This window comes from Coenobita brevimanus, chromosome 24 (genome assembly GCF_032717465.1).
Source record: "Coenobita brevimanus isolate Jiangsu-jjx chromosome 24, ASM3271746v2, whole genome shotgun sequence".
Taxonomy (NCBI): domain Eukaryota; kingdom Metazoa; phylum Arthropoda; class Malacostraca; order Decapoda; family Coenobitidae; genus Coenobita; species Coenobita brevimanus.
Window position 1 is genome coordinate 58811004 of NC_136977.1, and position 52441 is coordinate 58863444.

At 41.7% G+C, this 52441-nt stretch overlaps 1 protein-coding gene and 1 pseudogene across 1 annotated transcript; one reads left to right on the forward strand and one right to left on the reverse strand.

Moving 5' to 3' along the window:
• Positions 1-33691: 33691 nt before the first annotated feature.
• Positions 33692-35130, forward strand: LOC145393452 (microfibril-associated glycoprotein 4-like). The gene has a single exon (XM_080267551.1). The coding sequence runs from the start codon at positions 33800-33802 to the stop codon at positions 34997-34999; it is 1200 nt and encodes a 399-aa protein (XP_080123677.1). The 5' UTR covers positions 33692-33799; the 3' UTR covers positions 35000-35130.
• Positions 35131-38054: 2924 nt separating this feature from the next.
• LOC145393602 (5S ribosomal RNA) lies at positions 38055-38172 on the reverse strand (annotated as a pseudogene).
• Between the last annotated feature and the right edge of the window lie 14269 nt (positions 38173-52441).

Sequence of the window (52441 nt, forward strand, 5' to 3'; positions counted from 1 at the left end):
TCCTCATGGGACAACATAGGATTGGATGATGGATGGATTATTATTACTACTTTTACTGACGGTGGTAGTGGCAGTAGTAGTAGTAGTAGTAGTAGTAGTAGTAGTAGCAGTAATCTTGATACCTCCAGATGATTTTATACAGCTTGGGAGAGACCGGTGGTAATTAAGCTTCTGATCACCTGACACTGCTGTAAAATTTCGCCAACATATCCACCCTTTTCTTCATTGCCATCTAGCTTAGTAGTTTTTGGGGTGAAATTATCCGTATTTAAAATAATGAACAAAACTTGCCAATATAAGACACTGACCTTTTTATATCTGCAAATCCTGAGTAAATGCACCTCAATATGGCTTTCCTGGCTCCTACTCCACGATAAAGAGTCACAATTGTCACTAGTCCATTTACACTAAGTTGGTTCAGGTTTTCGTCCTTTTGCAGCTCTTTTCTTGTAACCCAGTGGCAGAAAAAGACATTGCTACGGCTCTACATTCATTCCACAGCACTTCTTCGTGACTGGTACTATATTCTACCGTTAATCTCTCGTCACAACCCAGCACTGAAGGTGGAAAGATGGTATTTCTAGGCCAGGTTAAAGTAAAAAGAGTATATATATAGAGTCTGTCATTATAACACTCATCATTATCATCATGTATTACCAAAGTTATCCTCGTGTATAATGTATAGTATTCAGCCAGCAGCATTCATCATTCACTTCATTCGTAAGGCCTTCCTCGGTACTTGGTTTACTTCGGATGAACTACACGTTGAAGTATTCGATGTCCAGTCACCGAGTTAAGTCAGGGTGGGCAAAGGCGTCACGCACTAAACCCTCCCCGTCCACCTACTGAGGGCTACTAACCGCTCTGCCCTGGTCTCCCTCCATTTATACCTTCGGCCCCGCGCGGTGCATTACGGAACGTCCATCTCTTCAAGGGGGTACGGCACATAACACCTCAGAAGGACTGATAGCTGCGCTACGCCTGATAACTGTGGCTTTGAACCGCTAAATGACAAAGTAAAGTCCACGATAAAGGCAACATGACGAGAGTAGTTCGTGTCGGCACCTCGTAATGGACTCCAATTTGTGTATCAGCTGTTGTGAAAAATAAACTAAAGCCTCACTGTTGAATCCGAACACTGTGATAAGCCAGGACGTTTGTTTAGGGAGGACTGATGATGTAAGCTTGGAGGAAAATCAAGCCTCAAAGACAAAGCTTGTAATTCTGCTCAGATTTTGAAGTATTAAAGATCCACACTCAATCGTAGTGAAAATCTAGATGTAAAATGACGAGTGTAAAGTAGCTGTTAAGGTAAAATAAATCGCTGAGGAAGACACGCTACGGAGCTTCATGTTCCGGAGTACGTCCCTTATTCACATGCAGCACACACACACCCCAGTGTACGCGGAAGAGAGGAGTGTAGAGTGGGTGGTGGTGGTGGTGGTGACGGAAGGATGGTGATGGTGACAAATGAGTGATGGTGGTGGCCCTGGGGATGGAGGGGAGATGAGGAGGAGGATGTGATGGTGAGGATGCATATGATGTTCAAGAGGGAACAAGCTGAACGAATGAACACCTGTCCCACTCATGGCGTATTTTCTAGTTTGTTCATGCTACCTCCAGACGATTTTATTCAGCTTAGAAAGGACCTAGAATGCTACGTGGGTAAATGAAGGCAATAACTAATTCATCTAGTTCGAAATACCTCTATTAATTAGAAAAAATCATCTGAAGGCGGCATATGTAAATTTAGACAATACATCATGGGAGAAAAAAGGTTAAGAATGAGAGGTAATTCAGGTAAGAATAACTGTTAAGGAAAAGCTTACAGTACAACGCAATGATGGTAAAATGGTCATAAGCATAACCTGTAAGTGGTGTCATATTTTTCATTTTCTCTCCCCCCTCCCCCCCTCTCTCTCTCTCTCCGTGTGTGTGTGTGTGTGTGTGTGTGTGTACGTATGCATGTATATTTGTATGTATATACCTGTATGTATGTTGTATAAGTAACGCCAGGAGAAGAGACAGCGTTAGGGACAAGAGGGCGGGTGAGTGTGGCGGGCAGATAAAGGGAAGCGATGGGGACTTGACTTATCTCGCACCAGAAAATTAATGTGGGCAGGAAGGACCCCCATAGGTGTCTATATATACACACACCCGGGGGGCCTGCCGTGTCCTGCCTCCCTGCCCTGCGGTTCAGCTGACCTGGGTAGATAGTTTCCATCACACATCATAACTCTTTTTTTATACATATATAAAGACGACGCCAAATCCAGAAGCCTACAAGACTGTTCCTTCCAAGAAATGATAAAAACAAAATAACAGAGCCAAATTCAAGATCCGTTCCTTACACCACAGCAGCGTCTGAGGCTAACAATGGCTTTACTTAAAATTTACTAGATGCACTGGATAAAAATTATATATTTTTCATACATATAGAAAAAGAGAGAAGTAACACAGGGGACAAAGTCTGCCAAAATGGTCCCTTCTAAAGAAGCTTAAGCAAAGAGAACCAAAATCAAGATCCATTCACATCAAGACGCCAACACATTTTGCATACATATAATTGGAGGTAGCGGGGAGTGCAGAAAAGATGTACCGGTACTGTAGACGGCTTTTACAGAAACTGAGAATACAGGTTACGTTTGTATTCGTATTAAGCACTAGCAGGATGAGGTGACATGGACGCTATGTTTGTGGCCACTCCTTCCCAGACTGAGGTGTTTGACTAGACAGACAAACAGAGAGATTAAACCTTAATTTACTGACAGACTACAAAACCGAATGTTGTTTTCATATCACCACAGCAATACACCTGTCCACACATATCCTCTCTTGGCTTTACAAAGTGGTACTTGATATTTAAGAGACTGGCCAAATTGATCTTCGTTCGTGGCTTATTTCTGAACACAGTTTCTTTTCCATGACAGTGTGTGTGTGTGTGTGTGTGTGTGTGTGTGTGTGTGTGTGTGTGTGTGTGTGTGTGTGTGTGTGTGTGTGTGTGTGTGTGTGTGTGTGTGTGTGTGTGTGTGTGTGTGTGTGTGTGTGTGTGTGTGTGTGTGTGTGTGTGTGTGTGTGTGTGTGTGTGTGTGTGTGTGTGTGTGTGTGTGTGTGTGTGTGTGTGTGTGTGTGTGTGTGTGTGTGTGTGTGTGTGTGTGTGTGTGTGTGTGTGTGTGTGTGTGTGTGTGTGTGTGTGTGTGTGTGTGTGTGTGTGTGTGTGTGTGTGTGTGTGTGTGTGTGTGTGTGTGTGTGTGTGTGTGTGTGTGTGTGTGTGTGTGTGTGTGTGTGTGTGTGTGTGTGTGTGTGTGTGTGTGTGTGTGTGTGTGTGTGTGTGTGTGTGTGTGTGTGTGTGTGTGTGTGTGTGTGTGTGTGTGTGTGTGTGTGTGTGTGTGTGTGTGTGTGTGTGTGTGTGTGTGTGTGTGTGTGTGTGTGTGTGTGTGTGTGTGTGTGTGTGTGTGTGTGTGTGTGTGTGTGTGTGTGTGTGTGTGTGTGTGTGTGTGTGTGTGTGTGTGTGTGTGTGTGTGTGTGTGTGTGTGTGTGTGTGTGTGTGTGTGTGAGAACTGGACACGTCAAACAAGTCAATTAAACCTACGTTCATTTCAGCTCAAACTGGCAAACATGACGTTTGTGTGTTTACGCATCACGGGGGGCTCGTGTAGGTGTTGTGTCCCACTGGCTGGGCTATGTTGACGAGGCGGTGCGTCCTGCGTCTCACGGTACAAACCAAACCGGAGCCTGGAGGTGCCAAGCCTTATCAGCGAGTGAGTCACGCGGCAAGTCCACGGGGCTCAGATGGCCACCCCGGCGTCCTCTGTGTGCCTGCCCATGCTCACGCACTCCACACCAACACCAACAGTACATTCATATATATAAACACCTGTCCTATTATTGTTACCACTGAGCCAACGAAACACCTCAGAATTACGAAATAAAGCTACAGCATGGGAAAAGAGTCGGTAAGGAAAAGAAAAAAAAAACACGTAAGAAAAGCCGTAACACTGTCGTAGCCTGTCAAGAAAAAATAAGCGTGGCAAAACCGAGCAGCTCCACAGTAGAAAAGGCTCAAAGTCAACACGGATACTACCATAGTACCCCTAATAAGACAAGTGACACCTTTGACAGCTGCACCCACCCCTTCAGTATTCTAAGGGATAAGAAATATTTATGGTGAGAGGGGGAGGAGGGATTTTTTTTTTCTTTTTTTTTTAATGTGTCCGACTCTGGGCATAGGCTTCACAGCCTACTATCAAGGCCCAGCGATCCTCCACATACCATACACCTCTACATGTCATCATTAGAAGCATATAGCTCACCCTCAGGAGCCCGATGGTCGTATTGTTAGTGGGACAGTCGGAGTGAAGTCTAGCCGTTTGCACAGACTCGATCCTCAAGATTTATCGATTGTGTAATACCACCAAGGGACGTAGGTTGGTCATCTACCCTTAAACAGACTGGACTACTGTAGCCTAGTCTCGGGACCTTTCACCTCAAAGGGGATTATATGGACCTGGTAATTATTCTATGGTTCACATAATACAGTGTAGTTAGGGTCTCTTGAACTCTTGGATGTTAATGTTGATCGTAAAATACTGGGAATTATGCAAGCAAATACTAAAGACAAACTTTCGACTGTGTATCTAAGGGCAACTGAGAAATTTTATGAAGTGGGCTCCACCTGTGTACACTTCTCAGCCGTACATAATTTCGCTGACAATTCACAAAACCCGCACTTTTTCAAAGATCACACGAGAGCAAAATGCACAAGGAGACACACACACACACACGGAGCCGGACAGGAGTATGTACAGTAGTTAACATTCCCCAAACAAAATAGTCAGCAACTACGCACACTGCTTGCCAACTGACCCCTCAAGGACCCTCAAGAGAGAAACGCTAAAGAAGCTAGACATTCCTCTTACATCCTCACCAAACATAACCAGCTCTTCCGGCAAGACCAAGAACATAGTACCTGTGCAACAAGTACTCACAAGGTCGGTGAACCAACTTACCGGTCCCTTACTGATCTGATAAGTTAATTTCTTTGTGATATTCTTATTCAGGCTACGTGCGTTCTTAATGTCTCGATCTGGCGATGTCGAAATCCCGTCATTCACAATTCTCAAAGCATCTCAACTCATCCAGCCGCATAGTTTGCCACACTGCACACACGCTGCATGTTGAGGGTGATGGAGGTGGCAGAAACTACCCTCCTCAAATCTCAAACCCATTGTAGTTATTTGTTTTAATGATCCTTTTGCAGTCTATGGGCATAAAGCTATTTTAACTAATTTGTAGCGCTTCCTGCCAGTCTGGGATACCTGCGTCAAACTACTTGCCTCTCTCAAGTCTCTTTACAGTGACCTATCAAACTCAGGAAGGAAGTGAAAAAGAGTGTACATCTTCACATTTTCGAGCTCTGTATACGATAAGAGGATAAGCATAATCCAGCTGTCTATGTTACTTATTCAGTCTAGTGTTTGCGCCTGTCAGTTTGTTCGTCGTCAAACTATTCCTGAACGTGCTTACAGACCTTACTGACTTTGTGTAAAACCAAAGCTGGAAACTCAGAAGTGATATGTACCGGTATATTTTGTCCCATTGTGTGCTCATAATTTTCTCTAGACTGACAAGCTAAACGGTTTCCCGTAAACCAGAAAGCCATATTCTGCATAGACTGGTAACCATATAGCCAAATAGACGGTTGTTGATTCAGTAGATTAAGGTGTTCCAATCAAATTTAGTCCATAAGGGTTTACATTCGAGGGAGGTTGGAGTTTATTACTCATATAATGCCACTCAAGGCTGAGCAACTGGCCATTCTCACCAAAGCAGCCCCCACTAAGCAGGCTAGCTCTCAGTTCCTACGCTCCAGATGGGGCAATAAAATGTCGTATGAGATCCTGGATGATATACAGTATACTCGCAGGGTCTGGTATGTCTTGTGACTCCAGATATAAAAAGACTACACATCTACCGTGCATGAAAGTAGTAAGTTGTTGTTCTTCAGTAGCTTCTTTGTTTCCGATCTGGGAAAAGAAAGAACAGTGAAAAAAATAGCTCATAAACTGTTCTAAGAAGAGAGAAATTTAAGCTGAAGAATTGTAAGAATATTCTGTACATACGTAATATATAAATGCAGAACCACGGCACAATTATCATCCTCTGAACTAGACGTCTGAGAGCTTCAAGGCTGTCTGTAGAATAATATGCTTCAAGTCCTCGAAATCAAGGTTGGTTTCCTGCCGCGCCTTCCTCGTGACCCTCTTCAAATGGTGATCCTGTACCCGATCATGGAACTCCCCGCTGGCGTGAAGGGTGCCGTGGGCGTGAAGAGTTATTTTCTCCTAACCATACAGGAAGCGATGACACCACCAAAGGGCACAGGACGCCAAAGGAGAGGCCAGCTGGGATTTCAGAACGTCCTACACAACACTGGGATTGGAGTTCGTTCACATCCTTGAGGCATTCACTGTCTCTGTCGTATACCCTGTACAAACTGAACTAAAACGCACTATTTATCACGACCGCAGCTAGAGCAATGAATGAGCATGGTCGAATTACACCCACATTTCTGTAAAAGGGGACTATACGATTAATTTTCATCCAGTGTTCTGCCGCGTGAAGTCACTGTAATCAAACTGTCTCACCACAGTCATCACTACTGCTACCACCATCACCACCACTTCTATCACCATCTCCTTCACCACAGCACGGTTCACTGCTACTTACCATCACCATCACTACCACCATTAACACTAACCACTACCTTTAACTACCACCACAACCACCACTACCACCACCATCCTCTGTCCTAAGCAGACTACCTAAAAAGCTTTATACCTCTACAACCACAGTCCGTCACCCACCACCACCATCACCGTCACCTTTCTCTACCTACCACCACTACCGTCCCGTCCACAACCACCATCAGGAACCAAAAGCACCACCACAATCACATTTCCACTCTTTCCACCACAACCATAACCAACCTCCACCCACCACAGCCACATCCACAACCACAACCAACCACTAAAGCCCTCAGTCTGCCACCACCATCAGGAACCAGAAACCACAACCTCTACCACAATCTCCCCACTTACCACCACAACCACAACCACCCCAACTCTTACGATACGCCAAGTACTCCGAGACGTAAGTGGCTTTTTCCGGTATAAATGGCGTCTCCTTTTCAGTGACGCAAAGAAAAGCAAACGAGTCATGATTTATAAAGATTTGGGAGAAGACAGATACAAGAGACGTGGTTAGCCCCTTCCCCACGAGAGATTAGTTCCAAGCTGGGGCGGGGTTCGTCAAAGGATGGCCAGAACGAAATTAAAAACAGAGACTTCAGATTCAAAAGGAAGGTAGGGAGATGGTCTGGACAGGTGGAACACAGGGAACTGAAGGTTACAAATGGGGGCTGTTGGAAAGAAATTAATGGAGGAATGAGAAAAACGAAACGGAGAGGTGAAAGGAATAATATGAAAGATGGCGATTTGGAGTGGCAGAAGTAGAGGGCTGGAGACAGATTTTTTCCGGTTCACCCTCACTGAAATCAGCGAGTAGGGCTCCTACAACAGGTAGACAGAACTATTGTAAACTCCTTAAGGCCATGCAATTACTTTCTTTATGAATAACATCGTCTGGTAACAGCCATGATGAAATCTACATGGTCGTTGGTGCCGTAAAGGTGAATGGGGATGATTTTCTATCCTTTGTGGCCCAGAGGTCATTCCAGAGCTAAACAAAATGTCCTAAAGGCAACTAGAACAAATGATCAAGTCATTTATTTTGAAATACTGAACCCCTTCACCACCCGCGGCCCACTTGAGCATTTCACCATAACTAACACCAGACGATTTTATTTAAGTGATGGAAGCTTCACGTGACCTAAGGGTTAACATCTAAGTAAACGTAAATCAAGGAGAAGAAAGTAAGGTGCAAGTACGGGTTTGCAAAGTAACGTACGGGTCTGCAATGAGATATACCTTAAGAGTTTGGCTAATGCAGTTGGCTGGTTAGTCACTCAGCCATTGTTTACTGACATCTTATGGTGTAGAGAGGCAGTCCACTGTCCTCTCCACTCCCATCTCTCATGCACTCAACCTCATCCCCTACTCAGCCACTTCTTACCCCTCACACCACTCTCACTTTCATAGCCACTCTATATTTTATCCCCGCCCCACATTTCCCTTCTACACCTTAATTGTAATCCATCGCTCTTTCGGCTTCACCACCTTCCTCCATCCCTTGAACCCATTCCTACTCCACTCTCACTGTTCTCTATCCCCACTCCACCATCCAACAACAGTAAGTCCTCACACTGACGCATCCTCACATTAATCCATTCTCAAATTCATCCATCTTCACTTTACCCCCACACTAACCAACCCTCACACTAACCCACCTGCACTCTATCCACCATTTACCCACCCTCACTCTACCCTCACACAAGCACATCCATCACACTAATCCACACTCATATTACCCCGTTCTTACTGTTCCCTCAATCATTGCTTTTCCCTACATCTCCAAGTTATATATACATATACAGTATATACAGTATATTTGCCTCCTCCACCATGCACTCGCAACCCTCGTATTACCCTCTCCATCAACCTCTTCCTCTTCTCTCCACTCCTCTCCAGACCATCATACTACGTCATACCACTTACTGTTCCACATTCAAGGCCTCCCATCCACTGTCTTGTGCAGTTTCATTTTTTTCTCAGCATCCTCCACCAACATAATCAAACTTCTCCTTAGTCACACTCCATGTCACCACGTATTCCTCTCATGTGTATTTCAATCTTCAGACGAATTATTCAGCTTAGAAGAGATTTTTCGGATTGAAGGGGGCTACATTTAGTCTTCACTGATCTCTCCCTTCCCAAATTAAACAAAATCGTTGTTCTTTAAGTAAGTGAGCAATGAACTAAAACTGACGTCATCATGAAGAGAGGATTAAACTTTTATCACATTTTTCCTCCGCTTCACTCCATCCTTATGAGTCATCAACTACAAACTAAAAGGAAATCCGTAACAAGAACCAACTGCTTGTTTTCCCCTTCAAACCAATGACATCTTTATTTAATTTATTCTTGCCTGCCTCTTTATGATATTATTTAACTTTAGGACCACTGATAAAGGAAGGATTATGTTTATCTCTATCCCGAGCAGTTTCAAAAATCTATCATAAGGTTAATAAACTCGTCGGGACAGTAACCACACACACACACACACACACACACACACACACACACACACACACACACACACACACACACATAATACGTCATCAGATTGTTAGGAAGGGAGGAAGGGAGGGACGGAGACGGTGTGGTCGATTTGGGCACTTTTTTCAGGAAGCTTTAAGTTAGACTAGGTTCGTCGATAGTTAGGCGTGGATCAAGTAAGTTAGGTTAGGTATGGGCAAGTTAATTTTGGCTGTAGTAAGGTAGGCTGGGTGAGTTTAGGTAGGTTAGGACTAGGTATGGTTAGGTTAGTGCTGAATGGAGTAGGTTAGGTTAGATATCGATTTGGCTTAGATTAGGCTGGATTAGGGTTGTAAGTAAAACAAACGCGATCATCCTAGCAGAAAACTTAGCATAAGGTACAGAAATAGCTTAATGTACGATAATATACTGCCAGCGTGGCCTTCAGCAACCAACTCAATGGGCGGTCTTCTTGCTGGCTCAGGGTATTTCGCAACGCCTTTTCTTTCGCTATTTATTCTGCACAATACACCTTGGTACCCTCAAGTGTGTTACTGGTCCAAACTATGGGCTTACTCCCTGATTTTGGATATTTCCTAACATATCCTCCTCAGTAATTGATTCTATTTCAGGTGGCGTCTCCGGTGTCCGGTTATACAAACGTCCCTCAACTCCCTCCCTATCCTCCAAAAGGCGGATGGTGGAATGCCTGAGAAGAGGAACTTGGGCCTGCAATCCACTGAGTTAAGTTTCAGATGAAGCTGGGGCTACTACTACTACTACTACTACTACTACTTCCACAACTACTACTACAACTACTATTATTATTATTACTACTACTACTACTGCTACTATTATTACCACCACCACCATTACTACTACTACTACTACTACTACTACTACTACTGCTACTACTACCACCACCACCACCCTAATATCCTCTTACATGTTACAAATGCAAACTGTGGACGGTAAACTTGACATCAAAATTTCGAAACACCTTTCATTAAGCGATTTATTCTACATACTTCACCTTTCTATCTTCTTCAGTATTATGATGGAAACTACGTCACTATTAGAATAATGTAAACGACTCACAAGATGGCGTTAAGGTGTAATATAAAGGATAAATCGCTAAGGGAGAGGTGTTACGGAATTTTCTATACCTGTGGGAATACGACTAGGTGTTGATGGCGGTAATGTAGTGGTGGTTATGGTGGTTGTGATGGTAGTAATGGTAGTGGTAGTGGTGGTGGTGGTAGTGGTGGTGGTGGTAGTGGTGGTGGTGGTGGTGGTAGTGGTGGTGGTGGTGGTGGTAGTGGTGATGGTGGTGGTGGTAGTGGTGGTGGTGGTAGTGGTGGTGGTGGCTGTGGTAGTAATAATAGTAGTAGAATGGTGCTGGTGGTGGCAATGATGACGGTAGAGGTATAAGTGATGACAGAAGTGATGGTGGTGATAGCAGTGGTGATGAAAGTGGTGGTGGTGATAGCAGTGGTGATGAAAGTGGTGGTGGTGATAGTAGTGGTGATGAAAGTGGTGGTGGTGATGGTGGTGGTGAAGAGGCCGGTCCTGAAGTGGTGGTGGTGGTGGTGGTGAGGTAAACAGAGGCGGGTGGTCATTTCCTGAGGCGGGCAGTGTGTGTGGATGCATCATCTCTTAAGTACATAATGACCTGAGCTCCAAGGGTCGCCCAGGTATTATTATTATTATTATTATTATTATTGTAAATGCTGCACAATAAACGTTTCTTTTATTGTAACACACTTAATATATGAGGATTATTTCATGGACTCATTCAGTCAGTATTCTTATATATCTGACGAATTAATAAATAAATTAATGAGTAAATCTATCTATCTATCTATCTATCTATCTATTGCCAGACACCATAATCCCATAAGGGGTGGTCATTTGACTTTGAGTTATTTATTTTACGGGGAGGGGCACTAATCCTCCACCAACCCACTTGCTGACACGTAGGGAGCACATATGGTCTGGTTATATGGTTACCACCCAGCGTTGTAAATAGTTTCTTGGATTACACGAAACCATTTGGCTTGTCACTCGATGTAAAGCCACCTGTAAGGGAAAGAAAAGCAATAACAAGTGACAGGAAAGATGGGAAAAATAGGAAGAGAGGAGGGCAGGCACAGAAAAAGAATGGTAAAGGCTAAGGAAGAAGTAGGCAGCACTATATCAAGTGAGTGGATGATGGTCGCCACCACCTACCACAAAGTAAATATATAAATCAATAAATCTGTGTTCACTAACCACCTTAATCTTTCATCTAAGAAACAGCATCAGTCTTGGGAAACAGAAAGAAAAACAAATGTGGAGAGTGAGCCACAACCGGACACAGACAAGCCACATCCTACCTCGCCTCCTGAGTTGCTGGAACACAAACATTAATCCTTTCTCTCAGTGACGCCAGTTTTATTCTGTTCTGGCTACCGTTTGATTATTTTATGCACCGTCTCGTACGGGTGTGGTCAGAAGAAGCTATATTAACCCTTCAGTACACTTATATCCTTTGTGTTTTATTCCCGTTATCACTAAGAAGACTTTATTAAATTTAGAAAGGACATCTTGTACTGAAAATATCAAAACAAATTACGGGATTACGACACCTACGAAGTCTCGGTTCTATTTTAGGCCACGCGCCGACAAACACTAAATAACGTAATGTCAAGCATCTCATTCTAATTCTCACACACTCATGGAATCTCAGAACTACTCGTATTTTAGATTACGATACGTCCAGCAGAGATTTTGAATATTTTAACCCTTTCATCGTCAGGGTAGCTTTCGTCTTTGATTCTAGTAAACGCCAGATGATTTGATTCAGCTGAGATTTAGTCATAGGAGCTTGAATATATACACCGTCATCATAAACCCTCTCACGGTCGGAATTATTGTTGTTGTATTCAAGCTGACTTCAAGCGATTTTATTCTGCTGAAAGTGCGTCATAAAGGCCTGTGTTAATCGGAAGCAAATCATTCAGGTGTCCACTATTTTTTTAAGTTTATATATTTTTATTTTATCCTTTATTTCTACTTATTTAATTACTTGTTTACTTATTATTATTATTATTTTTTTTGGGGGGGGCAAAGTTCTGCAATGTGCCGCGTTCGGGAGCCCTGGAGGATGAGCTTATCGAACCTGCCGCGCTGAAGAGGGAGTCAAGAGGCTGAAGGACCTTTGTTCTTTCTTCCCTCGTCCTCGACCCTTGTCTCCTTTCAGGTGCCTACTTCCTTGCGCATTTCTCTGCTATTTTGTCTGTTTTCCTTTCCATCTTTGTTTTATCCTCACGTCTGCTTACCAACCTGGAGCTATATTTGTAAAGTTCCGTCTGAGATTGCTACCAAACAAATTATTTCTGATAATCACTTCTAAGGAAACTTGTTTATCGTAAGAAATAACTGAGTCGATCTGTGAATGTTTCCCTTTGATACATATAAAATTCTAAGTTATTCACCTGTCCTGTTCATACCCTATACTTGAGTCATTCTCCTCTTCTCGTCACCACTTCACTATTTCCCAACTGTCGCTTAAAACCACTTGCCCTCACGCTTCGCTAAAACCCCCTCCCTCCTCATCCATCACGCACACTCCCACCTTTCACCCTGACTGACCAGACACTCCTATCATTATCTCTAAGAAATCCTGGTATAACTCAAAAAAATAAGCCCAAGACCCTCAAAACAGACATCCGCTGTTTCAAGGAGGCCGGTAACCCACACAGAACGGGCCTATTTATTTTTTCAATGATAACAGAAGCAGGGCACCTCAAATATTGGCGCAACAAATTCTCGTTGAAAATTAAGGCAGATGCAAACGTCACAGGTTATTCCTTTAGAACGATCACGCCCATTTATTTATTCTTGTTATCTTCATCTGTTTATCTTAAGGGAGAGCTCTCGTTTTCTGGTGCAAGAACTATCCCAATTCACCCCACTGATGTAGCTTCAAAATCATTCTTACTTCCAAAAAATGATTTCTTTTAACTCAGGGAACAGTTACTGGTTAAATCATGTACGTACGAGAAGGCAGTAACACTTACCTGCAGCTTCTAGCACAGGGGACGATCATCTTGGAGAGTGATGACCCGCTAACCTAGAATGAGAAGACAACATATTCAGTTTATTAACAAAGAAACCAATATAATAAAGCAACGAGTAAAATGAACTAGGTAATAAGAGATCACCAAAGAGAGTTGAAGCCCGCCAGGTCTAAAATATTGTACGAGAGGGGACTAGGAAATATTAACGGATTTCAGTGTAACTTCTTAACGCTTTCAAGGTTCGTATTGACTCACTCTCAAAAGCATCTGGAACAAAAAAATAGAGATCCCGAATATGAGATGGTTAATTCAGAGCTCTTGTTTGGCGAGCCACGGCTCTCAAATGCGAGTGTTTTTTTCCCTTCGGCGAACAAGTTTTACATGCAAGTCGCTTTTTGGCGAGAAGAAAATACATCCACTTCCAAACCCAGTAAACTACAAAAGAAGTAAATCTTACTTAAATGAGCAAAAAGCATGTTGTGATCGATTATTAAGTCTTTCCTTGTCGTCACTGTTAATGTTTAAAAATAGAGAATGTGTAAATAAATAAATAAATATATTTATTGTTCGTAAACTATTTCGGCTCGTAGTCAGTTTGGCTACTAAAAATTTATTTGGCTCGTAAATCTGAAACTTTAGGAGCCAAATGGATCGCAACCATCGGCAGTTAGCAACAGCCCTGTAATTGTACCAGCAGCAATCTCAGCTTCTACGACTCACTCTCAGTTGCTAAATATCGACTGGCGTTAGCTGAAAGAGAATACTAGAACTGCCCCAACCATGAGAGGGTTAAAAAAAAGGAACAACAATCAAAATTCTAAAGCAGACGTGAGCAAAAGAGTGAGATCGCCTCTGTCGTCTGCTGTGTGTTTACTGACAGTTGGCGGGAACAGGAAGGCACCGATCGCTCCGTCAGCCGCGGGGTAATGTCTTTGGGGGCGGGACAGAGTAGGCTATGGTTACCTGACATGTACTTTGAATATGGTTACTTCTAATGCGGTTACCTCATATCCAGTTACTTTGAATACTGTTACCTTTATTACGATTACCTCATCCGATTACTCTGAATACTGCTACCTCTAATACCGTTACTTCAGATCCGATTACTTTGAATACTGTTACCTTCACCACGGTTACCTCAGATTTGATTACCGTGAATATGGTTACCTAAAAATCGCTGCCTAGATACGGTTACTTTGCATTCGGAAAATATAATTACCTCAAATACGGTTACTGAGCATACGGATACCCTATACATGGTTACTATGAATATGGTAACCTAAAAAATAACGTTACCCCATACAGTTACCGTACATACATTTACCTCAGATATTGTTGCTCTGAATACGGATACCTCAGTTAGTTACTTTGAATATGATTACCCCAAAAAGTTACCTGAAATACGGTAACTAGATACGATTGCTTATAATACTGTTACTTCATGCGGTTACCCTTAATACGGTTACCTCTAATAAGGTTACTTCAGTAACCGTTACCCTGAAAACAGTTACCAGTGACAGAGTAGCCTTATATGCCGTTAGGTTTTTAATATATTCTAAATAAAAATCAGTTTCTCTCTCTCTCTCTCTCTCTCTCTCTCTCTCTCTCACTACGATTTTATTCAGACCTCTTGCAGTGACGATCTTAAGCCTAATATTATCTCTTATAGCGCCTGAGGATGAGATGGAAGGTAGCCAGTCAGCCAAAGTGGTTGTGATCTCTTCTTGTCACACACCCTCCCTCTCTCTAAAAGGTGGAGAGAGAGAGAGAGAGAGAGAGAGAGAGAGAGAGAGAGAGAGAGGCCACCAGCTGGGATAATGACGCCCTACAGACATCAGCACGACACACTGTTTTGTCTCCCTGTCCCACACCTTTAATTATGTCTGGACCACTTACCTTACCTCTGGAGCACTCACCTCAAACCCACTCATCTTAGGACCACTCATTTTTCGACCATTCACTTCAGGACCACTCACCTTAGGACCACACCTCAAACCCACTCACTTCAGAACCAAACCTCAAACCCACTCACTTCATGTCCACTCACCTCTATGGGATTAAGTGCCAGGTAACAGAAAACGAATTAACGCTACATTTTTTCCTGCGTAGCCAACGAACGCATCGCTCTGTCCTAAACTCGAGTGACATTTAGTACAGCCGCCACTGCAACACGTCCGGCCCTGTGACGTCACCCTCAAAGGCGCCAACAGATAGCAGGATGGCCACTGTTTTGACGTCACGGTGTTACACTGACGCACATTGTTTTATCTGATTTATTTCGATTATCTTTTACAAGCAAGAATCGATTAGTTCCTCTTAATGACATGAATGGAATAGCTTACATTCAGTTTGGTTAATGTATTCAGTCATATTTACGACCTGGTGTATGGAATTATTTTTATTTAATTTGTTTTTCCTTCCTATGTGGGGAAAAAAAAAAAAAAGACTATACCTTGAAACATGTACGAACAGTCTATTTCAATCCCTCCGTCACTCTAACCCAGTTTCTTAAATTTACTCGTGCTGGGGAGATCTAGAGCGCGGATCCTAAAATCGCAGAGATACGAGATAAAGAAGAAAACACAGTAATCTCCCTCATCCCTTTTCTCCTGTGCCATTGGAGGTATGAGGTTGTTTGCATCACTAGCGGTAGACGGTAGGATCATAACATCTCATAACCAACATAAAGAGGAGAAAACTGCCAGTCTCCCACCCCATTCAGTAGCCTTTTAAGACACGCAGGGAATACGGGGATAGTGTCCGTCCTCCCCTAGCCCAGGGAAGAACGCAATATATCATGAATATAAAGTCATCAATGCACTCTTTAGGGAACATTTCATATGCACTCGAGTTTACTTTATTGAGTAAGGTTGAGAAATTGTAACAGTAGAATAATGTTTGCAGAGAAAGCAATAGTGGTGGCGGTACTGTAAGGGTTACGAGGGAAAACAAACTGCAAGACCATCCCCCTTGCTAGTGGGTGGCCTGGGGAACAAGGACGGTATTATCTTGCGGTTAGGAAGGTTACTAACACCTCTTCCTTACCGGTTTATTCTCCTCCGTTACTACAGTCGTGTGTTTTAATCATGCACTCTTCGTCGACATTAAAAAAGATATAAAAAGCCAAAACGAGGATGTTGATGGTCGTTTGAAGAACAAATCGTTAACGAAGAGGTGCTAGGGAACCTCCATACCCGACGAAAATAGAGGCCGAAGTCTCCCTCTGACTGCCAGAATAACAAATAAGGCTTGGTTTCTTTACACGTGGCAGCGGGACTGATATTGCAAATGATGAAGTGTGTGTTGATGTGCTGATACCAAAAAATAAATTACGTTCAGCTAACCTCTTTACAAAACAAATATTTTCTTCGTGTTGACCTGGTTTAACCCCACATTAATATCACTGGCAATTGTTCCTATTTTTATCCTCACAGTTGGGTTGTATAAGAGTCTGTGTTCAGCTGCACCACTCTCTCTCTCTCTCGCTCTCTCTCTCTCTCTCCAGCTGCCCCCAGACACCGAATGACCAGAAGGAGATTAATGCTACAGAAAATCACTCAGAAGTGGATCAGCCATATTGACATCGTATACACAGCTGAGAGAGGGCTGTGGACAGTTCACCTCTTGGGACACTTCGCCTCTCTCTCTCTAAATTTATATCTAATGCAGCTGTGACTTAATTTTTCAAAACTAATCTCCAAACAGTTCATCACGGTCAATTCTACCCTTCAAGAACTAGAAAACGCAGTAAACAAAGTTTGTTGGTGATTCGTCGAGGCTGCCAAAAATTCTAATCTCGCAATTACAGAGGAACCCCGCCTGGCACATGAGGGATCCTGGAGATATTTAACTCTTTAAGTACGACGAAGCCTCTTTTTGCCCACTTCTTCCCTACGACCAGACCATTTAATTCAGCTTACGGAACACCTCTCGTGCTGGAGGAGCTAAAAAACACTGTCCTCTGAAGCTTTTGGCAGCGAAACGACACCTTTTTAAAGATTACCCTTTCAAACTCTAGACTACTTTATTACTCTCGGTTAGTCTCTCATATTGAAGGGATTAAAGGTGACCAGCTGTTGTTAATCCTCTGCATATTATTCCGATCCAGAGGGGCCGAAGGGAAGAATCTGATGGAGGAACAGGAAAGCGGGAAGCTGAGGAAGATTTACGGCCAGATGAAAGGTTTGGAACTAAAGAAGGAAAGTGAAGAAGGGACACGAGTGAGTGGACTAATTTTATGTCAGACGTGATGAGTGAATATTAAGCGGAAATTTCGCTAAATGTTACGAGGGATTATTACAGGAAAATGCGCAACCAAACAAAGCTGCGGCGAAAATAAACGTTTGAGACTGATGAAGGGGACTGAGTGAATGAAGCTGCCTGTGTTTCATTCAGACGTTTTATTGATAATTACATGGCGGTGAGAGGTTTGTTTAAGGACTGTGGAAACATTTAAAAGCCCAAAGGAGAACGTAAGTGAGTGGCCTATATTTGCGCAAGACGTAGAGCACTGATTATGGGGAAGTGCGAAACCTGACCAAGCACTGTAGTCAGGGTAAACATTTTGAGATCGGAGAAGGCCTTGAGTGAGTGGCTTATATATGTGTCTGGCCTTATGAGCGATTATTACAAACTGGGGACTGTGTGTGTGAGTGTTAGGCCAAGGATGGGTAATTCAGAGGCCCCGCTTTCGAGCATGTTTATATTAATCTAATTATCATAAGAACAAGAAACTCCTTAATCCAAAAAACCTTATCGAGGGATATTTGCTCCTTAGATATCAGTTTGTAGGTACATGATATTTTTTCCTGCGATTTGTGCATATTACATCCTTAATATAGCAATGGTCACTAATTTCACATGCATCAAACACTGAGCTCCTGTTGCATGACCGAAATTGTTGTAACTAAGCATCTACGCAACTGTCAGAGTTATTGAATCGAGGTCCCAGCAACAGACAAATATGAATTAAACAGCAAAAGGACGGTGAGGCCATGGTTGAGAGGGTAGAGCAGTTGATACATAACAGGTGAGAAACGTAATCCAGAGTATGAGAGAGTTGGAGGGGAAGGCAAGTGAGTATTTACCATGAATCAAAGAGAGAATAGTCAGTGTTATATATTAAACCATAATGAGTAAAGCTGATATCCAAAGTCATTAGAGACATTCTCAGTATTTCAACTCAAGAAGCGATTTGAATATATAAGGTACAAAAATATATCTACTTATTAAACAGGGAATGATGGAGGAAATCGACACATAACATTTGCAAAACGTGGTATAACTGAAAAGTGGCAAAAGGCATGAGGGAAAGTATGTCATGGAGGGGAAAGTGTAGGTGAGGCCACAAGATCGGTAGCGGTGCGTCACTTCACACCTCCCACCGTAATGCCCCTGCCTCACTCTGCCCATCATGCCATAAAGTAATGAGGCGACCTGAGCTTCACCTGGACAGCTGTGTGATCACCTCCTGCCTCCCTGTCCCACCTTCCACTCTCCATCCTTCATTCTCTGCCCCTCTCCCTCCACATCACCACCTAAAACAACTGATACTGTTCAAGATTTTACCACATATTCAAGGTATTGAAAACACTATTTTACATTTGATATGACAGCTTTTTTACTCCGAGAGGTCTGCCCTAAGCTGAATAATATCGAGTGGCGTCAGCGAGGAAGAATAAAATATTGAAGGGGTTACCTGAGCTTGATGCTAATCCCCTTTAGTCAGAGGAGCCTCTCCTAAGCTGAATAAAATCGTCAAGCGATAACTAGCTTTCTGCCATTCAGTCCTTTATTGTCCACAAAGAGCGTAAGGGTTCGGGACAAAGCTACTCATTCCCTAAATCCCAAGACTAGTCGCTCAACCTGAGTGGCATCACGTGAACAATAAACCATAGGCATCCTTTGGCCACATATGGTTGGACGTACTTAACCCACCAAACCACCAGACATTCATTTAGTTATGAGGTTACAACTCAACGTAGTAAATGGTTTCCTGAGCGACAAGATACCGTTTGGTTTGTCAGTGCAGTCCCCTGGAGGTAGCACTACATCAAACAAATGGCTGGTGGGCGCCTCCACCTGTCACAAAATAATATAAAAATGGTGTCATCGTAATGAAAGTGTTAATCCATCAGCTTGTTTGCGTATACTTGTAGCTTCATTTTTTTTTTTTTTCATTTGCTGTGTACGACCGTTTCTCTGTTTACTCGGTCTCCTGTTTTCAGTATGGTATGTGCGTCTCTGCTGCCATGGCGGGTCTGTGTAAACCTGCAGTGGCTCAACGTAAACCAGGAGTGTTGGCTCGCCTCTCAGTTTTCCCAGAAGCAGCCGCAGGGAAGGTGGGGGGCGTTTGTGGGGGGGGGGGAGAGGGGAGTACTCGGGAGGAAACGGTAGTACCAAATGGCGAGACTAAGGCCACTTCCCAGGCCATCAAGCGCGACGCAGAGCTGGGGATAATCGCCTGTTATTGTGCGCCGGGCAAATGTTGTTTATGGCGGGGCGAGGCGACACCCAGGATCATGCAAAATGTCTGTATTAGTTTCGAGGGAGGGCTTGTGGACAGGGGCGGTAGGAGTGAGAAGGGTACAGTTAATTACCCAGTCAGCCGGTATGTGTTATTATCAGGTAAAAAGAGTAATTCGAAAGGGAACTGGGGAAGGAAGGAAGATGGGTTAGGACAGGTGGTGAGGGAGGAATGGAAGTGGATGAGGATAGGAAGTACAGGAGGAAGGAAGGTGAAGGAGGATAGGAAGTGAAAGTGGAAGGGAGGTGGAGGAGGAAGGGAAGTGAATATCTCAGAACGTCTCCGATTTTGGTCCCATAGTGATTGTCCACTTTAATGGTCCTTATAAACTCAGTAGACATTAATATATGTTAACTAACAAAATAGGGAGGTGGAAATAACTGTAATTCACCTTAGATCTTAGTGGATGTCTGTTCTACTATACCTATTGCAGTCGATAAGCATTCATCTATTTCAACTAACAAAGGGAACAAAAGTAATTCATACTGATGCAGGCTTGGAAACGCTGATATTCGCTGGCTTTAAAAATATGCTTGACTTGTACAGACTAATGCGATACCAGCTTTTTATCATTTTCCAGACAGTGTGGCGAGCTGAAAACACAACATTTAAATCGAATCTCTTTCACTCTATTCACAAGTGAAGACTATATTAATTCATTAGTATTTCAGAACTTTTCATAGATGACATACAATTGCTTTTCTGCTGGAGGTGTGACAAAAGCTGTGCAAAAAAGTAAGTTGAGATTTATACAACATATTTGTCACCAGCCACCCAAAGCATTGTCACCTACGCCAAGTACTCATTACCCACATACCCTAACCAACCCCTACTTACTCATACATTAAGCAAAGAACCAACACTGTACATAACGACCACAGGATAACAAAGAAAATTCTCTTATCCTGAATTCAGAACATTGAGATAAACAGACACACCTACGTACGGGTTAACTGAGCGCCATTCTGTCTAGGCCACCAGCGAGATAGCCTTGCCTACAGATTTAAACGTGATGCCTCCTTGGTTCTCGGGAAGTTTATGGATCTGGTTTTCTTTATGCCCCCCGGAGTGTAGATCTCTCCTGTACGTGAGCACCTCGATACTGAAAGTGAAGTTTACGATCGCCAGTAAAAAAGTTTTCACGGTAGATAAGCATAACTGTGAATTAGGATGAGGAATGGAAGGGCAAACCAGCTTCCTTATCCTCGGTGGTCACGGATATGCATCGTTTTTTATTATCTGGTTTACTATTAGCAGTGTAATGTATTTCACCTTCACATTCTGAGCTCGTTTAAACACCTGGATGTAACTCAAATTCTGTATTATGGCTTTGAATCACTATGGCCGTAAGCGATTAGCCATTATACCACTACTACTGTTACTATTACTACTACTACTACAATAATAATAATAATAATAATAATAATAATAATAATAATAATAGTAATAACAACAATAATCTACGTACTGAAAGACCTATATGAAATGATCAGTAAAAGATATTAAGAAGCCTGTACGGTCGAGTTTGTCTTATAAATACCTGAGGATGACCAAGGTGAGACTGGTTGTTAGGGGAAGGTTGCAAAATCGCGGAAGACCCAAACGGAGCAGCCCGGCCACCTGGAGTAAACACAGGGAACATATGGGGAGGCGTGAGAGAGAGAGAGAGAGAGAGAGAGAGAGAGAGAGAGAGAGAGAGAGAGAGAAACATCAAGTGAAGATCCAGCTTCCTAGGAACGAATCCGTCTCGAAACGGGCGAAAAACTCGTCTAGGTTAAAAAGTTACTACAATATCTCTTTCACTGTCGTCGTTAATCTTACATGCTTTGTTGGCGTTAATGGAAGACTTATTATTATTACTATTATTATTATTATTATTATTATTATATTTTGCTGAATCTCCATGCAACTCTCTTTTTTATTTTCGCTAACGACAGACGATTTTATTCAGCAAAAAAAATCCAATGCAACTCCATCTTTCATCATTACTAATTTCAGACGATTTTGTTCAGTCGAAAGAATCTACGCAATCTACTTTTTAATTATCACTAAGGAAAGACGATTTTCTTAATTTGACAGAATCTAATTATGTGAACTTTACTGTCGCTCATGACTAATAAGCATTTCTTTAGATTATAGATTTCTTACGCAGCAAAACAGTCACAGAAACAATACTGCAAATGAGACAAGACAGAGAGAGAGAGGGGACGGGGGAGAGTACGAGGAAAGGAACGGAGAAAGGGAGGGCAAGAGTCAATCAGGCTTGAATCCCGGGCCCTCTCAAGCAACCACTTCTTCCCCTCCCAAAGAAAATAACCTTAGAAGCTGCGCCCTCACCACGCCCACGAGCGCCGCCCACATAAACAAATGATGCACCACCGCCTCACGCCCACTCACCCCTCACCTCGCACCTAAGACAACAGCCGTAATCACACTTACACTTGCTCCTCTCTCGCCAGGATGGACAGCAGTTGGGGCTTTTGATTAGAGCAGCTACAGAGGGTATGCACGTGGCGACACCAAACAGCAACAAACTGCACTGGACGTGTACCGTAGCTCCTACAAAGGGCAATAGGGTGGAGTTGCTGAGTGCCCTTTGTAGCAGTAAAGGTAATCAAAGCAATGCTTCAGTTCACATATTTTCATCTGAAAATCAGAGAATACATCTCAGAGACTTTTCTGAGTACGAAAAACAAAGAATAAAGAAATAAAAAAATGGATGAAAAATAAATAAAAGATAGACCTATGAGTAACACGGTGTGGCATCTTAGGCTCACGGCCTGGGCGACCTATGCAGGCCAGTTGTTTATCTTGGGGAAGGTCCGTGACTAACTGTTTCGTGCTTATGTTCATATAAACTATTAAAGAAATTAATTTCATTAATATTTTGTTAGCTTATCATCTAATGAAAGTAAACCACCCATAAAACAACTACTGAAAAATCTTGTAGCTACCACTTTTTGTAGATTGAAGATCAAGCGGAGTCGTTTGCTACACGACTGTGCTTGATGATGACTATGGTAAAAAATTATCTCGTTTTGAAGGGAATAGCTTTAGGATATTGTATTCCGTGTTGCCTTAAAAGTAACTAAGTTATGAATAACCATATGTAGTATTCTCAGGAAAGAAGTGTATTTATCATATAATTCAGTGAAACAATATGCAGGTATATAGTGTAGCTCGAGGCCAAGTTACCGCAGTTCAGAGCATTTAAGGATGAGAAAGCCCAGCGTCGCTCATAGCTGTTTGCCATCCACCCACCATATAAGCCTTTTTTGTTCCAATCAGGAGCATAGGGGTCCGGGGCAAGGCCACTCAGTCCCGACATTTGAGGCATGAGTAAGCAGCCTGGATACCCCTGAGTGGCATTATGCGACCAATTAACTCCAACCATCGCTCGGATCCAAAGCGTTAAAGGTCCCATCAATTGGAGCACCTTGACTCACTAGTTAGACCATCAGACGTAATTTTTTTTTATAGTTACCACACAACGCAGTAAATGGTTTCCTGTATTACAGGAAACCACTTAGCTTGTCAATCACTGTTCCGTCACCTGAAGGCACTATTATATCGAATGAGTGGATGATGGACGGCGTCTCTTTGTGAAGAGGTTAATAACATCTTAATAAAAATACAAGAAAAGAGGATACCTGAAGTAAGTCGGTTGGCACACTCCAGACAGCTCCTGTTAAAGGGCATTAGTAAAATACGAGAATATCTAAAAATTTATCTCCAACTCACCAAACTGCTGCTCCAAGTTGCCAGTGATCCAGTGAGCTGCGGAGGGTCCCAGGAAAGGTGGCCACGAGACAATGACCCCAGGTAGCCAGGGTCAGGACGGATCAGGTCACTCTTGTCCATTTGTCAGTGGAGGGGGTGTGGGACGTGGGGAAGCAGTGCGGGGGGAGAGGGGGTGAGACATCTGTGGTGGGGCGCACTGTGAATTAATGATAAATGCAGCCTCTTCCACGCGGATCCCGGCGGTCATCACAAAGGACGCCACGGTTCATCAGATGTCTCACAGGATTATCACCCAGGCGGGCTCCTATAGCGAGCATCTGGTCACCCTCATAGCCAGGGCACGTGCTTAATGTAAGATATGCTTAGTCTGCACAGGGATGCTTCACACAAATCAGCACAAATACGCACAGAAATGAACACACGAACAAGAAGAAAAAGTAAACCAAGAGTGCAACATGCGTGCCGTACAATAGGTCTAAAGGCCCTTCTACATAATCAACATGCAGACACCTGTGGTTTTGTATTATGGTAATGAAAAAGTGTTTGAAAATAATCGTGTGGACGTAATGACTGAAGCATCGTACCCGCTTCCGATCTACTGTTTCATGCGTGATTCGTAACGATGCTTCAAAGATGACAAGCAACGTTCTCGAACACGACAGGAGCCCATTCACCCTGTGGCCGAAACTTTGAGCTTACCTTTTGAACGATTGTTCTCAAAATCGGCTTACTTCATTCACATAGCTTAATATGATGATAAAAAAAAAAAAAAAATAGGTGTGGAGCGGAAAACGATAATTATTTGAGTGCTAAGTAAGAGAACATGTGAGAGATGGAGCCGAAAAAGCAATGATTAGGAGGACGTGAGCACTGTATGTGAGTTAAGCAGCGATAAACACAGCAAAGCTTGGATATAAGGGGGAAAAATATCATTTGTAAGAGAGTGTGATATATGAAGGAAGAAGGGATGATAATTTCCTGGGAGGGCTTAACAGCTCCGAATGCGATTAGGCAGGGATAAACAAAACAGATTTGGAATGTAATGGTGAAAAGGTGTTATTATTTGAACATCAGGCAAAAGAGGGCGTGAGAGGCAGGTGGGAAAGAAAGCGTAATTAACAAAAGAGGGAATCAATATAACTTGAAAACTCCAGGAATGAACACAACACCTGAACTACGATGCCAAAAATGACATTTGAAAATCGAGTAAAGGAAGATGTGGGAGATGGAGGAGGGAAAAAAAAAACACAGATAATTACTTGGAGAACTTAAAAGCTTCGTATACATGACAGCTGAACAGAGATAAATACAAGGGACCCGAACTATAATAACGAAAAAGGATTAGTATTTGAATACCAGGTACGAAAGGTGTGAGAGATGGAGGAGATGGAAGGGGGTAATTATTCTTTCCCTCCACCCACCCCGTTTCCCCCCTGGTCCTCCGCCTCGCCCCACTCCCTCCCCTTTTACCACCCCCCTTTGCCTCTCTGCCACCCCCATCCCCTACCCCTCCGCCACCCCCTCCTCTCTCTCATTCGCCATCCCCTCCCTCACCGCCACCCCCTTCCCCCTCTCTCTTCGCCCTCTCTCTCCCCCGTCCTTTCACCCATCCTCCTTGCCAATCCTCGTCCACCGGAAACCTGCCCAAGCCTGCCATAGGAAACGACAGCTCATTATCGTGTGGGCCTTCCTGCTCTCCGCTCGCTGACTACACTTAATTCATCGCCCGTCACAATAGCCACGTCACACCCTGTCATGAAGCTGTCTCCTGGGAAGTATTCATAGAGAAGCTTAACATTCCTAGGCTCCTATGACTTACTCTTATCCGGATACAAATAATGGATGGCATTGGCTGGGATATGATATTTGAGTAAATGGGGACGGTATTCACAGTCTCAGCCTCCTTTGTCTCACTCAGCTTAATATAATCGTTGTGGGATAGTTGTGTGTGTGTGTGTGTGTGTGTGTGTGTGTGTGTGTGTGTGTGTGTGTGTGTGTGTGTGTGTGTGTGTGTGTTTTAAGTTCTGATCACTAGAAATAAGCAGCAGATTATCAGTACCCGGTACCAGTTGCATCACTGTTGTTTTCTTCAATACAATGGTTTTCAGCTATAATGTAAGTGGTATCAGAAACTTTCCCATCTTTATCACCAGACAACGCACTAATAGATTGAGTAATTGAAGACACTGCACTAGTGTGTCACTATTCATTTTAATACCAGCATCATGATTACTGTGAGGATGTAGGGTGTCAGGGGAAGTGTCATTTGTTACAGATGAGGACTCTTCCTGTCGAGATGTTTCTGACTCATCATTTGTAGCAGAGGGTTCTTTACAATTTCTGAATATATCTGTAATCTTAGACTGATGTCGATTATCACCCGCTTCCTGGAGCTTGAGTTTAACCTTCCTTTCTTTTAAGAGCACCACTTTTTGACATCTATACCAACAGTGTTCTCGTCAGTCTGTAAAGATGTACAGTACAGTGTACGTTAAAAATAATGAGCCAGTTGTGTAACCGAGTTAGGAAATTATGTAAGGCTCAGCACACATGAAAAAAACACACAGCACCAGTTCTTCCTGAGGAAATCAATAGTACTTTTGAATTTTGTGTAATTGCCTCAATGCAACCACTCCACATCCATTCCACAGAGGTGAACATTATACCATCAGCCATCTGGGAACGCAGATGACTTTTATAAACTATGGCCAACTGCTCGTCAGTGAAAATTCTCGGACTCTGTATAGGAGTCCCAGGTTTTTAGAGGTTTCTTTGGCAATGGATCTAACGTAGGGTGTCCAGCTTGGGTTAGTATTTAGTGTCACACCGAGAATGTCAATACTAAAGGAAGTGGGAATATTACATTATTAAAAACCATGTGGGAGTCGGAAGGATTCTGTCGGTTAGAAAACTGAATTATTAGAAAATTCTGACGAATAGGACATAGCATATTTACCCTAACAATGAACAACGAACTATATCGGCTATGATATAATAATTATGACATAAATCGTTGTCTACGTAAAACTGCTTAGGCAGTCTAGATCATAATAAGCCCAAGTGTGGAGCCTGTAGAGTGTAGCATCGAAAATCCGAAATGGCAGTTATCTCTAATATTCAAAGAATATTCACATCTTCTATTACTGTGGTATTTCACCGTGGTTTTGTTTCCCTAACTTCAGTAACAGGCTATCCATCCAGGCTTAGGTTTGCAAGCTATGCATCCCCTGGCCAAGTGAACTGATTACACTGAAGGCTGTTGCAATTCCTCAATACCTAGAAATGTAACTATGGATTCTTATGGAGGCTGCAGGCATAAAAAATGCAAAAACAAATTCCTAAGAGATATATAACACGTTAAAAAAACAAGAAATAAATTACCACCTCAGCTTCTTCTCCGATTGTAAACAATGAGCGTCCTGCAGCATTCGAAAGGCAGAAAATTATGATAATAATAATAATAATTGATTGTCTTCTGAGTCCCTTATATAGGAAATTAACCAGTAATAAAACAATTGTTTTATCAAATAATCATCCGGGTGACCAATTATCCAAAATATCAAAGAGATACCGAAATGCAGCATTCGACTTTGTATAAAACAAGATTATAGTAACTAAAGAAAACCATCCCGAACGTAAGGACAGGAGTAACTTTAATTTTTCTATGACATACTCTATTAAGTTGTGTTTTCTTTAATTACTTACATAATGATAACGTTATCAAATTCTTTTAATGATGATTGAGAGTAAGCTTAGGTAATATATTTGATTATATTATATTATTTATTGTTGTTCAATATGAGGTTTACTTAAGTAAGGTTGATATTTCCCCAATAGGACCGCAGGGGGCCCTTTCTTGCTTGGGGGCCATACAGCGGACGTACGTGCGTCCGGTGCGTCCGCCTGGGGACGCTCCTGTGTACAAAGAAGTTATGAAGCCAGGAGACCATGCCGAGGACATTGGAACACCGAACCCGGTAGAGATGAATGACACCAAGGGGAGCATCAACCAGCTGGGAGGACAGGGATGAAGCAGGGGACTGAAATGTGATCAGACATTTTTGTGGCGAAGACATCGGGCATATGAATGCAATCAGTAACAGGACACAGACTGAGTTCAGTGAGCATGTTGACTCTTCTGGTAGACTTGGGGGAGTGAAGAATGTTACACATGACTCAGTTTTGTAGTACTTCGTTCGGGGTTGCTCAGGGGAGACAAGGGAGAGAGGGATGCCATGATAATCAGGAAGAGAGCGAATATCTATCTATCTATCTATTGCCAGACGCCATAATCCCGTAAGGGGTGGCCACTTGACTTTGAGTTACTTATTTTACAGGGAGATACAAGTTTTATTTTTATTTTTTATTTTTCCCCTTCGTTCAGTACAAGCCCCACCACCTTGGAAATTCCATTCACATGAGTTTTCCTTCATACCAGTATCGTTTTCTGAAAAATTACCAACACAGAAAACAGAGAATTTCATGATAAACAGCAATAAATAGCGACAGGCACTTATGGTGCCATATAAATGCACATAATCCTTACTGTATCACTTTAATTTGCAATAAAATGCATATTATGAAACACATTGTCACGTTTCCTTACATCTATGGCTTTGAGAGCTTTAAGTATGATACCCAACAAGATACAAAAAAATAGATTCAGCATATCGACTAATTTTTGTCCTTTGTGCTGTTCCCCAGAGCGTGGCGCGTCCACTTGATATTAATAATTTTCTCGCACCCCTTCTGTCAGAACCTGCAACTTCAACTCCACCACTTAGTTTACTTTTGGAAGGTTTTTTTACATACCTGTTCTTCATCTTTATTTTTAATCACTCGAATTTTTACAACCTCATACCATCATGCTCATTTGAGTGTTTTTTTTTTTTTTTTTTTTCAGAGGGTGTGAGAAAGTTTGGGCAAATGTAAGTCAGCAAGTGAGTGAAAATGAGTGATAGACTGAGGGTAAGAGAGTGTGCGAAAAGGGGTGTGAGTGTGCGATTATGTGAGAAAGTGAGAGTGTGGTAGACTGACGAGAGAGTGAAAGAGCGATAGAGTGAGTGGGAGTTAATGAAAAAACGAGAAAGGCGGTGAAAGTGCATGTGAGGCGCAGTGTTGGACTTTGACAGTAAATCACTGTTAGAACTGAGTTAAGACAGTGAGTGAATAAAAATGTGGATGTGTGTTAGACAAAATGTGAGAGACAAAGAGTGAAAGGGAAAGTTACGAAGTAGAAAAGTGTGAGTTAATGAGCCGATGAGAATGACTGAAATTGCAAGTAAGTGAAGATGTGAAAGTGAGTGAGCGAGCAATAATATGAGTAATGATGAGTGAATAAATGTGTGAAAATGAAAATGCGTGAGTGTGAGAAAAAGTATGAATGCAAGTCTCTGAGTAATAGAGTGAGTGAGAGTGGGAATGAATGTGAGAAATGTGATGGTAAAGAAATATGTCTGATATGACGTGTTAATGAGTGATAGTGTCTGAAAGTGAGTGAGGAGGTTTGGAGAGAAATTAGGGAGAGTGGAGGAGGAGGGAAGGAAAAGGAAGGAGTCGAGGGGTTGGAGGTCACAGAAGGACACAGGGGAAGGGGCATGGATGGAGGTGGTTGGAAAGGGCATGAAGGAAAGTAGGGAAAGAGGCATGAAGGAAAGTGAGGAAAGGGGCATGAAGGAAAGTGAGGAAAGGGGCATGAAGGAGAGTGAGGAAAAGGACATGAAAGAAAGTGAGGAAAGGGGCATGAAGGAAAGTGAGGAAAGGGGCATGAAAGAGAGTGAGGAAAGGGGCATGAAGGAAAGTGAGGAAAGGGGCATGAAGGAAAGTGGAGGGAAAAGGACATGAAGGAATGCGGGGGAAAAGGGACATGGAGGAAAGTAGGGAGGGAAGCATGGAAGGAGGCAGAAAGAAGGGACGTGGAAGGATGAGTGGTGGGAAGGGGCATCAAAGGCGGCGGGAGAGGAATGGGGTGGGACTTAAGAGGGGACAAAAAAAAAAAAAAAGTGGCGAATGACATTACTCTGATTGGCACGCATAACAAATTTGTTCCAGATCTACCGTACCAGACAGTCTAGGCGGAATTTCATAACGGACAGACCAATAGACACACTGTTTAAAGCATGTACACAACGGACCCTACATGATTTATTCAACCCTTTTCATCTTATTCGTGGGACTGATAACATATGCTTAAAATTAAACACTGTGATTCGGTAGCGTATTCTGGTGAGTGGTTGTCATATAATTATTCCGTTTTTTTTCAAATTTCTTGTGGTGGGGTGAAAGGCGATCCCTACCATTTCAATTCTGCTAGTAAAGAATGAATGTTTTAACCTTCAATTCCAATTTATCTAAACCTACGTCACCTTTATATAACACATGCTATGACTCTGCGAATCCTTAATCTAGGCTAATATAACACTAACAAACATAAACCACTCCCACGACGCATCACTGAATGTCTACTACGAAAAAAAAAAAAAAATCAGCTTTTGTATTTAGTATCTGACGTTAGGTGAGACATAGGACAAAATGACATTGCATAAATACACATATTCAGCTTTAATAATTATTTCAGGACGCAACCACACACACTGACCTCCACTCTATTACTTCATATTTCAAGCGTTCTCGGTAAAAGTGACCATGAATGCATCGTCAGCGTTGTGCCTTTGTGCGTAGGACTGGTGACGGTAGTTAGGGCAGGAGGACGCGCTGAGGCCTGTGTGACGCTCGTAATGTCATGGCTAGTTGGACTTGCTGGTTGGAGACACTGATACTATATACATCATCTACATGCGTTAGTATTCCACGATGCCTAAATCACATAAGTACTTATATCTAACACATGCCAGGGCATATGCTCTTCCAAGGGTGTAGAGACTGACTATAGAAAAACTACATAACGGAGTGTGTTGTTTAAACTGTAATTACATTCACCCGTCCCTTTCCGCTGTGCCATCACGTTTTCTACGAAGTCAAGGGAGTGGACGTTATCCCCTCGTCACCACCAGCTCTCGGAAATGCCTTTGTTATGATGCCGGAGACACGCACACAGGCAGCTGCACCTCTGGTCAGGAGAGGCGACTTTCAGGCTCGTGTTACTTAGCTGTGAGGACCAGGGACCATATCGTGGCATGACTGAAGCCTGTATTCTCGCGGCTAAAGAAAGTATTCTAGCACCTCTTACTTGACGATTTTATACGTGGAATTACACCTCAACATTTGATCTCATCAGTTTCTTTCTAATATCGACAAGTATTGAATAACTACTGCAAAGGAATACTGACATGGACTAGCTATAAATAAACAAACAATAATGAGGTGTTACGAGATGCCCAGTCCTGCGAGACATGACCCTGTAGTCCCAGGCAAGTCACCCTGATGAGCACCAACACTCCAACCCTGACTTACGACCCATGGGAATTAAAGTGACTGGACTTACCCGACAGCGTTAATGCTTAGCCAAAATAACTTCTTGTATAACTACATCCAGATCGTTCGAAAATTATCTGGCGAATATATATACTGTAAATGTGTAGTAGAAACATCGTCTGTTTATGTGCCAAACCAAAACATCGTCAGTTTTTGAGCCAGACCAAAACATCGTTTATTTATGTACCAAACCAAATAAAAGTAAAGCCCTTATGAAATATTGCACGAAAAATTGCTCAGGCATATTGTGGTATCGCTACACATCGACACCCCCACAACCTGGACAACAAATCGAACCAGACCCAGTCGCATTCCTTCCCTCCTCCTACATCTTCAGGCTGACCTCTCTGTTGGTCAGAGGTCAGGTGTCACGCTTACACTCAGGTCACACACACACACACACACACACACACACACACACTTTAACATTTGATAAAATTAATAATCCTAGAAAATCAATGAATAATAATAGAAGCTCGTACAATGAAAGAAGAGACAAAAGACACCTGAAAAGGAGATTTAAGAAGGAAACAATATTCAAGTGAGGGCACAGTAATAGGATGAGGTGGGAGAAGACAAGTGAGCTGTAAGATCTGGAATGGTTGTGGTTGTGATGGTGATGGTGATGATGATGATGATGATGATGATGATGATGATGATGATGATGATGGCTGGATGAATGGTGATGATGATGGCTGGGTGAGTGGTGAAGATGGGCATTGAAGGTTTAGCAGTATGGGTTAGGTCAAGACTTGAATAAAACTTTTCCCCCAAGAACAAGAAACTAATAACAGAATTACTTAAAAAAACAAACAAAAAAACTTGGAAATATTAGACGGGGAGACGAAACATGATGTGAGAGAGACGGAGAAAGAAGACCCAGTGACACCAGAGTGGGGAAGGGGGGGAGGAGGAGGGGAGGACTGAGAGAGAGAGAGAGAGAGAGAGAGAGAGAGAGAGAAGGGGGGAGGAAAGCAACGAAAGGATGCACAGAAGATGGAAGGGAAAGAGAGACAGAAGAAAGGAAGGAGGGAAGGAAGAAAGGAAAAGAAAAGAAGGAATTGTAGGAGGGGAAAAAATGAGGGAAAAAGGGAATGAGGAGCGGAGGGATGACGGAAACAAGAAATGGACAAAGGGAAGGAGGGAAGCATTGAAGAAGGGACTGTGGGGACGACGTAAGGAATGAAGGGAAAGAGGAAGGGATAGATAGAAGATGGGAAAGAGAGAAAGAAGGAAAGATGACGGTAGGAGAGGGGGAGAGAGAGAGGCAGAGCAAAGGAGAGAAGGGATGGGGAGGAGAATGGGAGGGAGGAATAGAGAGAAGGAGAAAAAGACAGATGGAAGGAAGGGGAGGGAGATGGCGGAGGAGGGATCGAGGGAAGGGGGAGGAGAGATAGAAGGAATGGGAGGAGGATGAGAAGGAGGGAGGAAGGGATGGAGGGAAGGACAAAAGAAGGTAGGATGGAGAGAGGACAAGAGGAGGGATGGAGGGAAGGCAAGGAGGATGGATGGAGAGAAGGAGAGGAGTACAAAAGAGTACAAAGGAAAGCAAACAGCAACAGGCTGTTTATTACAGGATAAGCTATATGACTAACAGAACTATTCTGTCTGTCAAAGACAAGAATAGGAAAGCAGGAAGGGGAAGGGATGGATGGATGGAAGGGGAGAAAGAGGGAGGGTGGAGTGAAGACAAGAACAGGGATGGAGGGAAGGAGAGAAAGAGGAAGGGGGTAGAGGGAAGGAGAGAAGGTGGAGGGGGATGGAAGAAAGGAGAGGGGGACGGGATGGAGGGAAGGAGAGGAGGAGGGAGGGGTGGAGAGTAGGAAGGAGTGATGGGGAGAAGGTACTAAGCGCCCTTGTTAATCGGGGTCACCGGAAGCGAGAGGCCTGACACACCCCCAAACTCTGATACTGCCCCCTCCTGACACTCCCCCCACACACACTACCGTCTCTGACTTTGCCTACTGATGTTGCCTTCCCGAAACCGTACCTCTGAATCTGTCCCATGGCACTATTCTCCCTGACACCAGCATGTCCCACTGACACTGTTCCCCTAGTCCCCGAAACACTACCCTACCTGACACAGCCCCCATGACACAGTCCTCCCTGACACTGCCCCCTTGACACCATCCTCTATGACAGTCTCCTCTAGCACTGCCCCTCTGACATCGTTCCTCTCCAGAGACCCCTATGACAATGTCCTTTCCTGCCACCCTATTGCTTGGGACTATCCTTCTTCCACACTTTTCTCCAGGCAACTACATGAACAGCTTAACTAGTGACACACAGTTTATCATTCCAGGTAGTTCTTTCATCTCATGTATTCATCCATGCGTTTAATATCAAGGAATTTCATTCTTATCAGGTTGGATGTTTGTTTTTTAATTCCGTAAGTAGAAAAAACCCTAGAATGATATTCTTGGCTAAAAAAGTTACATATATATTTTTTAATATTATTAATCCAAGTACAGTATTATCCTCTCCTTTGTATTTCCCCAGCAACTGAACAGTGTGTGGCTTCTGCTTATACCCATTAAGCTGCACGTTACCCATCTCCACACTTTTGCAAGAGCCGGGTGACATGTTGCAATCTCAAGAAAGAGATTTAATTTCTCATTCTCAGAATATGAATCTAGGGGAGAGGAGGGGCAAGTGCGGGTGTGTGAGGGTGGCGGTGGGCAGCTGGCCCCAGTCCTTCCCCACTAGTTGTCACGGTCACACTGCCGTTCCTTCACCACTCGTGACCTATCGCATGGAACGATTGGCGTGTTACATCGTTCACCACGTAGCCTGATAGACTTCGTCGCCTTAGCTTATCTAAAATGGAAAGGAAGTGGCGGATGATAATAGCAATGAGTGTGCTGTGGACACTTGTCGAAGGACGGACTCTGGATGTAGGGAGAGAAGACGGAGAACCTTTTCCTCATCCCATTCCCGGCATGATGAGTCTTCCTGTGATAAAAATCGAGTCTGAAAACCAAGTGATTGGGCTAAACGATATTCAGCCTGGGCTGAAAGATAAAGGAGAGGTGGTGACGTCTTTGGCAGTGGACACAACCAGCACAGTCCCTACAGTCCCACAGTTTAATGACATTGGAACCGTAGAGACACCTATGGAGAACGGCGAGGAATTGAGTGAATCCGAGGTGCGAGCAGACGAGCCAGTACCAGTGGAACCTGTGGAAGCTGAAGAAGAACTCGAAGAAGACATCTTCCATGATGAGCAGGATATGACAGTCATTATGAGACGAATGTACGACTCACTAAGCAGGAGGCTCAACATGCTCAAGTCCCGTGTGACAAGCGTGGAACAGACAGCGCGGGATGTTCTTGCCCGGCTGACGGTACTTGACTGTGCTGATCTTCAAGCACAAGGCAAGCAAAGTGGTGTCTACACGTTCCATATGGACCACAACGGCAAGAGGCCAGTCACCGCCGCCTGTGACATGGAGACAGACGGAGGAGGTTGGACGATCTTACAGAGGCGTCGTCCTCACTCGAAGGACGTGGACTTCAATCGGGGTTGGCACGACTACAAGATGGGTTTCGGTAATGCCTCCACAGACTACTGGGTGGGACTAGAAAATATCTACATCTGGACCAACTCCCGGCATTATGAACTCCGCATCGACCTCACGGACTTCGAGGGTGAATCTGCTTACGCCTTGTATGACCGATTCTACCTGGAGAACGAGTTGAGAGGCTACAGGTTACACGTGAACGGCTACAGTGGAACGGCAGGGGACTCACTGACAAACGAAGGCCAGACTGATAACTTCACAGCGGTCGGCATGAAGTTCACCACCAATGACAGAGACCACGACACCTCCCACGAGATCAACTGCGCCAAGTATTGGAAGATTGGTGGGTGGTGGTTTAATAGGTGCTCGTGGGCCAACCTAAACGGACCGTACAAGGAACCAGGTGAAGGTGATGGTATTGGCATCAACTGGCACATGTGGCGCAACAAGGAATATCTCCGCTCCTCCACCATGATGATCAGACCAGCGAGGAATCCTTAACGACGCACTGTCAAGATCTGTCAGAATAAAGGCAGTGATGAGACTTAGAGATTTCTTACTACTGAAAGTGAGCTCAGTTCATGATTGTACTGAAATCGTGATATAAAGAACATCGTGATGTTTGAACTTAAGTACAGTAGTTCATTTTTAATAGTCGTGCGTTGTAAGGTAGATGTGCGTTTTTTTTTTTTTTTTTTTTTTTTTTTTAAGGCAGGACCAATAATGGAAAGGCTGTTACTTCCAGTGTGGCATTACTTGAGTATTTTATTTTATCTCTTTCAGCCTCTGCGCTTACAGATTAAGGGTAATAAATGTTGTAGGAAGTACAGTTGAATTAGGCTACCATTCATTTAGTCTTCCGTTAGACGTATTTCATACATAATGACAAGAATGACGTGCAATTTAGTAACTACAGAGTGTACCAGTATTCAGAGCGTAACTACAGCATAGTTTGTAATCTATTCCCCTTAATTATTGCGACAAGTGGTGGTTAACCCCTTCAACCAGAAGGCGTGATCATTTGTATTATATTCCTGCTGTTACCAAATGAGTTAGTTTAGGAAAGAACCCTAGTAGTAACGAGTTTAATGAAGGGTATATCTGCACCGAGGGCTGGGGTACCTCCAAGGCTGTGCCTGTGTTCTCGCCCTGGTGAACATTCAACCCCTTCAGTGCTGTGACGTTGTTTCATATTCTTGCTACCGCCAAACGATTTTACTCATCTTACGGGATACATGGGAGTCAAGGGATAGGGACTACTTAACTTCTCAAGTTAAAAAATCCCTCCAAAATTAGTGCAACTGCCTGGAGATGGCAAAAATATAATGAAACATCCGTCATTTTACCTGAGGGGATTAGTAATGCTGGTGGTATGTCCTTTCATATACTTGCAAATGTTCACACCATGTTACGTGTACTGATGACAAATAGACTGACACGTGGTCACCATAATAGTTACACGTTCACATGCATCATTCTTCCTACAGACTGTTGCCCGATATTACTTCGCCAGCAAGGGGAGGGGTTGATTTAGCTATCACTCTCCCCCCCGAGATAGGGACACATGACTGACAGAATATATTTATCCCTCAGCTTGAAAAGTCTCTCCTGAGTATTTAAAGTCTGGAGACAGCAAGAGTAACAAATAAATAACAGCTATGGAAACAAAAATGACATCTGCGTATTGCAAGATGATCTATTGATGGGTTCAGTAAAGGTACTTCAGCTCCACAGTTCATCAGTATTTTGGATTAATACACCTTCATATTAATGTACAAAAAGCTTACATGAAAGTTTTGTCCTGCATAATGTTATCGATTATCTTTTGTAAATATGCAAAAACTTTGTTTTCTTTAAAAAAATACACTAGCTGCAATTACGCACTTACACAAATACTGTGTTTGACTCACCTGAAAATGCTCTTTCCATAAAGCTGGGTAAATTCATACCACCAGGACTTTCACAAAACTATACACTCTCATAGTCTGTGTTTATAATTCATCGAACAACCAGCACTTCAAAATCTTGGCTCCATCTTACTGCATTTTGGTTTTGATCCACTTCAAAGATACCTGCTAGAGTTATTCTATCAAAGCATCTACCTGGGCTAAGCAACTGGCAGCCAATATGTTCATACAATGGAAACAACACAACGGTGGCAGGTGGGGGAGCTCTCCATCCTCTCATTTAATGTAGCACTGCTCATGGATGGCTGCCCTTTCCTCCTTTCCTTCCTTCCCCTTATGTCGTTCATTCCTTCATTATTTCCTCTTCCTTCTGTCTGTGGGTGACTCTACACTGATGGACAAGCCAAATGGTTTCCTGTACACCAAGGAGCCATTTACTATGCTGAGTGGTAACCATATAACCAAACTATGGCACCTGGTGGTTTAGTGGGTAATTAAGGCGCTCCAACCGGACTGAGCCTGTGTCGGTTCATATCCAAGGGATGGTTGGGGTTCATTGCTCACATAATGCCCCTCAGGGACGAGTGAGGCTGGTCACTTTCATCTTATGTGTCAGGACCAACTTGCCTAGCTCTGGGCGCCTACACTCCTCATGGGGCAACACAGGTTTAGATGATGTATATATGTATGTATGTAACAACACTACACTACCCTATTACACTCCATAAGGTCTTTGTTACCTTGTTCAAAAAAAAAAAAAAAAAAAAAAAAAAAAAAAAAAGGCAACTATGACCTCAGCAGCTGTCTAACTAGGTTTAACTATTTTTATGAACCAGTTCATATAGAGTTTATTTAGAAACAGCAGCTGACCATGGGACCTCATTAAGTGTAACACAGCAGTTAGTGTGAAAGCTACTTATGATTTAAATAATGAGAAACACTGCATAGGACTAGATGTACATCCTAAAGGCTCATGCAACCCAAGATACTTTGTTGTGAAACATCTGATGACACTGTATATTCACTGTCACTTGACCACTGTTCAATTGTGCAGAATCATGATTAGTTTCATCAGTGTTTAGCAACATTTGTGGGACAGTCGCAAGACCCAAGTTACAGGTGAGTGACTCACTGACTTTGTTTCTGGATGATCTAGTGACTGTCACTAACACTTGGGAAGTATGAGTGCCACTTTGAAACAGGACTCTCTTGTGAATATTCTTGTGAAGAATGAGCAACAGTCACACAACAACCAGAACACACTGTTGTGTGTCAAGACCTATGTACACAAAGTAAAGAATGGGAGAAAATGACGGCTGCCAACCTATCGAACAGCTGAGCTAATCACATAATCAGCAACGTCAAAGGCCTTGCAACTGTAACACAAAAATACAGTGCAATACACTAATGCCCAGATGCTGAACCATCCATCCATCCTCCAATCCTACGTTGCCCCATACGGAGCATAGGAGCCCAGGGCTAGGCAAGTTGGTCCTGACATTTAAGATGAGAGTGACCAACCTCACCCATCCCTGAGTGGCATTACATGGGCAATAAACCCCAACCACCCCTTGGATATAAACCTACACAGGCTCAATCCGATTGGAGCACCTTAATTACCCACTAAACCACCAGGCACCAAAACATTATGCCAACAGCATCTAGTGTTCCCAGGCAGTCACCCATCCAAGTACTAACCAGCCCCAACGCTGCTAACTTCACTGATCGGATGAGAAGCTGTGCACTCAACGTGGTATGGCCGATGGCTGGTACTGAATTAATATGTTGTTACTGTACTCTGTAAGCATATTTACACCATGGTTAACTATCTAGTAATACAACTGCAGCTTGTAACTATAATACATCTCAACATATGAAGGCATACTGACAATGGTACAAAATTTATTTGAGTGCAGTACCATAATGCCAATCATGCTAATTTAAAACTATGGTATCTGTCTATCAATCTGTCCATAGCCAGATGCCTCAAGTCTGACACAATACAGACATGTTTGCGATGCCAGTACACACAGATTCTGTCACCACCACTGCACATTTATTTCCATGTATTCAGTCTCACCATTAACCAAATCCAACACAAGCCAGTTGACAAATGATCCAATGATTCAGGCTGCCTGCAACTTCATATCACGTTTCCTATACTGCATTCAGTGAGAAAAAAGGAAACAGGCAAAACTTGTGCACTGGAACTGCTAAGCAACAGCCGCACAACAAATCTGGATCACTGCTCAACTGTTAAGTGACAGTTTCCATAAGCTTAGACACTGTACTTTGTTATGCAAATCCAACACAACAAAGTATCTTGGTCTGGATGTGGGTTTGAAACTCTCAACTGTTTCACAGCAGCTGTGAGACATTTCTAGGTTTGTTATAGAACAGTTTAGATAGTATGTTGGACAGCAAAGTATCCTGGTCAGGATGAGCCTTTAGAACTCTTCACAACAATGTGTACCGGACACAGTGCAACTGGAAAAAGCAAGCACGTTGTACTCTAAGACTACTTTAGAGGACTGAAGCACTGATGTTTAACCTTTTCAACTCAAGGATGCAATTTTAACTTAATTTTTGCTATTACACAACAATATTATTCAGCTTGTGAAAAATTCCTAACTAATGTGGTCTGTAACAGCCTTCATTAACCCTTTCAACATTTAAGTTCTCCCAAGAGCTGAATAACCTCATCTGAACATGGAAAAAAAGAAAGAAAGAAAAAAAAAAAAAAAACTCATTCAAGTGAAGGCGTTTAATATGGACTATGTCTTTGTGCACTAGTACTTAGTACTGTATCAAATTAAAATATGGTAGCACTGATCTTGCAAAAATATACAGTACAGTAGTTAACTCTTACTAATGTTACCATCAGTAGGAGAAATAGACCAGACTAACAAGGTTAATATTAAACACTAAACAATGTAGTAAAAATGTCAAGTTTAGTCATCAAAGTGCATACACAAACAGGTGATATTTTTGTACTTATAGATTGACTTCTCAGTCAGTATAAAAAAGGAGAACTGGAAAAGGGACTTCAACATCACCAACAATCTGTGGTGACTAAAAAACAAACTATTGTATTAAAATGATGCTAAGAATATCCCAAACTATTGGACTAGTACATGGCCCAACATTACAGTAATACAATGAAACCATACATTAATGATATATACATACAAATATTCAAACCATTCTGTTTTAAGACATGGACAGAAAAGCAATCAGTTATTAAATTACAATTTCCCATACAGTGAGTGGATAATACTGTTTGTTACATCCTCTGTTCCAGCACAAAATCTATCAGTGACAATTCACGAGCATGTTATTAAAAAAAAAAAAAAAAAAAAAAAAAAAAAAAAAAAGTACTTTCATGAAAACTATACAGGACAACTTTTTCCAAATCTATCAAATCCATTTACCATAACTCCTTTCATCTGGTAATATACTTTCTTGCCACTGCCAGATGACCTTACTCAGCTTCAGAGAAACTTTCAGAAAGATGTTAGATACAGCAATCATTAAGTCTTTACTACTAGATGTCACCCTTAAGCTGAGTAAAATTGTCTGGTGGCATCAGGAATGAACTACACACAGACTTTACTACAGTGAAGGGAAGGAAAGATGTCTCTGTAGTAGCAGATAAATTACTGTACTATACTCCACTCAAATGCCCATTTTGTAAATATATATGCTTTCAAGAGCATGCAGTTTCTCACAATAAACCGGCTGTTCTCTAAATGCCCATTAATCTCCAAGAAAATTATCAAAATTAAACTTTCTTGGAGTCCATTCACTTTATTGGTATTATTATTATTGTTTGCATGTACAGTACCTGGTACAGTATATGTAAGAAATTTGGGTTGGCATCATTGTATTGCAGAAAGCTATCATAAAGTTTCTATACAGTAGCTATACCTTACAATCTGTCTGAATTCCTGCATGACAGTGGATGGGTTTCAGAGCAGATGAGCAATAAGTGAAGGAATAATGAGGAACTATTCTGGTAGAAAATGGAAGTTGGAATGTAAATGGAGGTACAGTACTGTAACAATAAAGGGGTACAGGATACAGATGATAATGGAGTGTGTTTGTGAAACAATAAGAGAACCTGGTGAAAGGGAGAAAACTTATCTACAAACTCCTTGACTCTGACCCTTCACTTAGCTGAGGGATACCTCAGAAAACTGGATTTCTCACACAGCACGTGCAACATTAGTCCAACGTGATGAGAAACTACTGTGGTACAGTGGTTACGTGAGGGGCAGGGTAGTTTCAGAAGGAATAAGTGGTAATGTTTCATATATAAAGGTTGTCTAATGGCAGCTCTCCACACTACTCAATCTTTGGCAGCTTTCCTATTCAGTCTCTTGTCCCTGAGGTCACAGTCTATGATCTCGTCAGGGAGTGTGAAGTCAATGAAAGGGTACAGCAAGGTAAGAACACCGTACAGATATTGATAACACCAACAAAATACAAACTTAAGTAAAGAAGCAGAGTTCTGCATGACAATATACTATGCTACTTACAATCCTATCATATAGCACTCAAGCTTGGATGATATTTTGGAGAGAACTCAACAGGGAAGCTACCAGAAGTTGAAACATGTTATCTTGGATTTGCATGTGAAGTGACTTGGTAAATAATGACTGGTTATGAGATGAATGTGGCTGAAAACATACAAGAGTATAGTATTCTAAAGTGATCTGGGCTCCTGGATCAAATGAAAAACGAGTAACTTTCAAGGAGAATATATATGAGAGATAGCTAAGTGAAGAATAACTGACAGGACAAAACCCAGTAAAATGAAAACTGGTACTCTAACCGAGGACTGATAGTGTGTTGTGACTGGAGGGGTTGCTGCTGTAAAGTGAAATATAATGATGCAGTTATTTTGTTGTTGGTGCCACCCTTACAGGACATGGTATCATGCCACTGACTGAAGAACTTATAAAAAATGTGCCTCAAGCACAAACAACTCAGTGAAATTATGTTACTACAGTTGTAATTTTTAACACTGCCTAGAGCCTTAACTGTGAAAGTTAATGAAGCATGGTGATACATCAAGCTGACAAGGAATGGTTTTTCATACAAAAACATGAAACAACCCATACTACTGTATAAAGGTACCATACTAATATGAACTGATAACACCATGAAATGAAACAATGCACAAAAATTGAGAAACCAGTATACTAAAATTTAATATATTTTTCCATCACCTCCCAACTTACCACAGGATGGGGTGAACCTGAACATAACTCTTTAATTTAGAGACAAATCCTTCTTACCCCGCCAGTTAAACAAAACCTCAACATAATATATTAGACAGTTCTTACAAACAGCATTAACCAGAACATTTTTTTTTTTTTTTAAAGAAAACTATACTGAAAAAGAAAGAATGTTAAAATGTGAAGTATCTACAATGTTATCAACTGTCCATTTCACATTTACATCTTATAATAATTGCAGGAGCATCCAGCAACAAATGTTTGCCATTTTGACATTATCTACAAGGTATAAAAAAGTATTTTCCATAAATTATTGAGCTGTAAAAAAAAAAAAAATAAAAATAAAAAAAAAAAACTGTTTCAAAGTCAGCAGCATTTCTGTAGCTATATAAAAAAATTATAAAATCTTTGAAACTTCCAACATTAGTACCACATTGTAAATGATTATATCAGTCAGATGTAGTTTTCATTCTTATTCAGTAAACAAGAGCAAAAGAATACCACAAATTACAGTGTGCACAATCAGAAGCCCCCTCCCCCTCCATATCAATACATACTGTACTGTACCAAAGATTCATTTTTCAATCGAGCACAAATGCAAGGGTGATTTTCAATACAAGAAGAGAGATTGGTATCCAGGATTTTTAAGCCTTCCTAGGCAATGAGAGCCCATTCAATTAATGTGCATCATGGCAAGCAGATTTCAGATTATTAATATCTGTATATTATATATTGCACAAATTCTGACCCCATCAAAACATGTAGTCAAATACAAAAGTCCATTAGCCTTCTTAGTTCTTCCTCTCAATGCTGGACTCATAGATGATTGAGCGAGATGATGAACAAAAGTACATATTCAGATGATTTGCAGCTCCATCCACTTTGTCTCATTCATGAAAACTGAGGAAAGGCAGGTGAACAGACTTTAATATTTGCCTGTACAGCACAACAACAATTATAATGCTATATTAAATGCATAATTTGTGTCACTCAAACTATTATCATAGAGTTAACTCAAAATCAGCTGCATAAGCTTCACCATATGGCAGAACTGGAGTTAAAATGAACATCTTAATAATCATGACAACAGTAACTGTAGCTCAATACACTGTAGCTAAAGAAATCATCATTTTTCATCATCTGGACCTCCTTTCCCACCCCTGGACAGGGTGAGGAGTAGCAATGTCCAGACAGCCCAAATTTGCCCACTTCAATAGGCCAAGTTTCCATTCACTCACCATTCACGCCCCTGGAATTCTGGCTCTAACTGATATGCCAAAAACATTCACTACATACTGTAGCTTCACATAAATGTATCCAACATATGACATAATGAAAAGAACACATATACAGTAGTGTACTTCAATCTAATTATACATAAGGGTTAACTCTAAATGTTTCATTAATAGCATGTCTAGTAAGACATCTATATTATCACAGTACCTGCTCCCGGTGATTTCGATCAATCAGTAAAAGCACTGGGAAGGCCTGATTTGTGGTGGTGGGAAAAAAAAAAAAAAAAAAAAAAAAAAAAAAAGGCTGCATTACTGATTACACTTAAAATCATCCCATGATTAAGCACTATAAACAATCAAGGTGGTACACATTTTACAAGTTCTTGTTTGAGGCATATGTGATGTACACTGTACAACCAATATGTTAATGCTGGTTCTTTGGTTAGTATTAACTGCATATAACATCAATCATCATGACTGGGAAAAAAAAAAAAAAAAAACTACAAGTACTACTATAAATGATCCAAAATATAGCTTTGGTATTAAGAATTATGGTGATGGATAAAATATCCAAATACTGTATTAATCTTTTTCATAAGACACTGTGTATTTTGTCTTTTTAAAAAAGGGCAAAATCACAACTTACCAAAATTCTCAAAACAACAATAATTTCTTTGCTAACTTAGGAAAAACACCACAAAACTCTGTTAACTGGGAATACAGGTCCCACATCTGCAAGATATGTGCAAAAGTAACCACAGACACCAAAACCATATGCACAAGAATAAATAACTAGTGGAAAAATGAGGCAGTATGTGTAGTTTCTCTCACTCTCAGGTTCTTTTCCACCCTTCTGGCACCACTTTTAAGCACCCTACCAATAGGGATTGATATAGAACATATAACAAGTAAGGTACTGCACACATCAAGGTGAATGGAATACAGACAATTGGGTTAAGGACCATAAACAAAGAAAGAACTGACTCTCCAGTGAGTTTCCTAGACTATATCCTGCACACAAGAGTACATATGCATACATGATAGACTAGATCATGTTGAATGGAACCTGACTGACTATGTCCTTGTAGCAAAAAGAATCCTTTGGAGTGTTAATTACTCAAGAGCACTGACAGAACAACGCAGATTAGTCTGACCATATTATTACGAGATGCACAGTGCATGAGAGGGAGCCTGGAGGTTAAGGAGTGAGAGGAGCACTCCAGAGTAAAATAATAAAAGTGGAAGAGCCGAAAAAAGAACTAATGGCAAGTGAATATGAACACAGGGTAATGGAGGGGTTACTGTAATGAACTGTGAACAAATGGATTCTGAAATCTTGTGAAGTACACACAATAGGTGTCTGGTTAGGAATGTTAAAGCTGCATGGTGTTGTAATTATACCACCTAAGAAAAAATAACAGCTTGGTGGGATAAGGGTGCTGCAAGAGCAGTGGAAAAAAATGTGTGATTAATTGCATGGTTCATTTCTCTAGGCATGCTGTTTGATAACTGTGAGCATTCTATTTCTTCGTTTTAGATCCTACCTCATCTCAACTATTAGCTGTGAATTAAGGTTGAAATGATGATGGAAAAACAATAACTGCATTTTCCAAAGCATAACATGCTCATCAGACATAAAGTGCATCTTAGCCAGTGATGGCCCTTTCATGCATATCAGTTCAGTTCTCAAAGTGACTGAAGGTTTTCCATGCATCAGTTGCCTGATGCCTTAATCCCATAAAGGGTGGCCACAAACAAAATGCCTCCACGTCACCCTGTTCCCTGTCATTTCAATGCCCACCTCCCTGCTCACACCGCCCCCTCTCAAATACCACTCAATTCCATCCCTCCATCTAATCCTCGGCCTCCCCCTCCCTCTCCCCCCATCCACCTCATTCCCATACACTGAAGGTTTTCAATCACTGGATCATTGTAAAAAAAACTGTCCATCCATCTATCCATCATCCAATCCTACGTTGCCCCATGAGGAGCGTAGGAGCCCAGGGCGAGCCAAATCCTATTTTGCCTGCTTCCAAGTGCAGGGACTCGAGCCTTGGCTACGGTTAGTCCAGAACATTAGAGGTATGAGACTGACCTACGTCCCTGGTAGCGTTAACGTGAGAGATAAAATGTCTGGACACCTCTTGGACCCAAACAGTGGCATATTGGTCACAAAATTCTCTAAGCTAAGTGTTCTACCAATCATGCCACCAGGGATCTATAATGTTATCAAAGGAGGTATCTTTATTCTTATACATCCAACTCTGGACATAAGGAAAGCAGCCCATTCCCAAGGCTCAATAGTTCACCCATGACACACAAATAGAGGGGTGATCACAAGTCCCCACGTCACCTGACATTTAGGTGTTTATATTAATCTCTATTGTCATGGATATAATATTTACACCTGGTGTCATAATACTAGTATTAGTGGAGGTGTTTTTCTACCATGTCAGTAGGGATAATGGAAAATCAATGATCACTTCTAGCTCAAATACAAACACTGCTCCTTGCAAATGCCAAGGTTAAATCCAAAATCACAAAAGTCCCAAGCCATAGCTCCATCCACTCCACCACTATCATACCTTTAAATGTATGGTAGCAAATAACCTAGTCTAGGACCCCAGCCTCCATGCCAGGAGGAGGTAATACAATACAGGATTCGCCATCAACATGGATTTTTTGCCGTTCATGTAAATTTACTTTATAATTTATAAACAGGAGGATAATAATGATTTTGCATCATAAAAGCTGATATACTCAAATCAGAGCAATCACGATTATCATTCTAACCTACACTCACACTAGGGAAACGGAATAAGGTGGGATCCAAAGTCAAAGAATGAGAAGGCACAAAAATGGGTGAACTATTAAACAGTACAGCAGTGAAAAGAGCTGCTCTGTTATTCACACCTTTGGAATCTGGCTTCATTCACAAGCAAAATGATCTTTCATTCATTCATCATCTAATCCAGTGTTGCCCATTAGGAACGTAGGGGCCCAGGGCTAGGCAAATTGGTCCTGACATTTAAGATGACAGTGACCAGCCTTACTCATCCCTGATTGGCATTACGTGAGCAATAAACCCCAACCACTCCTAGGATATAAACCTGCATCGGTTCAATCCAGTTGGAGGGCCTTAATTACCCACTGCACTTTTAACATTTCTTTTTACTGTACAAATGTGTTTCTACGCACCAACTGGTTAGTCATTCCTTCAATTATTAAGTTAAGAGGGGATGCTAAACCACTGTCAAATACTTTTTATACATAAATACAGTACTTCAATCATCCACTTGGATCCCTTGTCACATCCTTATCTTCCTAAACTACGATAGCTAACTTTCTAACACAACTACAAGCTACATCCACCATTTTCCACAAGTGACAATTAAATGAGTGCACTTAATTTAATTTCAAGGCAGGGCATACTCACTTGTGATTTTTTCAGCCAAGTAATTTCATGGTCATCTTCTTTGTCACAACTAATGAAATGGTCAGCAAGGAAACCACATGTAGGCTACAAGTAAATCCTGCAGGTCTCAAACCCATAGATACCCTGGACCTCCTGTAGCTTACCAATGACATCTGGCAAATATGGGAGTCCTGTACCGTACTAGTACTGAGAAAGTCTAATCTACAGTAACAGCTGTACTCAAAAAAAAAAAAAAAAAATCATATAGTTACTCATGCTTCACTTACTTACTCCAGTAAGATGAGGACATGTATACTACTGCTTTTCAATAACCAGTATCATTCAGTAACATACCTTGCACATATTTCAGTATTTATATCATTATCCATGTACCGGTACTGTACCAAAGTTCAAACTGTTGAATAATTACCCCAGTAAAAAAGAAAAGAAAAAAAAAAAAATCATGCCAACGATACTGCAATTATTGTTTATGAGACTGTGTATAACATATACTCATCAGTATAAATTACAATTAAGAGAGAGAGAGAGAAAAAAGTGCAACAATATGGAGCGCAAAAGCATGTGAATGCAGCAGACATACTGTGCTGGGCATCCCTTGGCATGCTACAACTCTTATTACTAATGCAAGGTCTAAGCTCACTCAGTGTTCTATGGAAAAGCTATACTCAACTTAAAGGATAAAACTGGCACATCTTCGCCACAATATCATTCGTGAAAATCAAATGTTAACAACAGTTTGGGGGTCACCACGATGTTATGACAAAGTTTCCTTTGGATCAAACTTCAGTATATACATACAGTACAACAGCACAATTTTCACCAAAATACAAAATATAAACCACAATGTACCATTAAATGCCCCTAACTGATCTGCAAACTGAAGTACATGCCACATATAAATAAATGAAGTTTTATATTATTTTGGTACCATAACGATTGCTAAATGTCAAAAGAATGTCTAAAACTACAGTTGTACAATTATATCAAAAGGTAAATGAAGACTAGGTTAAGAAGATATTCACAAGCATAACTATGGTGAAAAGTAAAATATAAACACAACAATCATAAGAGCATAATGGCTTAAAAAAAAAAAAAAAAAAAAAAAAAGACAATATCAACGCAACACATGGACAAAACAGTCATACTAACACATCTCGGATATGCTCTAACCTCCAACATTCAGATGGAATATGTATTGCACTTTTTGGGTACATAACAACGCACAGACGAGAATCACAAAAGTGAATGGTCAATGTAGTACCTGTATTGTACACAGCAGCTCTGGGGATGCTTTCAAACTTTCACGTGAATTTTACAACACATTCTCATAAAATGAAAGTTATTCAGCACTCTAATTACTCTGGACAATATGCTCACAACTGATGAAGCTAATTATTAGTAATAAAAATTAAAATGATAAACAGAACTGAACTTCCCTCAGATACGCTATGACTTAATTCAGTTGCCCACAGTCTCTTGCACCAATCCTTCCTCACCAGGGCTGCCAGGACTCAATGGCTGTGCATCACTAGTGAGCTGCCTTGAGTTTACAAGATGCATTGCCTGAGTTAACCACTGTGCTGCATATAGGCCATCATATACATGGCGGGCCAAGTGCTGAGCTAGTTTAGGTAGAGAGGTAAACTCAAGTCCACAAGCAACACACTGCTGGGGGACACACTGAATTCTCGAAGCACCTGGACTTTCTGGAAGACCACTACTGCAAGTAACTGTTGTATTCTTCACATCCACACTACAATCATTCTTTTTTCTGTGTCTTTTAACCCGTTTCTGCGCATACAGACGAGGTTGTGTACTTACTGTACTCAGACTGAGAGTCTGAACAGCCTCTGATAATAATACATCAGTACTATGAGAGGGATTAGCTTTACCATTTAAGTCTTTTCTACAAGGTTGTGAATGAGTCTTGGGAAGTGCTCTGTTGCTGTCACTAGTTTTGCTACTGCGGCATGATACCTGAGTATTGCACATTTTTATTGCCACTTCTTCAATTTTCACATTTGAACTCTGAAATAATACTGGGGAAGCTATGTTTTCCCCTTCAGATTTTGGAGTTTTTGTAAAAAACTTGGAAACTCCAACTCCTGACTTCCTGTGAGAATCTGTGTGATGAGTGTCAGAGGCAGACTGGCCAGATGTGTTGGTTATATCTATGAGAGGAGACATCTTCCTTGTATCACGTGGACATTATCCTACCTCCTGTAATGAAAATAAAACAGTTAGTGAATCAGCAATTATGGGTACTAACAGTTTACAGTACTGTACACAATAAAAAAATAACAGAATGTAATGGAAGATAGCCTAAGAAGCAAAGCATACAAAGTATATCACTAAGTCCCTTCAGCATTTGGTGCTATAGTACAGCACTGATTAAAATTCTTTTTAAAGTACGTGGGTAATTAAAGAAATGCATATACCATACTGTAAATGATGTCTGGGTACATGAACATCAACACATGGGAAAACAATATAATACTAATGTTACTGATTACAGTATTTATATACGGAGGTAAGATGTCAAATACCGGTACTGTATATGATTTTACAGAGAATAATTAATAACATTTTAAATTTTTTTCCAAGAATGTAGATTCAAGCTGACACTTCAGTCAATGGCAGCAGCAACTTAATACAGTACATGTCTTTTCTTCATGAAATTTACTTCATCTCAGGCAGATCTCCCATTCTACTGCAAATGATAGTACCGGTATATCAGATTTCAAAAACATATGATAAAAAGGTTAGCTGCAACCATTTTTTCCAACTACACATGAAAAATGTACATGGTCTGCTTGGCTGATGCACTTTTACAGTACCCACAGCCAGTGTTGGTTCAAGCCGGCTATGACTCTCACGAGGTGCGCACTGCCAAGTACTCCCAACATAAATTCCTACATAGCAGCCTGTGGTAACATATAACAATTGTACCAGGGACACAGAAAATCACCGCACAAACATTACCAGACCCTACTGAACAACTTCCCACCTTTAAACATTCCGACACTAGCACTAAAGAAATGGCCTACATACATTTTTCACAAGCAGAACAATACAACACCTCAATCAAAATGTAATACTACATGCCCCCCTCTCAACATTCATCCACCACAATCATTCTTAAACAGAGCTAGTCAAGTACTGTACTCCTATATAGGCTTAGATCAGACATCACCTAGCCCTCCTTAGTTAGTTACAAGCTTCAATCTGGGTTATGTGGAATCATAGATGACATGTGCCCCACTTTTTTTTTTTCAATTATGGGATGACATAGGATTGGATGATGGACGGATGGATGGATTTTTAAAAAATGCATGTAAGAAGGAGCCAAAGTGCAGCAGCCCGCAAATTGTTCCATCCATCCATCCATCATCCAATCCTACATTGCCCCATGAGGAGCATAGGAGCCTGGGGCTAGGCAGTTGGTCCTGACATTTAAGATGAGAGTGACCAGCCTCACTCATCCCTGAGTGGCATTACATGAGCAATCAACCCTAACCACCCCTTGGATATAAACCTTCATCGGCTCAATCCGATTGGAGCGCAATAATTACCCACCAAACCACCAGGCAAATTGTTCCCTCCATGAAAAAACAAAAACAAAATAACAAAGCCTAATTCAAGATCTGTACATTTCGACATGGCTGAAAACACTGTGTCTGAAAGACTGGAGATCATAGGCAGTAGAAAACACAGACAGAGGAGGACAGTTCCAAAGCTGACCTGTAGAATAGGTCCACACAACATAACACATAATAGAGGACTGCACAGTATATACCACATTAAAACAGACACAGTGTTAATGGTGTAAGTAACCTATACACAATATTCATGGTGTGAGGAACATATGGGACAACACCATTGAGGCAGTTGCTTACCTGCAGTCAACGGGCTGGCTGTCAAGCGAACCACAATTATGCAACAACAACCTCTACACAGTAGGCTATGACCTTAGGAAGCAAATCTGTTGTCTAGTTGGGGTTAAGGAGGGTCTTTAACAGGCAAATTGGCATCTGAAGGGTTAGTTAATTAGATTTTTATAATGTGTTATAGATCTAAGTACACTGAATTCTATGTTAACATATTACCCATACATATAAAGGGGGTCACTACTATATGTTCTGAGTCAAGCGTGGTGATAACGCCCAATCACTTGCCATCCTCCTATGGCAGTCTTCCTATTCAGTCATTTATCCCTAAGGTCACAGTCATTTTTCTATTAAAGAACACACACATGCACACACTAAAGTCTGGACCTCAAAGGTGAAATTTTCATTGATGGAGAGAATTCTGAGTCCTCAGCAAGTTATTTATTTGCCCTAAATTTTAAAGACATACCCGGTATTTCTACTGCTTCAAGTCCCAGAGAAGTCTTTTTTTTTTTCTAAATAAGAAAACTTTGGTAATCCTTAACCCTTTAACCGCGGGTGTCATCTCAGAATGACACTGCAAAAACTGGACCAAACCGCGGGTGTCATTCTCGAATGTTTGTGAATATTTTGAATACCCCGCGTTTTTTCCGTGCGCCAATTGTTTCAAGGGAGAGTAGCTATTAAGTTCTTTCACTCCAGCCGACCCCCACCTCCCTCCTCCCACCCCCCGGGCCCCCCACCCCACCCCTGACCAACACGCATCAGTATCTGTCCAGCTGTGTGAGTGACAACACCGCTGATGTGGCAGTGAAGTGCAGGCAATTACAGTGCCTTTTACCTGCCTCAGTGAACACAGAGTGGGTGTTTATCGTATGTGCAGTGTTCATATATGTTTATAGTATTATTATCAGAATGAGGTTGGCATTTGGTAATGGTGTGTGAGCGAAAAATAGTGATTACAACACCGCTGATGTGGCAGTGAAGTGCGGGCAATAACAGTGCCTTTTACCTGCCTCAGTGAACACAGGGTGGGTGTTTATCGTATGTGCAGTGTTCATATATGCTTATAGTATTATTATCAGAATGAGGTTGGCATTTGGTAATGGTGTGTGAACGAAAAATAGTGATTACAACACCGCTGATGTGGCAGTGAAGTGCGGGCAATTACAGTGCCTTTTACCTGCCTCAGTGAACACAGAGTGGGTGTTTATCGTATGTGCAGTGTTCATATATGTTTATAGTATTATTATCAGAATGAGGTTGGCATTTGGTAATGATGTGTGAGCGAAGGTGATGGTGTGTGAGCGAAAAATACCGGTAGTGATTTTAGATCGCTCACTTCTAACGGCACTGCCCATCCAGTGATAGTAAACGAAATCATGAAACCTACATCATTGCAAAGCCGAAGGTTGGTACTTTCTAATGGTACCTTATTTTTTGTTCTAGATTAATTCTGTGCAGAGTTATAAAGGTTTAAAGTTTGTTTACATTTTGGCTGAAACCCCCACGGGAGAGGACAGTCGGGGCAAAACAATACCCGCGGTTAATGGGTTAAGGAGCAAAGGACCACCTCTTAAAAACTATATGCAGTATACAGTATATACAGTATTTTTACCTACCTGTACTTTGATTCTGTGACTTTGTACAAGAGATGATCCAACCATAAACATGAGAAATATGATTACAAAAGGGATAGCTTAAGTTATGTTAGGATAAGTTTGGTTACATTAGCTGTTTGGACATTGCTATTCCTCACCCTGCCCGAGGGTGGGAAAGGAGGTACGGATGATGATGATGACGAGCATAAAATTGGTTGTTACCGTACATTATGATAAATATGGTTTGGTGAAGTTATGAAAATTTAGGTTAGGTTTGGACAAACAGATACTGATAAGGGTAATTTCATTCAGTTTAAACATTCTAAGATGGCATCCATCTTTGTGGACCAGAAGATGCTGTTGATCTGTCTTTGCTGCCAAAAGGAATTTTAAGCAAATACCCTACCATTTTTTAAATGTTTCTCACCACTTTTTAAATATATAAAAAAATGAAAATGCAATATGAAAATACCCACAGTCTCATACATTAGGAAAAACATAATACGGTGGTCCTACATCTTTTGATTGTGCAATTTTTTTTTCTGTTGTTCATGGTATCTAATGTTTTTTTAAATTTTGTTTTAACTTACATTAACACTACATCATCCATAATTCCCTCCTCTACCACTGTCATAAG

Excerpts from the sequence above, each read along its gene's own strand:
- LOC145393452 (XM_080267551.1), top strand. The coding sequence starts at position 33,800 with ATGGAAAGGAAGTGGCGGATGATAATAGCAATGAGTGTGCTGTGGACA.